This window comes from Eretmochelys imbricata, chromosome 23 (genome assembly GCF_965152235.1).
Source record: "Eretmochelys imbricata isolate rEreImb1 chromosome 23, rEreImb1.hap1, whole genome shotgun sequence".
NCBI classification, from domain to species: domain Eukaryota; kingdom Metazoa; phylum Chordata; order Testudines; family Cheloniidae; genus Eretmochelys; species Eretmochelys imbricata.
The window spans coordinates 1,992,164-2,060,140 of NC_135594.1; the positions used below are offsets into that span (position 1 = coordinate 1,992,164).

The following is a 67,977-nucleotide window of genomic DNA, read 5'->3' on the forward strand; positions in this document are numbered from 1 at the left end:
CAGCCCCCACCAGCCCAGCTCTGGGCCCCCCCCCCCCCCCAGCTCTGCCGGTGCCCCCCGCTCCCGACCCGCAGCCCCCGCCAGCCCAGCCCTGGCCCCCCCCCCGGCTCTGCCGATGCCCCCCGCTCCCGACCTGCAGCCCTGGGTTCCCTCCACACCCAGGTCCGCTGCACTCAGAAGACGGAATTGCACAGAGCGGGGCTGGGTCGGGGAAGCGCCACTCGACTCGCACCCATGCCGAGCCACGGTCCTGCCAGACACTGTTTAATGGCCCATCCGGGAACGACAGCCCGCTGCCCAGAGCAGTGCCCCCCGCCCCCAGGCGCGCCCAGGTCCATGGCCCAGCTCACAGCTGGGGGGCCAGTTAAAGGCAGCGGGAGGGGAATTTGCCGGTCTGGCGGCAGAGAGCCGGGACCCACGTTTCCGCTTGGCCCGTTCTCTTGTCCTGGCCCCCAGCACGGGCAGCCCCCCTCCAGCCCCGCCGGAGCCCCTGCCGCCCCAGGGCCCGCTCCGCCCGAGGCTGGGGCCCCTGCAGCCAGCGCTCAGCCCCCCATCAGCATTTGAGCTGGGGGTCGCGAAGCTGCAGCCACAGCTGCATGGTCTGCGGCGGGCTGCGCCGATGCACCAGGAGCAGCTGCCGGTGCGCGCAGGGGTCGGCCCGGTCTTTCTCGGCGATGTCGAAGGTCTGGAATTCGGGGTGGGCCTCGGCCCGCACCCCCAGCGCCTGGAAGCAGAGCCCGGTGTAGACGTCGTCGATGGGGTAGAAGGCCACGTGCTGAGCCAGCAGGAAGAGGGCCGGGGCCAGGCGGCCCGAGAAGATGTAGCCGCCCCCGCCGGCGTAGGCCGGGTACGGCCCCGCGTAGAAGGACTCGGGGATGTAGTACTTGCTGGAGGCCTGGCGGAAGGGGGAGGCGTTGGCCATGACCTGCCCGGTGTAGAGCGTCCGGGCCCGGCGGGTGTCCAGCGCCCCCAGGTAGGCCAGCACCCGCGGCGTGTTGATGAAAACGTCGTCGTCGCCCTTGAGCACGAAGCGGGCGTCGGGGCAGTGCGCCAACGCCCAGCCCAGGAAGAGGAAGTCCTTGAGGGTCAGGTTGAAGAACGTGTCCTCGAAGTCCCACACCAGGACGTCGCCGTAGGCCTGGCTCTCGGCGGCGATGAGGCGCCGCAGGTCGGGCTGGTGCGGGCCGTGGGCCGCGCCCATCAGGAAGATGGTGCGCACCGGCTGCCCCCCGTGCGCCCCCTCCCGGCCCCAGGTCTCCCGCACGGCCTGGCGGGCGGCGAAGTTGCCCGGCACCGACTTGATGGCCAGCAGCAGGAAGGTCCCGTTGCCGGCGCACTTGTGGGGCTGGTTCACCAGCAGCGGGAAGCTGCGGCACCCGGCATGCAGCACGAAGCGCCGGTGCTGGTCCGGGTACGAGGCGAAGTCCCTGATGGCGGCCGCCGCGGCCGGCCCGTCCCCGCAGCCCCACGTGCCGTTGGCCGGCCCCCCCCTCCAGCGCCCGGAAGAGCCCACGCAGCTGGCGGTTCCAGTAGGCGTCCGCCTCGGGGACGCTGCGGCGGAGCCGCTGGAGAGAGGCGTTGAGACGGAGCAGCAGCCCCGCCGGGTCGTCCCCCAGCGGCTGGGTGAGCGGGAGGGGGCTGGGGTGCCAGGCGGGCTCAGGGGCAGGCAGGTGCTCGGGCTGCTCCAAGCTCCAGTCCATATAGGCCTTCAGGGCCAGCAGCGTCAGCAGGGCCAAGGTCGCCGTCAGCAGCTTGGTCCCCTTCATGGTCCTCTGCCATCACGGAGCCTGCGACACAGAGGGGGGTGGTTAATGGATTGTTCTTTATAATAACGGACCATATTGTCAGACACAGAGGTGAACATAATTGGTTGAGGAAGAGTCAACATGGTTTTAGTAAAGGGAAATCATGCCTCACCCATCTACTAGAATTCTTTGGGGGATCAACAAGCATGTGGACCAAGGGGATCTAGTGGAGATAATGTACTTAGATTTCCAGAAAGCCTTTGACAAGGTCCCTCACCAAAGGCTCTTAGGCAAAGTGAGCTGCCATGGGATAAGAGGGAAGGTGCTCTCATGGATCGGTAACTGGTTAAAGAAAGAAAGGGTCAGTTTTCAGAACGGAGAGAGGTAAATAGCGGTGTCCCCCAGGGGTCCATACTGGGACCAGCCCTACGCAACTTATTTATAAACGAAAAAGGGGTAACAGTGAGGTGGCAAAATTTGCAGACGATACTAAATTACTTAAGCTAGTTAAGTCCCAGGCAGGCTGTGAAGAGCTACAAAAGGAGCTCTCAGAACTGGGGGACTGGGCAACAACATGGCAGATGAAATTCAGCGTTGATAAGTGCAAAGTAATGCACATTGGAAAGCATAATCCCAACTGTACATATACAATGATGGGGTCTGAATTAGCTGTTACCACTCCAGAGAGATCTTGGAGTCACTGCGGAGAGTTCTCTGAAAACATCCACTCCACGGGCAGCGGCAGCCAAAAAAGCCAACAGGATGCTGGGAATAGTCGAAGAAAGGGACAGATAATGGAACAGAAAATATCACGTTGCCTCTGTATCAATCCATGGGACACCCACAGCTTGAATCCTGCGTGTGGATGTGGTCGCCCCATCTCAAAAAAGATCAATTGGAATTGGAAAAGGTTCAGAAAAGGGCAACAAGAATGACTGGAGGTCTTTAACAGCTGCTGACTAAGGAGAAATTAAGAAGACGGGGACTTGTCAGCCTGGAAAAGAGACGACTCCGGGGGGGGGGATATGCTCAAGGTCTATAAAATCATGATGGGTGGGGAGAAAGTAGATAAGGATGTTTTGTTTACTCGTCCTCATAACACAAGAACTAGGGGACACTCAGTGAAATTAATAGGCAGCAGGTTTAAAACAAACCAAAGGAAGTATTTCTTCACACACTGCACAGTCAACCTGTGGAACTCCTTGCCAGAGGATGTTGTGAAGGCCAAGACTATGGGCAGGGATGGTGTCCGTAGCCTCTGTTTGCCAGAAGCTGGGAATGGACAACACGGGATGGATCACTGGATGATTCCCTGTTCTGTTCATTCCCTCTGGGGCACCTGGCACTGGCCACTGTCAGAGGACAGGACACTGGGCTAGACGGACCTTTGGTCTGATCCAGCAGGGCCAGTCTTATGTTCTTATGGTATATTAAGGGCCTCAGTTTTCCCATCTGTACAATGGGACCAATGCTGCTGAGCAGTGCTGGAGACGAGCCGGGATTGCTCACCCCGGCGAGAGCCCAGGGAAGGGTTCCAGGCTGGGCTGAGGGCAAGACTCCCACCCCACTAAGGTTCCTGAGGGGGGCTTTCACCGAGCGTCACCCCAGCTCACCTGCACGGCTGGTGGCGGAGAGGCCAAGCGCTCTTAGCCACAGAGCACCCGCAAGAATGACAAATACACCCAGGCCGAGAGCGAACTGACAAACCCGGGGCTGAGCCCATGCAAAGCTGCCGGGGAAGCGGGACCCCAGGAATAGCCGACGTGGGCACCACAGAGGAACAAGCCCCAGGCCCGAATGACACACGATCAGGGGCCTAAGAGTGTAACCGGCCCAGACCGCCGGGAAGGTCAGAGCAGCTGCAGGGTGGCCCAGCCCTGTGGGGACAGGCACCTGGTGGCACCCGGGGCTGAGCCGGGCCACTTGCCGCTGACTCGACCACGGTTTAGTGCCAGAGCATCACCGGGAACATTGTCACCCATTGACTTCAGATTAATTGGTTATCAGCAAACTAGTTACCAGTGATTAGTTAGCCACAGGTTGTTATTACCACAGACCTAATGTGCTGGCCCCATGGGCAGATGCTGCCACCTGGCCGTGCCCGGCGCACTCAGCAACCCACGGGCAGCGCCCACGGGCGGCTTCCAGCACCCTCCAGATCCTGCTTAGAGGACAGGAGCAAGTCCCCGGGCAGCAGTTCGAGTGAGTGGCCATCAGCCCCCCACCCTTCCCATGGAGCCGCGAGCTTCCCCGGCCGGAGCCCTGCTCCCCTTCTCCTCTCTGGGCTTTTCCTGCCTTCTCAGCGGGCCGGGCAGCCAGCCCCCAGCCTGCCTGGGAGCCGACAGCAGGGCTTCTCGGGGGGAGCGCGCGCAGGCCTGCGGGGGGGGTCTGTCTACACAACCGGTGCCACTGACTCCGGCTGGGGGGGGTCCCAGAGCCTGGACTCCAGCTGCACGGCCCTGGCGAGCCCCTGAGTCAGCAGCCCCGGCCGTGCCGTCCCTGTGTGACCAGAGCGCCGGCCGGCTGCCAGCCTGCAGGCCCCTGGCCCAGCACCTGCGTCTCCGCCGGGAGGGGAGGTTTGCGCCACATTGCCCACCCCTTTGCTTTCCCCACGGCGGGCACCTCGGGGCAATTAGCAGCTTCGTCAAGGCGGGCCCCGGCCCCTCTCCTCCTGCGCCCTCTACCCTGGCTCGTTTCCCCGGCTCTGGTGAGCGATTTGCCTCGTGCGAGCGTTTCTTCCGGCTACTCCTGGGACCGACAGAACCACCCCAGAGCTTCCTGGATGATGCGTAACCCCTGGAGGGCTGGCGCATTGCAATGCAGCGGTGGCTGGGCTAGGCTGAGATGGGGGGGGAGGGCAGAGGGATTCCTCCTGCTATCAGCCCTACGGACCCCCCCCGGAGCGACTGGCAGCTCTGATTCCCACTGGAGTCTCCAGGGACCGGGGGTGGGTGGGTGTGAACCAGGCTCTGGGCTTTGTTCTGATCCAGCAAACGACTGGACAGGGGGCAGGCCTTAGGAAGGACACTGACCAGAGCCTTGGTGGGGGCGGGGGCCGGGGGGTCTCTGTTTGGTTTTCTCTCTCGTGTTTTTACCTTACGGATAAAATACGCTTGCTTAGGAGGAACCGGGTGGTCACCAGTGCCTCTGGGGGAGCCGGGAATAATGGCACAGGAAGGGGCCGGGCAGCCCGGGACAGACAGAGACGGGTCTCCACCCCAGCCAGGACCGGCAGCCTGCGGGTGGGAGCCATCGCGGAGAGGAGATGCAGGTGCAATGGCCCTGAACCGGGACAATTCGTTGGCTCCACGGTACCTTGCATGACTCAACACAGGCTTTCCCCCACGCCTGGAGCAGCCATTCCCCTCGCTGGGCTAGCGACGGCCTGAGTCTGGTCTCTGCGAAGAGACGATCCGAGATCGGCAGCCGGCCGCAGCGGCCTGTCTGGGAGCTCCCGGTCAGCGTCACAGCCCCTGGGGGGCTGGGGGTCCCTTGGCCTCATCCCCAGCGAGCCAGGGCCACATCATCGCCCACGTCACAAATCCGGGTGGCTTTGGGATCAGCTTGTTCCCCGGTGGAGCACGGTCAAGCCAAGCTGGTGGGACCTGCCAGGGCAGAGAGAATCGGGTCGGGAGTGCAGGGGGCTACACGTTTTATAGGCATTGGCTCTGGGCTCTCTTTTCTGGCATGTGCTGACCGGTGCTGAGCACACAGATGGTGCCAGGGAATGAGAGCGGCCAGCCTGGGTCAGAGCAACAGTGCGTCCCGCCCAGCGTCCTGTCTGCTGACAGCGGGCAGGGCCAGGTGCCCCCGAGGGGACGAACAGGACAGGGAATCACCAAGTGACCCGTCCCCGCTCACCCACTCCCAGCGCCTGGCAGGCAGAGGACACAACACCACAGGGTCGTGGGCGCTGGGGAGGCAGGTTCTGGGCTTTGTCCCGGAGTTGGCCTGGTTACAGCTGACCCCTAAGAACCCATCAACCCCTTGGATGCTCAACACGCCACTTTCTCCCTCCTCCTTTGTCTCACACTCGGAGCAGAAAAGGATCAAACCAAACGGTTTTCCGGTAAAATCTGAATTTGTGCTAGCATCCCAGCCCGGGGCAGAACCTGCCACCCTGCGGGGGGGGTTAAGTGATCTCCTCTCGGCCGAGTCTCCCTAACCTCCGGGCTGCTTTTCAGGCTGTTGACCAACCCTCCTCCCCACGGGCCTGGGACCGTTCGCTGGAGGCTCAGAGAACTGGCCGCCCGGGCTTTGCCGCTCCCATCAGAGGCCTCTGGTTTTTGCAGCCTGCGGCAGAGCGCGCAGCTGGTCTGCTGGCCCAGAGGGAGCCGGGTTCTCCCCCCGCCCCGGCCTTCCCCTCTGACCTCCGGCCCGCCGACAGGGACAGAGGCTGCAAGGTTTGCAAGCGCCCAAAGATGAGCTGGCCGGCTCGCGGGGGTTACAAAGCAGCTAACCCGGGAGCTTTTGAAACTCTCACCTTAGAAAAATCTGACCTGTACTGTGTGCCCCAGTGCCCCACCTGTACCATGGGCCCGACAACCCGTCCGACCTCCCCGAGGGGCCGGGCGGGGAAACGGGTCAGACCTCGTGAGGAGCTCAGGCCACGTCAGGACCACAGGTAGGGTGGGAACCGCCCGACACCCGGCTCGCCCTGCCCTGGGGTTCGGCCCCTTCTTTTCACCGGCGCCCCCCAATCCCCCCTTTTCCAAACGTAACCTTGGCTCAGGGGACTTGGCTGGACTTCTTCTCTCCCGTCCACGACCCCCGCCGCCAGGGACTCCTGTTTTACAGGCTTCCAGAACCTGAATTTAGTCCCCAGCCTTCCTTCTCTCAATCCTCCTGGCTCCCTGCCCCGGGGCAGGCCTGGGACCAGGCCACACCCAGGGCAGGTGAGAGCTCTGTGGGGGGGGCTGGGGCTAGGACATGCAGCAGCTGAGCTGCTGTCTGAAACTGGGGGGAGGAACCCACCCGCCCCCCCAAATAGCACCCCTGGGCTGCCGGTCAGGAGTGAGGGGCACTGGGAGAGCAGCCCTGGGGGTGTCAGGGGTCCAGGTCTCAGCGCCCCCCGGGAGCAGGGCTAACCCAAGCCGGCCTGCTCAGCTCCAGGGTGGGGGGAATTCAAAGGAAAGCTTTGGGGTGCAGCCGGTGGGGGGGGGTAGCTCCTCCCCCTGTCTCTCAAAGCACAACCAGCCACCAGCCCACTCTCCCGAGCCCAGGACAGGACAGGACACATCCCCGGCACCATACCAGTGCCAGACCGGGGGGGGGAGGGGTTTATTTCTGCCCACCCCAAAGGCCGCCGGGAGCCCAGGGACAGGGGCCAAGGCCTGGCCTCAGTTTCCCTCTGGATTTATTGATGGCGTCTCTCTCCTTCCCAGCCAGGCAGCCCCGGCCCAGGATCCGGCCCGAAATATCCATCCTGGCTTCCCAGGAAGATGTGTCTGAACTCCCGGCCGGTCCGACCTCGTCCCACCCTGCAATCGCCCACCAGGGGCCGGGGGGCTCCGCCCCGAGGAGCTCCAAGCCAGCGTCCTGGGCCACCCCCCGCCCCTTGGCAGATTGCTTCAGCCCCCGCTCCCCACCCCGCTCTCACCTCCAGGCGATTCGGCTCCTCTTGCTGGTTCTGCACGACGCTCACCCGCCTCTGAGTCACGTCCTAAACCCGGAGCGTACAAACCACCCCCTGGCCCCCCTCCGCCGGTGGGAAGGAAAAGGCAAAGCAAAGCACCAGTCCTGAAATACCCGGGCGGCCCTGCCCACGCACAAGGCAGTGGGAAGGGTGGGGCCTTTCAGCCAAGCTCCTGGCACGATTTCATCTGCCATCAAATATTCATAAAGCTGAATCGGCTCCTGGCTCTGCAGGAAACGCCCCGTCCCCAGCCGGCTCCGCAGAGCGTCCGAAAACCCAGCCCAGGGGGGGCTGGGACTCTGGTGACCAGATGTCCCGATTTTATAGGGACAGGCCCGATATTTGGGGCTTTGTCTTATATAGACTCCTATTACCTTCCACCCCCATCCTGATTTTTCACACTTGCTGTCTGGTCACCCTAGCTGGGAGTACGGGGGGCTGACCCCCACCCCCGGCCTGGTTTTCATCACATCCAGGGTTTGCTGTTTGGTTCTACGGCTCTCAGCCCGCCCCGCCCGGGCAGGTCCGTGGCCATCACCTGCCACCCCTTTGTCTGGACATGTTTCCCCAGCGCCGGGCAGGGAGCGTTCGCACCGCGTGGGGGTGGGGAGAGATTCAGGTTTGGCCACCCAGGGAGCTGGGAGACTCTCCCCCGGGGCGGGGCAGCTCCCGGCTCCTTCCCCTGGCGCCTGCGGGTTCTTCCCCAGCCTCCATCCGCGTGGTGGCAGGGCCCTCCCGTGTCGAAGCAACGGCCAAGTTCCTGACGGTTTCCTGCCTCCAGCCCTGCTCCCTTCTCGGGGTCAAAACCCAGCCTGGGGCCCTGCCACCCGTCCTACCAAAGGGGAGCAGCAGGACAGAGCCGGCCCTGGCGTTTGGCCCAGCTGGGAGCTCGTAGCACAGGAGGATCATTGCCCTGTGGGGAAACTGAGGCAGGGAGCGAGGGGAGGACTTGCCCAGGACTCGAGCAGAGGATGACAGAGCCCGGGCACGACCTTGCTGGGATGAAAGGCGGGGGGGGGGGGGGGGCGCAGAATGGGGGAAACCAGCCCCCGGCCTGTGCACATCCGGGGCTCGGAGCAACAGTGGAGTTGATCCAATCGGATGCCGCTGAGCCCCCCATGTAGGGTGACCAGCTGCCCTGATTTTATAGGGACAGTTTTTGGGTCTTTTTCTTATATAGGCTCCTATTACCCCCCACCCCCGTCCTGATTTGTCACATTCGCTGTCTGGTCACCCTCGGCCCACGCTACAAAGCACCTCCTGCCCCCGCCAGCGCTGCCCAGCACCCCACGGCCACGTGCAATCGGCACCCCCAAGGCAGCCGGAGGGACCGACCCGCCCCCAAGGAGCAGGTCTGGGGGATCCTGGGAAGCCAGATCGTGGCGGAGGCCTGACGACAGCCGCACAACGACCTTTGTTTCTCACGGGGCGGCAGTGGAGGAAAAGAGGCAGACGCAGCGGCTGTGAGAAAGGGGAAGAGGGGGACGGTTACGTCACGTACAGGGACTTCTTGAGCCGGCCCAGCTGCCCACAGGGACCCCCCAGCCATCGGGGGGATCCAGGCGTTTACAACGCTCAAGACGGTTTCTGGCTTGCGCAGCTTGTGGTGCAAAAGCTGGTGTCTCAATCCCCCCCCGTGTCAGCCGGCGCGAGGTTCCCACCGCGGGGAGAATCAGGGGGACGGGCAAACAGCAGCCCAGCCGAGCCAGGCCCGTCGCTCGCACCCCGAGAGACCTTGTGCAGCCAGGCAGACGGCTTAACGCCAGGGCTGGGAGAGCCCGGCTCCTGCCGCAGCGAGCGGCTACATGGCAGCCGTGCCACCGAAGTGTGTTAAGTAGCCTTGAGGGGGGGTGGGGGAAAGGGCTGAGAAATCACAGAGGGCGCAGAGAAAGCGAGTAGGGACGTGTTACTTACCCCTTCGCCTAACACCCCCACCAGGGGTCACCCGGGGAAACGAACAGGTGGCAGGATGAAAGCAAACGGAAGGACTTCACCCGACGCACAGACAACCTGCGGAACTCCTTGCCAGGGGATGTTGTAAAGGAGAACTGGGTTCAAAACGGAATGAGTTCAGCCCCTGGAGGACAGGTCCATGAATGGCTATTAGCCAAGATGGTCAGGGACGCAACCCCATGCTCTGGGTGTCCCTAAACCTCTGACTGCCCCAAGCTGGGACTGGACGGCAGGGGATGGCTCACGCAATAATTGTCCTGTTCTGTTCATTCCCTCTGAAGCAGCCAGCGCCGGCCACGGTCAGAGACAGGACCCCGAGCCAGCAGGACCATGGGTCTGAGCCAGCCTTTCTCCATCCCTTGAGGGCTTCAAATCCAGAGCCTTGGGACCAACACGGCGGAGAAGAGAGACACGCCTCAGCCACACACACGTCCTGCTGGAGGGGCCCCTGGGGGAATGCAGCGACCCGCGTGACACAGCGGGTCCAACTGGTTCTACGGTCCGGGGGGGACAACCTGGCGGCCCATTTCCCCCCGTAGCGGCGAGGCGAGACCGGCTACCCCGGGGCCTCCCGGCCTGGTCACTGCAACACAGCCGACACCCCGCAGGAAAAACGCCCCTTCTTGCTAATGCAGAGAAGCCCAAGCTTCCCCGTCCTGCCCCCAGCAGCCAAACTGAGGCAGGATCAGTCCCAAAATCACCTGCCTCGCCCCGACCTCCTGCCAAGAAAACGAGAGCTCGCTGGCCGGGGGCAGCCTGGGCTTTCACCTCCCCCACCGACACCCGAAATGGAGCAACCAAAATCCCCCAATGCCCTGGGAATCGGGAGCCGGCAGGGAGCTATGAGGCCTCTGGCTGGGGCACCCGGGGGGCAGCGTTCGCTCCCGGCCTGGGTCACGGCCAGGCAGGCACGCAGAGCTGATAACGGGGTTTGAACCATGAACCTGCTGCTAAAAATAAACAGCCCATCAGCATTTCCACTCTGCCGGAGCCAGCGAGGTCCATTTCTGGCTTTGCTGGTTAGGGCAGGGGGGCTGGGGCAGCAGAACTCCTGGGTTCTATTCCTGGCTTGGGGGAGGGGGAAATGGGGTCTAGTGGTTAGAGCAGGGGGGAAGGGGTGAGGGGCCAGGACTCCTGGGTTCCATCCCCAGCTCTGGGAGGGGAGTGGGGTTAGTGGTTAGAGCTGGGGGGGGCTGGGAGCCAGGACTCCTGGGTTCTGAACTCTACTCTGAACAAATCACTCCTTGCTGGGCCCAGGGCTGCCCCTCGCCGGGCTCACGAGGGGGTTGTGGGTCAGTCGTAGTGGTGAGGCTCAGAAGCGCTGGTTTCGGGCGCCCCCAGGCACCACCACACAACGAGACGCACGCTCTCATGGCCTCACGCGAGGGGCAGGACGTGCCAGCCCCTTTCCCCCGGGGGCGAGCTGCTGGCCAGGCTCACCACTCAGACCCCAAACCACCAGATGCAAAAACGCCCCAGGGCTTTCAAAACACAAACCCAGCCTGCAACGGGCTCGGCTCCTGTGCCAGGCTCAGCCCGCGGACGCCAGGCCCCTGACATATCCCCACGCACAGCAGACTTCTCGGGCAGCGGCTCCGCTGGGCAGCTGACGCCGGAGACAAAGGCTAGCAGGGAAGGGAAGCTTCCCCGCGGCTAATGGCCTCCCTGAGAGGCAGAGTCACGTGGCCAGATCATTCGTCACCCGCTGCAGCGGGCACGCAGCCCGGCCACCTGGCAGGGGCAGGCGGGATGGCTTCTACCCAGGTGCCGTCCTGCCAGCGGCATGAAACGCCCGTGCGACGGGCACCGGGGATCTGAGCTGGAGGGACACGGAGGGGAGGGGAGATCCTGTGTTGGACATGCTTTGGAGCAAACACGGAGCTCTTCTTTGGGTCCCTTCCAGGGCGCCGGGAGGCTCCGAAGCGCGTCTCTCCCCCCGGCAGAAGTGGGTCCAATAAAAGCTCTGACTTGTCCCACATCCTGGGACCCCCCCGGCCACCGCAAGTCCCGCTGGCGGCAGAGCGGCTGGAGGAGGAACGGGAGGCAGGCCGGGAGGGAGCGCTGAGCCAGGCCTGTGGGTGGGAGAGGAGACGACGCGGGCATGACCGGCTCCGACTAGAAATACTGAGGGCACGTCCAGCTCTCCGCCCTCCCACCTCGCCCGCACGCCCGCAAACCGACCTGAAACGGGAGGGGGAAAGGGGGTTGTGGCGGCTGTCGCTTCTTCCCAGGATGAAGATGGCCTGAAAAGGGCGGGGTTGGGGACAGGGACCGTTTCTTTCCTGCCGTTTCCCGCCTAGTGCGGTGTTGGGAACATGCCGCACAGTTGTGCTCCGAGAACTTTCTCGGCCCAAAGCGAAAAAATCTTCCCTTCTCCCAGGTCCCTTTGAGCCGTTCCAGGCTCCCGGTTGGGCCCGGCACCACCCAAACCAAACCAGCCCGCTGCGCTGGAAAGGCCCCTTGCCTCCCGGCCGCTTGCATCTCCGTCTCTTGGGAATCCCCAAGTTCTCCCTTCGCTCGGGCCTCTCCTGCAAACAAGGATGCGAGAGTGGCACAGGGAGAGGCCTTTAATGCTCACAGCACGGTTCAGCCGGTTGCAAGCCCTGTCCTCCATGAGACCAAAGCTGGGGGGCACGGATAGCCCAGGATGGCCCAGGCACACCCGCAAAGGTACCGTGACGCTGGGGTCCTTCGCTGTCCGTGATCGGAGGGTGCTGAAGGGAGCGCGGCTTCCCACCCTCTTCCATCAGTGTCAGGAAAAGCTGGGGGCAGAGCAGCCAGGTGTCAGGCAGGGATTTCACCAGCTCTCCTGGCTCCGCTGGGGACGCCGGGCTCCTCCCTTCCGTCCCTGCTCGTCTGGGCGCCAGAATCCGGGGCAAGCCCCACCACCTCGCACTGCGGCAGCATCTCCTCCACCAAGATCTGGATCAGCCCCGGGGTCGGCACCGAGGGCAGGTGCGAGAGGTCGAGGCGTCGCAGGTGCCTGGGGAGGTGACGGGGAAAAGGGATAACGAAACACAGAGCAATTAGCTGCCTTGTGGCTAGGATAACGCTGCCACGGACCGACGGCCCCCGGACCACTGGAAAGTGACTCATATAGAAAGGTTCCCCCCCGGAGCTGGGACCAGAGGCAGATCCTTCCCCCACCCAGCCCCTGACACCCCCTATCCCTTCAGCAAGTCCCGCTGGCCCTCTTCCAACCGGCCCATAAACCCACAGCCTCCCCTCAAAGGACGCTCAGCACAATAGAAGAGAGAGAGTCCAGGGCTGGATTTTTAAAGTCTTTCGGCTCCTCGCTCCCACTGGAAATGCAACAGGAATCCCCTCCCCTGGGAGACAGGCACCAGCGCACCTTTAAAAGCTTGGCCCTGGTCCTTTGGCCGCAGGGAAAGGAGGTGGGTCTAGTGGTTAGAGCAGGGAGAAATGTGGCCCGGACACTTGGGTTCTACTCCCAGGTAGCACAGACTCAAGCAACTTGCTACCCCCTGCCCGTGCCTCAATTTCTCCGCTGTGGGGACGGGGAGACCGACGGGGGTTTGGAAAGTGCTTTGATCTCTTGGGGCGAAGGTCGGTGTCCACACAAGCACCGCTCCCAGCAGGAGAGGCACTGTGGAAGTGAACCCCGTGCACAGGGTGTCTTGGGTGGGCACCGGTACAATCCGCGGGGAGCCGGGGCACGCGGCGTTTTTACACCCATTGGTGAAGACCGAGCAGGTTTCCCCGAGCCCCATTAACGCGGCCTGGCCCTCGCTGGAACAGCACCTCGCGTTAGCGCCCACATGGGCAGAACACACCGTTCTCCCCAGCCAGGGGCACCCGGGGAGCGGGCACCCGGGGAGCAGCCACCCACCTTCGCAGCACCCGCCCGAGAGGAGGCCCCTGCCGCCCTGCCAAGGAGGAAGGAAAGGATCTGCCCGCACCATGCCCTGCGGTGACTCATCCGCCCCAGCGGAGGCCGCGTCTCTCCCGCATGGGCCTGCGTGGCAGCGTTCCTGGTGACGCTCGTGGCCGAGAGCCGCCGGGGGCTTTTCCGGGAGTGCGACTCAGGGCGGATCCCCTGGCTGGCGCAGCAGCGCTGCCTGAGGGGTGGAGCAGGATGAACCCTCACGCTCCTGGGCTCTTCCCGAGCACGCTCACCCGAGCGGCTCAAAGCCCTGTATGGCTGATTAGCCAGGCCGCACAGCTGCCCCCGGAGGCAGATGTTAACACGCCCTCACTCACAGAGGGAGAAACTGAGGCACAGAGAGATAGTGAAAGTGAGGGATAGCGCCCAGGAGTTCTGACTCTCCCCTGCTCTAACCATTAGACCTGGAGCCCAGAACAGAACCCAGGAGTCCTGGCTCCTCTAACCACTAGATCCTACTCCCTTCCTAGAGCTGAGGGAGACCGAGCCCCTCCCCCCCCGCTCTAACCAGTAGCCTCCACTCCCTTTCCAGAGTTGGGGAGAGAACCCAGGAGTCCTGACTCCCAGCCACCCTACCCTCCCTCCCCGCGCTTTAATCACTAGGCCCCACTTCCCTTCCAAAGCTGGGGAGAGAACCCAGGTGTCCTGAGTCTCAGCCTGCTGCACTAACCGCTAGACCCCACTCCCCTCCTAGAGGTCAGAAAATAATCTAACCACTAGGCATCACTCTCCTTCAGGAGACGGAAATAGACCCCACCCGATTCCTAATTCCCTCTGCTCTAAACCCTAAACCTCCACTCCGTCCTAAAGCCAGCTTCCGAACCCAGGTGTCCCGATTCCCCACCCCGCGCTCTGACCACTGCGCCGCGCTTCCCAGTGTTTCCACTCACTCGAGTTGGTGGAGGCAAGCCAGCCCCCGCTCCGTGACCTGGGGGCACCCAGCCAGCGAGAGCTCCTCCAGGCTGTCCTTGAAGACATGCAGCCGGCTTAGGGTCCAGTCATCAACATGGGGGCAGCGGCTCAGGTCCAGGGACCTCAGTGCTGTCAGCTTCACTGCAGGTGCGGAAAGGGAAAGGAGGGTGGAGCTGTGGGCCCCAAACCTGGTGGCAGCCAGCCAGCCCTCCCCGCTCCGTTGGCCCCAATCTCGTTACCTGCCCAGAGGGAGAGCTTCCGAGGTGACCCCCTGGAACTTGAATTTTGCCTCCTCCCATAGGAGGTGGCACTTACCAAGCTACCTCTTGCCCGGCACCCATCTTCAGGAGGGTGCCAGGCTGTTTCCACACCCACGACATCTCCGGCAACGGCAGGTGCTCAGCCCCTCTGGAAACCCGGCCCTTTTATCTGTCACCTGAACGTGTGCTCTGGTGCCTAGCTGCAAATATCTCCGTCGGCCAGAGACGGGGCACTAGACAGGGAGGGCTCTGAGCTACTACAGGGAATTCTTCCCCAGGTGTCTGGCTGGTGGGTCTCACCCACATGCTCCAGGTCTAACTGATCACCAGATTTGGGGTCAGGAAGGAATCACCACCACCACCAGGCTGGCTTCGCAGAGACCCTGGCAGGTTTCCCTTCCTCAGCCAGAGATTACAGGTCTGTTGCAGGAGTGGGTGAAGGTCTGTGGCCTGCAATGTGCAGAAGGTTGGACTGGATGCTCCCTTCTGGCCTTGGTATCTATGCGCCTACTACGCACCCAGGCGAAGAAACGCTGGCCAAGGGTGGCAGAGGAGGTGGGGAATCGTAACTTGACGTGACACACGCGAGCAACACAGGCTCAAAGATCCGTCTGCCTGCTACTGGCAACCTGAAAAATAACCTCTGCCAGCTACAACGCGGCCAGAGATTCAACATCCACGAGGAGAGCCCCGACTCGTTCTCTCTCCTCCCCCAGCTCCGGTCAGAGGCAGGGTCTCCTCACCTGGCGGATGAAATACAAGCTCCAGGGCAATAAATACCAAACCCTCGTTTTTAGGGGTGGCACAGAGAGGTGTGAGCCGGGGGACCGGGTTCTATCTAGTGTTGGAGGAAATCGGATTTGATTAGTACATGGCGGTGAATGCTGATTTCCAGCAATGGTGATCAACACGTAGAGCTAGACTAAGTACGAAAAATGCTGCTCGAGCGTTTGATTTAAGGCTAGTTACTTCGTCTGTTTTGACACGTGATGCTGCCAATTTGTGATTTCATGGTTATAAAGCTTTAACTTGAATCTCAGCATCTCCTGCCATTCAGTAACCATCGTCTGACCCCCCCAGAGTTTCCCACAACAGTGAATATTTACATCCATTTAAAAAAATTAAAAATGCTTAAAAATAACGATCAACCTTCTCCATCAAAATGACAAAATAAAACACAAGTTCCGCAGAGTCTAGTCACGTGAGACGCGTGGAAGCGCGCAGCAACGGTGATGCAAAGACTATGAGACGAGCCAACGGCTGCAAGGACTGGCCTATTCCTGCGCTCAGCTGAGGGACGCTCAGAGACGGTGCCAGTGATGTGCCTAGTTCCCCATCACCTGCCATCAGGACAAAGCGGGGTGAAACGCCGCCCCTCTGCGCCATTCTGCTGCGACTACACATGGTGCAGGGCGACTGGGAATCAGGCCGGGCGGCCGCGTGCGAGAATGAGAAGCGAGCCAAGGGGCGGAGAAAATCCAACCCCAGAAAAGACCCAAACCTCCCGCAACCAGAGACCACCCAAACCTGGCTCTGATAATCAAAGACTCGCAGCCAGGTCAGGAACCGACCCCCAGAAATTAGGGGCTGCGTCGGCCTAAGGAGAAGGGTCACTCTCCTCATCCTGCCTCCCCTTTGCCTAACGGTGGAGAAAACGAGGAAAATAACTGCAGACAAAGGGTCACACTGCTCCCCGGTTCAAGCCTTGGCAAGTCACCGCAGGGCTGACTTCGGCCCAGCATGCTGTGCTTTCCGTTACAAGGGGAACCAGCTCGTCTAACTCCAGACGGGGAAACAAAGAGCCACTGACCTTTACTCTACACGACAAACTGCTGGTTACCAGGCAGCTTAGCACCATTGCAACCAGGAGAGGCCCTAGTTATGGCCCGCAGCCATGCTGCCCTGCGTCCAGAACAGCCACTCGCCCTGCCTCTGGATGCTTTTAACACCAAGTAACCCCGGCCAATGCTGGCCAAAACCACATTGGGTTTTGTCCCAATACCGGGTGGGCAAGGGGGCAAACCTCTCAAAAAGAGGGCAGTCTGGCTTAATACCCGACATGTTGCCGGGAGCCCAGATCTACGGCATGTTTTCCAGGTTTGCTGTACTGTTTTTAGCCCCACAGCGAGAGCCCGAGTCAGTCGGCCCAGGCTCTGAGATTCAGCACCACGGGTTCTCCTTTGCAGTGTGGACATACCCTGAGGGGCTCATGTAATCACAGGACTCCAGGCGCTGGGGCTTTAAGGACAACACCAAATCTGGCCAGACTCGCACTAAAATCCTGAGCTGGCAATAATGAGTCCTCAACAAGATCAGACCCAAAGTGACAGCTAAACACTGGACAACAGATCTCTGTGTAACCCGAGATCTGGTCTCAACAGATGGCAGCTGTGGGTCTTTGGACACATCTGATTATTTCAGACTGAGGCAGACATATGGATTAGGTTCATCAAATCATTGCCTGAGATAGCAGCTGCTTCCGACGGCCAGGAAATGGACACGCCATCCCTCCAGCCGTGCATTAGAAGCAGCCAGGATGGCATTACGAAGGATCTCACAGCAAGGTACACAACCCTCCAGCAGAGCCACCGGGAACTGCCCGTGAGGCCAAAGCACCTGCAATCTATACTAAAGCTAGCCCAAGCATGGGGCAATGGGCCACCCAGCAGCTTGCCAAGGCTCCAGCCCTGCGTTTGGATCCACCAAGGCAGACGCCGGGACCAACGCGCACCCAGCCACGGGCTCAGGGCACCAGCAACTCACGGAAAAGACTGGTACGAGGCAAACACCAGGGGACCCAGATTATGAGACAAATAAGTCAGGACAGGGATTGCTGGCCCACAAAACGGGTCTTTGGGGAGCTATTACAATGAACAGCACACAAGCTGTAATATTGGATCATATTAAAGAAGTTCTGTATTAAAATCACAAATGAGTTTGATTCCCCATAGTTTAAAGTCCAGGGTATTACTAATTAAGAGGTCTCTTGGTTTTTGGTACTGTTTCTCTCCCTCTAGGTGTGAAACTTGCAAGCTGCTAATTGCGTTAGTACATTCTAAGACAGAGTCTGTTCTCAAAGCAATTCACAGAGAGAGAGACTCAAAGCAATACTCTGTAACAACAGAAACAGCACCCAGAAACTCCCCGCCCTTTTGTTGTATTCATTTTGTTGTATTAACAATTGTGATTAAAATAGAGATAGAGGATGTATGTGGATGGATGCTTAGTGTGGATAATAACTGAATGATCAGGGAGGTGCCAGCCTAAGAATCCAGTGTCCATCGGCTGAAGAAGGCGTCAAGTGGAAATAACCAGAGGACTCCCGGAGGGCAGACTGGAATCCACCCAACAGCCTCAAGAATGGGAGAACCAAAGAACAAGATAACATCTGGCAGCACGGAGCCGTCAGGAATGTGCTATCTGCTGATTGATTCAGCAACAGCATGATGAAGCAAAAAGAGTACTATGCATCCGATGAAGTGAGCTGTAGCTCACGAAAGCTTATGCTCAAATAAATTGGTTAATCTCTAAGGTGCCACAAGTACTCCTTTTCTTTTTGCGAATACAGACTAACACGGCTGTTACTCTGAAACCTGTCAGCATGATGAAGCAATTCCCATAGACTGACATAGGAAGAAATTCCTATAAAAATGGACTCTAGAAAGTGAGATCTTTGGGGTCTGATTCTGCAACCAACTTCCAGGAGCATCAGATGAGCATCTGACAAGGCCCTGCTCCCTCCTCATGTCCAGGCCACCTGACCAGTGGCTTGGCATGAGCAACTCTAAGGCTGGTAACTATGATAACAACCTTGCAGAACCTGTGTGTGTGTTTGTATGAATGAATGTGTGAATAAATATGAGATTGAATGGAATGTTATAGCTATAACTAACTGCTTACTAGGATTCTTTCTGTATTCACAATAAATGTGGTATTTTGCCTTTTCCTCTTTAATAAGATCCTGCTGGTTTTTATTTTATTGGTATAACATTTTGGTGGAGAATTGCGAAAGGGGGAATATTGGTAAAAAACCTCAGTTATTGTAAATATTGGTGTGCACACCGCCAGCTCTATTGAGCTAGGCATGTCTATTAAGTTAACCAGACCTGCTGGCCTCCGGGAAGGTAGCCGGGGACCTGCTGGCCTCCAGGAAGGTAGCCGGGGAAAAACGCATAGATTAAACTATGATTTCAGAATCTAGGCTGTGTCACTTGCTAAGTAATACCAGCAGTGACAAAGAGATTGAAATATCCATGTTAAGATGTTTAAAAGAAAACAGGGTAAGCCAGTACCAGAGGGAGGAATGGAGTCAGAAGGAACTCCAATCTTACCTTTTGTCAAAGAAATTACACCTTTTAAACAAATCCTTCAAAAATTTGGGCACAGTCCTTGGACTAAACAAGCCCTAGCTGATGTCTGCACTATTTCAGACCTAGAGGATAGATTGGCTCCGTGTATCCTCATATACAAACCTTCTCTTGCTGTCAACAGAGATGCAGCAGCAATTTGGCTGTTGTGGGAGGCCTGTAAGGATTCTTCCCTCCGCTTGTCCTCATGTAAAGAGGAAAAGGCACAAACGGAAAAGGGAGCAGACAATTGGAAGGTGCTGGCTACAAATACTCAAAGCCAGCAGAAAATAGTGAAAGAGGCACTCCAGGAATGCAAAAAAAGAGTGAAAAAGTTCACTCTGCAGAGGCTGGAGGGAATTAAGCAGCTAAACTTTGTGAAAATGTTAAAAAGGAAAAGTGTTAGAGAAAGAGCATTCTTGTTTTCTTTGCAGCCATTCTGAAGGGAAAATGGGCCCTTTTCCAAAGGAATGTATGTAAATTAGCCAGGCAAAAATAAACTATCTGATTAAAATCATTTCACTGGACAATTTAGTCAAATTTGCTAAAAGAACATAAGGGGGTTCTATTGGAACTTAACTGCCTCAAATGTATAAAGGGAATGTAAGATGTAAAAAAAAAAAAAAAAAAAAAAAGAGCAGTGTGGAAGGGATGTTAAGGAAAAGAAAATGTGTACATATCTATCTGTGTGTGTGTAAATATGTAAAGTTCTAAGGACCAATTGGTTTTGTTTTTGTTTTAAATAATGCCACTAAAAATTCATTTGACTCTTAAATTCAAAGTTGCAAAACTGACAGACCTTTTTGCTAGACACAGGTAATTAGTGTTGTTTGGCTTTGGGATTTGGCATTTAACCCTTAAAAGGTAACTCACTGCTTTACAAAATTTAAAATGTTATTAAGTTGTGGCTGCAGCAGGGCAGTCAAAATCAGAAAAAAAAAATTCTGTTTTCTTTTTGTTTGGTTGGTTGGTTGGTTTTCATTTGGTTTTGTACCAAAATAGCAGATGAGAGCTGTAGTAAATAAATAAATAATAAGAAATAAAAAAAAGACAGTGCCCCTCTGAAGCAACAGCAGGGGTAAGGTGCACAAAACAAAAAGAAGCAATGTTAGAAACACTGAGCCTTAAAATGGCTCTGAGTAATCAGACTGTCACTTTGATAAAGGTACATGAAAACTCTGTAAGCAAAAAAAAAGAAAAAGAAATAGTGACACCTTATGTAAAAATGGATCTGGATCATGTTCTAGAAGTTAAACTACAGAAGGAATGTGCATTTGCCCCAGAACATGCGCAGGGAATATTGTAGAAGGGGCAAAAGAAATGCAAACATACCACAGTACTTAATTAAAATGCTATTAGGGCTCCAAAGGGAGCCACCATAGGTTGGGATTTCTTTTTCAGATTGCTGTGTGTTTTGGAAGGAGAAGTTAAAAGGGATCAAAACTCTGGTGAAAGTTGATTGTGTCCCTTTTAAGATCCAGTCTCTGAGATCACTCTGAAATCTGGTCACTTTGGATGGGCTATTACCAGCAGGAGAGTGAGTTTGGGGGGGGGGGGGGGGCACGGAGGGTGAGAAAACCTGGATTTGTGCTGGAAATGGCCCAACTTGATGATCACTTTAGATAAGCTATTACCAGCAGGACAGTGGGGTGGGAGGGGGTATTGTTTCATGGTCTCTGTGTCTGTATATAATGTCTTCTGCAGTTTCCACGGTATGCATCTGATGAAGTGAGCTGTAGCTCACGAAAGCTCATGCTCAAATAAATTGGTTAGTCTCTAATGTGCCACAAGTTCTCCTTTTCTTTTTGCAAAGACAGACTAACACGGCTGTTACTCTGAAACCAGTCTCTGAGCTGCTGAGGGCTTTAAATCCAAAAGCAGGAAGCGGCTGTGAAAATGCAAATGACCTAAATGATAAAGGAAGGAAAGAAGGAGCAGCACAAAGGAGCTGCAGATAAAGGACCTGGTCAGCAAATTGTCTAAATAAAAAGAAAAGGAGGACTTGTGGCACCTTAGAGACTAACCAATTTATTTGAGCATGAGCTTTCGTGAGCTACAGCTCACTTCATCGGATGAACTCAAATTGCCTCACAGTACATTCTCTTGAATAGGCTACATAGAAAGTGACACTGACGATTATAAATCTTAGTGTCAAAAGGGGGATTACGTTGGATCATATTAAAGAAGTTCTGTATTAAAATCACAAATGAGTTTGATTCCCCATAGTTTAAAGTCCAGGGTATTACTAATTAAGAGGTCTCTTGGTTTTTGGTACTGTTTCTCTCCCTCTAGGTGTGAAACTTGCAAGCTGCTAATTGCGTTAGTACATTCTAAGACAGAGTCTGTTCTCAAAGCAATTCACAGAGAGAGAGACTCAAAGCAATACTCTGTAACAACAGAAACAGCACCCAGAGACTCCCTGCCCTTTTGTTGTATTCATTTTGTTGTATTAATAATTGTGATTAAAATAGAGATAGAGGATGTATATGGATGGATTCTTGGTGTGGATAATAACTGAATGATCAGCGAGGTGCCAGCCTAAGAATCCAGTGTCCATCGGCTGAAGAAGGCGTCAAGTGGAAATAACCAGAGGACCCCCGGACGGCAGACTGGAATCCACCCAACAGCCTCAAGAATGGAAGAACCAAAGAACAAGATAACATCTGGCAGCACGGAGCCGTCAGGAATGTGCCATCTGCTGATTGATTCAGCAACAGCATGATGAAGCAATTCCCACAGACTGGCATAGGAAGAAATTCCTATAAAAATGGACTCTAGAAAGTGAGAACTTTGGGGTCTGATTCTGCAAACCAACTTCCAGGAGCATCAGATGAGCATCTGACAAGGCCCTGCTCCCTCCTCATGTCCAGGCCACCTGGCCAACGGCTTGGCATGAACAACTCTAAGGCTGGTAAGTATGATAACAACCTTGCAGAACCTGTGTGTGTGTTTGTATGAATGAATGTGTGAATAAATATGAGATTGAATGGAATGTTATAGCTATAACTAACTGCTTACTAGGATTCTTTCTGTATTCACAATAAATGTGGTATTTTGCTTTTCCCTCTTTAATAAGATCCTGCTGGTTTTTATTTTATTGGTATAACAGTAAGAGCAGGAGATTTCCAAGCCAGACGCAGGAGTGGCCCCACAGAAATTAGAGACAAGAAAAGGGTTTTTCTCCCCATCTCCCCCATCTTTGCTCTCCAGGATTTTGGCCAGCGACTCCGGCTGGAAGGTCACAGCCACTTCCCGTGGGAAACGATTTCTCAGCCTAATAAACCCTCAGCAGGAGATTTTACCCAGATCCTCGGCCTCCACCTTCCTTGGCTTCATCTTGTTCATTAAGAACACGATCTCTCCATTGTGAGCCTGGAGAGGAGCCTGCTACATTACTGCCTCTGACTGGCTCCCAGCCAGGGCAGGATATCACATATTAAAAGGCACAGGAAGCAGGAAGGTAAAGGCCAAAGTGTATTTCAACAGCTCAAAAATTGCCGTGCTGAAATGGACGAATAGATTGTAGGAGAGCGTGTGATCAGCTGGTCTGACTGTCTGTGTGCCATAAGCCAGAGAATGGCAGAGCTGTTAGACAAACACACCCCCTTGATTTCACAATGACCAGGGCTACAGAATCCACCCCCCCCATTGGGAAACTGCTTTAGTAAATTACCCTCCCTGTGAAAAATCCATCCCTGGCCTCTTCGCTGACCCCTCTCCCATCGATCCACCTCCTTCCTGACTGGTGGGCACCAGAACTGGACGCCAGGTCCCAGCCGCGGTCGCACCAGGGCCAGACACAGAGGGGAAATACCCTCTCTGCTCCGACGGGAGATTCCCCAGTTTATGCAGCCCAGGATTGCGTTAGCCCTTGTGGCCTTGGCGTCACGCTGGGCATCACGTCAGTAGATAAGTAGATTGGTACATCCCCGAATCACCCAGCGTCAGCACAGCCCCCTGGGATTAGTTAGTATGAAACGGGCCTGTCTTGCTTTGTATTTGTACCATCGCTTCCCTGACACACGGCAGCCGTCTGAGCAGCGCTGGGTGCCCCTTACAGCACCAGCCATAAAGACAAGAAGGGACAATCTCTGCCTCCACCTATCAATTCACGTCTCCCGAAGCACTCTACAAATTAGACCGTATGCTCTATGGGGCAGAGACCATCTTTTTATTTGTACAGCGCCTAGCACCATGGGGCCCTGGGCCACGGCAGGGGTGCCCAGGCACTACTGTCAAATTAATAATGATAGCGCCCTGGGTTTCTCGTAGGAGAAAAGCATGGCCACTGCTGTTACAGTAAATGTCTTATCTTTTCTCAAATGTACTAATCTAGTTCTTCCAATGATATCCTGCAGCAGTGAGTTCCACAGGTTAAGCGTATGAGGCCTGAGAAGCGTTCACTCCTTGGAGGACTCCTGGGGATGTTCAAGAGCCCAGGGATGAGGGAAATCAGCAAAATTTATCACCCCTAGCTTCATCCTTCGATCTCAAAGCTCCTGACAGAGGAGGTTGGGATCACGATTCCCATTTTACAGGTGGGGAAATGGAGGCACAGAGGTGGGGCCTGCACAGCAGCAGAGCTGGGAACTCTCCTGAGTCCCAGTCTGGGGCTCTATCCACTAGGCTGCACTGCCTCCTCCATAAGAAAAGCCACTCGTGAGCCCAAGTGTTTCTGTGCTTCATAGTGCCCCCAGCTGCGCCAAAGATCCCGCAGACAAATGTCCTCCGCAGAAATCCATCCATTTCTCACCTAGGTTATCCAGCCCGTTGTAGTTCAACACGGAGCCAGAGAGGTCGATGGCCACCACAGGCACGTCTCGGAGCTGTAGGAAATCGGAGCTGTACTTCCCTCGCCAGTCCACACAGAACCAGGTCTCCTGGCCTTGAAACCTGGAAGGAGAAACGTTAGCGTTAGGAGAACTGAGCCAGGGGTGAGTCAGGGCGAGTCACCACGGAGACCCCACACGGGGAACTGGGACGTTGCCGAGGGGATTCCCCGGCCAGACCCACGTCCCCAGGGCTTGGCCAAGAGCGTCAATACCTCACTCTTCCCCTGTTGGACAGGACAAAGTAGGCTGCCGCGACATTGTCTCCGTAGATCTCCTTGGTGTAACCGCAGTACCTGGCAAAAGGAGGGGGGAGGGGGAGGATCATAACATTTTTCAACATGAAAACTGTGCATGTCAAGGACTATTAATTATTATTATTTAACCTCGGACCTGGAGCAGGCCCCTGGTGTGCTCGGAGCTGTACACACGCAGACCCTGCTCCAAAGAGGTTACGATCTACTAGAAATTTTGCCCGTAATATACACCCGGAGCATGTTTGTTTCCATCCGTGCGGGGCTAGAGCATGTAAATTGGATAAGAGGAGCATGGACACTTTTTTTGCTCTGTTTTTGTGCAGCGCCTGGCACAGTGGGGCCCTGATCCGCGACTGGGCTCCCAGTGTTACCGTAACAACAAACAATACAGTTTGGACTCAAATAACCATCCTGAAATTAAAAACCACTGGAGAACAAAGTCCCAACACCCAGGGCAGCTTCTCTCCCGCACGCTATGCCAGGACCAGAGCAACCTTGAGACTTAATGACTCTTGTGAGCTGCTAGGAACCGGATGGAGACCCAGAAAACCCACTGACCACGCCATCAGCTGGTAACAGCTTCTAGTCCTTGGGCGCAGGCGAAGCCAGATTTTAAAGGCTCTGCAGCTCCGATGCAAGTCCCCTGCGTCATGGGTCTTGAACCCGGGCCCACAAGGTTCACGGAAGCAGCCACACTCCAACCCTCCCCCTGCCTGGCGTCCCGACCCAGCTCAGCGCCTGGCTTGTAGTTCCCAACCTCCAGTTTGTCTCCTGCCTCTGACCCTGGTTCCTGACTCGTGACTGCAGATGCTGGCTCCGACTACTAGGTCTGACTGCCCACAACCCGGTCGTGACAGCTGCGCCTTGAGGTTGGAGCTCTCCTGAGGAGAAGTGCCACAGAAGGGCTAAGTGCTCTTCTTTACAGTAGAGCCAGGCAGGAACGGTTTTCAGGTCCGGTGAGAAGTTCAAGATCTGGAAAAATTTTCTCATACAGAATCGTGACAAAAGGGCAAAATCGTCTGTACTTCTGCGAGCAGGCAAACTGAACAGGAAAATGCACTTTGACTCGGTGGAAACGTTCTCTTATTTCAGAGACATTTGCTTCAATTTTGACCCTTTTAACTTTTCTTTTAGTAGCAATTAAATTACATTTCTAGACCAAAACGTTGCTTACAAAAGGAAAAAAAACGAAACTTGCCATTTCAAAGGGTTTTCCAGCATTTTTGTCCTGCTGGGAAATTCATCAAAACTGATCCTTTCCCATCCACAGCTTCGGTTTTGAAAAATCAGCATTTTTCACCCCCCAAAAAATTTAAAAATTCCCGCCTAGCTCCGCTTTAGATTTCCCACGAGCGGTTGGTTGTGCAGGTTTCCCTGCAGGTACCCGGCAGTTCCGTAACCGCCACATTTACAGTCATCAGCTGCTCAGAAGGGGAAGTCTCAGAGGTTTCTCTTTTCCAGGAAGTCAAGTTCCAGCCATCCCTCTCCAGCCCCCCCGCCCCCCCTTTCTCAGCTGGGGAACACCAGAGACGCGGGCTGTACGTACGCGTTCTTCCTCCGCAGGTTTCTGTAGCGAAGCTTCACGCTCCAGCTGACGAGGTATTCGATGTCATAGAACCGGTTACAGAGGTACTGAAGGATGCCACCCTTTAGAGGGTCTGGGCAGGTGACACTGCTGTACGGACGACGGGCGCCCAGAAGGCGGGGGAAAGCCCTGCATTCCTGGAGCTGCAAGACACAGGGTTAACCAGGTGAACTCCCAGAGAGTCCATCAGATTTCTAAGGCCAGGGGGTTGGGGGCTGTCAATGCAAACGCCGTAAGACAGAGAGAACCCTCTGCTAACGGAAGCAACCCAATTCCTCCCCAACCCCCGCCTCTGCTGGTTAGAGGTTAAACGTAGCCTCTCTGCTCCCAAGGGGTCAGAGCCTCACGCGCGCTGACAGGTGGAGGCCACACAGGAGCCTCTCCCCGGGTGATTTCGCTCTAGCCACACAAGAGACTCCGTCTGCTGGCTACATCCGGGATGATCACTGGCAGGACGCTGGATTTCACACCTCGGATTGCTGCTCACAGTATCACATCGGCAGAAACAGCTGGATTCCCCAGTCCAGGGGAGCCGCTTTATACCTGCTTCTCATTTACAATGCTTTTTACCTGGGGAGTGGGAGCCAGGACTCCTGGGTTCTAGCCCCTGCTCTGGGAGAGGAGTTTGTCTAGCGGTTAGAGCCAGGGGGGACTAGGATTGAGGACTCCTGGGTTGCTTTCCCAGTTCTCCCACTTTGCCCTCTCTGTGCCTCAGTTTTCCTTGTGTATAAAGAGGATAATCATGAGTCTGGGGGTCAAGAAAGCTCAGTCCTATCCCCAGGCGGATTGCCAACTGCTGCCAAATCTGGAGCAAATCCCTTCCCCAGGCTGTGTCTACAAGGAGACTTATCCACCTCAAAGCTTCACTCATTAGCTGCAGAACCAGAAGCTACATTTACAGGTTTTCTTAAGCTTGAAGCATCTGTCTACAGGAGAGAAGCAATTACAGCAGTGCTAGCTACAGCAAAAGCACCTTAAACTCTCCCGCTGGAGATGCTTCGGGCGGCCACAGATCTGAGCAGCTGGCCTGAGTTGAGGAAGCAAGTGACCACGAAGAGATCTTTGTTCCGGCCCTTGCCGAGAAACACCTAACCACACCCCAGCAGAGCGACTCTCCTGTGCTGGAACCACAAATGGAAGGTCTCATGGGGTTGGTTTTGCAATGTGATTAGCAAGAAGGGGAGGATGGGAAAAAAGGAAAGCCAAGAGCTTAAATACACCCAGGCAGCTGGGAAATTGGGTCTGACGGGCGGGGTGACCATATTTCCCTGTGCTGAACATGGGACACCTGGTAAAATCACTCGTATTCAAGCGAGGTCAGTGGCAACCAGAACTACGCAGGACAAACGTTCAAACTACCACCAAGTTGACTGAACCCCTGTTAAAAAGAAATACTGCGTAGCTGGAGTCTTCATTTACCTTAAGGCTTTAGGGTTCACATGGGGAGGGGTGTCACACACACATCACCTGGCCCCTGTCTTTGCAGAACCCATCTCTTCTCCCCCTCCCCCCACTGGAAGCAGCTTGTCCCTTCCTGCCCGCAGTGTCAGAAAGGCAGCTAACACCTCCAGACAACTGCTGGCCACTGACATAACCCAGCCACCTCCTGCCCCCTGGCGACAGCGTGGGCAGGAAGGGGTTAAGCCCTAAGGCTGCATTGTGCACCTGGGGCCAGGGAACCTGACTGCAGGGGGGCCAGAGAGGTGGCTCAGCAGGGGAGGGGGCCGAGGGAACACAGCAGCCCTGCGCTCCCTGGGACAGGGCCCACAGTGGGAGGAGGCGGGTGAAGAAGGGGCTAAGCCCCTGCCTTGGGAGAAGCTGTGGAGCCTGCATGGGGGGGCATGAACAGGCTGGAAATCGCTTCCCCCCTCCAACTCCAGAGCTCAGCTGAGGGGCAGGGAGGCTTCCCTGTGCCAGCACTGTGCAGGGCTCTGGCACATGCCGGGCTCGGCTCCTCCTGGCCAGCACCCCAGGCCGGAGGGTCTTGGCTTTCCCGGGGCACCGGCCCAGCCAGAGGCGTGGGGGAAGGAAGGAGCCTGACAGCCAGGCTGTTGGTGAGCTGAGCGCTCGGACCAGGGGCTGGTTCTCCCCACAGCGCTGGGTGAGGGAGATGGACGAGCAGCGGGGCTGGGGCGGGGGGCGAAGGAGGGAGAGGACAGCAAGAGGGGGAGGGTCGATGGGTGGGCAGCAGAGATGACACACCAGCCACTGCAGTTCATAGCGCGTAGCGTGCCGGCCGGAAACGGGCCGGGGGCCCTGCAGGCCAAGAGCCGGCACGCAGCGGGGGCTGCGGTGACAGACCAGCAGCGGGAGCGGCTGGCCCCACGCGCTCCATCTTTGCCCCGCCACCAGCCTTGCGCACCCACCCCCCCACCCACCAGCATGGCCAACTCTCATGGTTTTATGACGATTTGCGATATGTGCTGTTTGTCTTAATGTCCCAACTCCTAAAGTCAAGAAAATCTCGGCTTTCATTTTCAAAAGAAACCCCTCTGGCCTGAGCATACCCTAGAGACTCAAAAAAACCCAGCAGGCTAATCAGAGGAACTCCAAACTCATGATTTGAAATGCCATGTTTCTTAAGCCAATCTCCCAACCTTTGGGGGGCTTGCCTTGTGATTTTTTTTAAATGCTTGAGGTTAACACTGCTGAGAATGCCACGTGGTTCTCAAATACAGAACTCCTTTCCTTTATTCTTTGCCTTTTTCACCTGGCAGGTTAAGGTTTTATAAGTAACTGCAAAAATTAACCAGGCTGCAAAGACTTTGGCCAAGAATCCACTTCTTCACCTGAGGAAGTTAATGTCACAAGAACAGGGGCTTGGTCCTGAAGTCATGAGGAGGTTTGTCAAGGCTGACGCGTCCTTCACAGCACAATCAAGGCTTGTTTGCTACCATCAGTGCAAGGAGACACAGCTCACCCATGCATTAAGTCTTCACATACAACTAATTTAACACCGAGACCATCAAATCGGTGCTTTAGGTCACTACCGACCAGGGCTGAATTCAACTCTTTGACCCAGCGATGAAAAACACCAGGTCCCGATCCGGGACACTCCTGAGCTTGTCCCAAAGAGATCTAGTGACATCTACTGGCTGGCGCTCTCAGCTCCCTCTTCCCCCGGAGGGATTTCACATTTCAAATCCAATTCGTTAAAACCCTTCTCCCTGAGCCTACCCTTCCCAGCAAAGGACGCCAGAACGTTTCTCAGCCTCCATGGACACACGTCACTCACCAACAAAATGCAGCCCCCTCTGGACTGGAAAACAGCCGCTGTTTCAAAGGGAAACTGTCATGGTGATACTTGGCCCCAAAAATATTTGGGAGGGGGTGGGAAGAGCTCCTGAAAAGCCATTTTTATAAGTGATTCCAAAGGAGGCAATTTTAAACAAAGGTTGGGTTTGCCGGGGGCCCTCCAGGTACAGTCCACACAACAGGGCAACATGACCAGCCAACAACAATGGCTCTTGCAGGGACACGGACTAGAAACCGACATGACACTGATGCCAGGCGGGCGTGGAGAAGGTCGCTGGCTGCCAACGCTGGGATCTGCTTCCCGAGGCCCGGCTCTGACAGTGAGGCCTGTGGACCCGGAAGCTGCCACCTGGACATCGGGTCTGGTATTTGAGATCGCAGGGACCACGGGCCCGTCCCAGATCCAGCATCTGGGGCCTTCTCTACGCTATGCTACCATGGGTCCTTTTCACGACCTTGTGCTGCTCACCGGACCCCAACACTGGGGTCACCCTCTGGCTCTGGTTTTGAGCAGCCTCGCGCCCGAGCGGCCCCCTACCACAGCCAGTCGCCCACCGATGAGCGAGGCAGGGTTGGGCCCCCTGCAGCACGCGCCCCCGGGCAACGCGGAAACAGCCCCAGGACATTTCCAGGGCCCAGCAGAGCCAGAGGGTCCCGGACGACGAGCCGGCCTGGCTGGCACAGGGTTTGCGGCGCGCTCAGACCGGGGACTCGCTCAGACGGAGCGGTTCGCTCCGAGGAGCCGGCCCAAGGGCTGGGGATCCCGGGGGAGTCCACCATGGGGGGAGGCCGGGACCCGGGCGCTGGGGACCCCGGCGGGGGGGTTACGGGGGCGGGGGAGGCCGGGACCAGGGCGCTAGGGACCCCGGCGGCAGGGGGGTTATGGGGGCGGGAGGGGCCGAGACCAGGGCGCTGGGGACCTCGGCGGGGGGGTTATGGGGGCGGGGGGGTCCGGGACCAGGGCGCTGGGGGCCCCGGCGGGGGGGGGGGGTTACGGGGGCGGGGGAGGCCGGGACCAGGGCGCTAGGGACCCCGGCGGCGGGGAGGGGGGGGGTTATGGGGGCGGGAGGGGCCGAGACCAGGGCGCTGGGGACCTCGGCGGGGGGGTTATGGGGGCGGGGGGGGGCCGAGACCCGGGCGCTGGGGGCCCCGACGGTGGGGGGGGTTATGGGGGCGGGGGGGTCCGGGACCAGGGCGCTGGGGACCCCGGCGGGGGGGTTATGGGGGCGGGGGGGGCCAGGACCCGGGCGCTGGGGGCCCCGACTGTGGGGGGGGTTATGGGGGCGGGGGAGGCCGGGACTCGGGCGCTGGGGACCCCGGCGGCGGGGGGGGGTTATGGGGCGGGGGGGCCAGGACCCGGCCGCTGGGGACCCCGGCGGCGGGGGGGGGGTTATGGGGGCGGGGGGGGCGGGACCCGGGCGCTGGGGGGGGGCGTTACAGGGGCTCCAGGGGGGCAGAGGACGGGGGGGGGCGTTAGGGGAGCGGTCGGGAACCTGCCCCCCCCCGGGGACGCTCTGGCGCGGGCGGGGCCGGGGCGCGCGGACATGTACCCCCCCCGCCACCTACCGCCCTGGGCGCCGCCATCTTGGATCGGCCACGTGACTCCCGGCCCCGCCCGCGGAGCGCCCAGACCCGCCCCGCCCCGCCCCGCCGGAACAGCCCCGCCCTCCCGTTTAGCCCCGCCCCCTCAGTGACCTGGGGGTCCGGGGGCTGAGGGCCAGGACTCCTGGGTTCCAGCCCTGGCCGGGGGGAGGGGGGGATCCTGAGCGCTATTTGCAGCGCTTACTCCTTGTGCGCCCCTGAGCCCCTCGCTTCCCCACTCCGTGCCTCAGTTTCCCCCCACCCCTGCCTGGGGGACGCGCTCCGGGCTCTTGCCCCGCAGCCCAGCGGCACCCAGCCGAGTCACGGGCCGGCCGGTGGGGAACAGACCCGCTGCCCTGCTCTCAAACAGGGAGAGCCCCCCCGCACCGACCCGCAGCTGAGCCCTCCCCCTCACGGGGGGGGAGGGTGCGTAGGGGGCCGTGGGCGACACTCAGCACCGCACCGGGCAACCCTGCCTCTGTTTCCCCTCCGGGGCCCAGCATGGGCCCCCGCGGCCGGACTCCAGCTCCCCAGCCGGTGCCGTTCGCGGGCAGGGGCCTGTGTCGCACTCCTCTGAGCCGGGGGGGTGGCCCAGCCGTCCCCTGCCTGAACCCCAGCAAAGCCGGGCTCAGCAGCCCCCCCTGCGCTCTCTGAGACACGCACGGTGCAGGTTGAGTGCCCCCTTCGTACAGGTCGGGGGTCCCAGGAGCGGGCAATGGGGTTTCCTGCCCAGGGCGTGCGGCCTTTCCCCTGGGAATTTCCGCTCGGGTGATTGAGGGAGTCGCTGGAAGGGGCAAGCCGGGCGGCCGCGTGCCAAAGGGCGTGGGGACGGGCTGCTTCGGCTGCGAACTTTGAGCCCCCCATCTCCGCTGCCCGCTTGGGAGCCTGGCGCGTTTATGACCCGTTGCCAGTCAGCGCCCAGAGCCGCTCCCTGCCATGCAGGCCCCAGGCTGGGCTCAGCAGCTCCGTGGGACAGGAGGGGAACGGAATAGGCGCTTCAGCTTTCCGGCTGGCTTGGGGGAGCGGGAGGGCCCTCCCGCTCGCTCGGTAAGGGGGGTCCCTTCAACTGCCCCGTCGGTGCTGGGGAACGGTGCTCGATCGCCAGCTTGTCCTTCCGTCCCCTCCTCCCTCTCCCGGGGGGAGTTCTCCGGCCCTTCCCACCATCGGTGGCACAAGAGCCTTCTCCTTTGCAATCCCCTACCAAACGCAACAGACGCCTGGTTTCTCCCTCTCGCCCTGGCCACGCTCCCCCCATTCTCAGGATCTCCCTCCCTATCTTATCTCCTGCTCCCGGCAGCATCCCCAGGGCTCATGTGAGAGACGTGCTGCGAGGAAAGATGTGTGTCCACCAACCTCAATTCTCCTCGGCCAGAAGGAGGGGGTGGTCAGGCAGGATTAAAGGAGAAAAACTGGGGGGCGGGGGGGAACGTCTGGGAGGGGGGAGCAACCCTCTGCGCGAAAGGCCAGGGGTGCCAGCCATCGTCCACATCTGCGATAGGACCCTTTGGCGTATGACCCTGTTTCAGGGAGACACCACCAGAGGCTTCCCGGACACCCCAGGCCAGCCCCAGGCACCCCGATGGCCGAATGCCACTGGATGGAGGAAGAGGGGTCCCTTTTCAAGGGGCTGCCCCAGCTGCCCAAAGTGCTCCGCGCCCCCCCCACGCATGGCCCTCCGGCAGCAGGGGAGCACCAGGAGGCCCTAGGAGTGCGGGGGACAAGCAGCCAAAGGGACAGCGCTCCGGGCTCCAGCCTCCAGGCCAGGATCTCTTGGGTGCGGAAGGAACTGGTGAGTTCGGCCTGGTTTTTCAGAAGGGGTTCGGTGCTGGCGGGCGGGCCCTGGCGTCGGGGCTCCGCAGGGGTAACTGGCTGCAGTAGAAGGCCGTTATCTTCTCTGTGGGCCTGCCACGAGAGGGGGATGGAGACACCTGCTTTGCCGGCAGGTTTCACTGCTAGCGACTGGCTCGACAGGAGCAGCTGCGATTCCTGGTCGCGGAGGGGAGCAACCTCTCCTGATTACAGACCCTTCCTTTCCCTTCAACGCCAGCAGCCCGTTTAGGACAGGAAGTGACAGAGAGTCCCGTCGCCAACGGCTAAGGACGAGCAGTGGAGAGCAGTCAGTTCCAGGCTGGCCTGGGCCAGGGTTCATGGGTAACTCTCACCGCCCCTTGAAAGCCACCAGTCGTAACTCACTCCCTCTCCTCCCATCCCTGTCCCAGCTCAGCCTGCAGCTGACCGACCTGGCGCTTCTCCGGCAACTGGACCCCATCGCCCAGGAGATCCAGGACCTGCGGGAGCTGCAGCTGCAGCTGGAAGAGCTCTTTGCCGAAGGGGAGCTGCTGGGACCAGCCCCCTCCTCCCCCTGGCATCTCTGCCCCTTGACACTGAGCGGTGGGGGGGAGGGGAAGGCCTTATAAACCATGCAGGTGAAAGAGCTGATTGGCTAGATGAACCATCAATCGCCTAGACGCAGGGGAGGGACTTCCCTTCTCCGCAAAGGGTTCTGGGTAGGGAAGCCCTTTATATAATCCCGGGTGGGCCTGCCGAGGGAGTGGGTATTGCCGGGATGGAGAGGACCTGTAGGGTGGAAGATCCTGGGCCTGTTATGAGCTATCTGGGCCACTTTGGATGGGGAAATGGACGGCTGTGAGGAGACGGCAAAGGAGCCTGTCGTGTTCTCTGGCTGGGGGTTTTGTTCCCTCCCCGCCATGTTAAAATAAAAGGAGTTGGTCCTCTGCTTTTCTTCTTGCCCCAGCTTCTCTGAACTGGGCCCCGCCGATCCGTTCGGAGAGTTTGGCGCCCGCGTTCTGCCCCACGGCAACTGAGAGGACGAGAGAGAATCGCAGGGCGTTTCTGCCGTCGTCTTCCTCGCGAGCCAGGCGCAGCGAAGAGAAATCAGTGTGGGTCACGGGGCGTTGCCCTGCCGTGTAAAGGGGGCAGAGGAGAGAGAGATTTTTTTCTAGTGGGGAGGGGCATGCGCTCTCTCCCTATGTGGGAGGGCACAGCCCTTTCCTCCTGGGGGGAGACCTGATTCTGGAGTGAGCTCTGGCCACCTGTTTCAGAAGGAGAACCCCCGGCCCCCAGCTCCGCCGTTGCACCACAGAGAGGTAGGTGCAGAGAGGGGCGTTGGGGGGTGGCACTGGGAGAGGATGTCTCCAGGAGAAACTGGGTGTGGTTCTCGGTCACGCCTGGGCCCCTCTGCACCCCTCTTGCAGTGTAGTGGGGCAGAAACACCCCGAGAATCCCCACAGGCGTGGGGTTCCCCCAGCTGGGGTGGAGTTGGGGTGACGATCCTGAACCCACCCTGCTCCCAGACCTGGCAGAGAGGGTGGACCTGCGGTGTGGCCGGGGCACACTGCGCTGTAGCTCTTCTCTGGCCCACAGGGGGCGGAGTTCAAGTTAGAGCAGCCCCAAGGCTGCTGTAACTGACGCAGGGCCCAGAATATTGGGAGCACCTGCCCTGCGGGGTATCCCTAAGGGCTCTGCACAACCTGGTCCTGATCCTGGTGGTTGGAGCCTCGTCAGACAATACGATTTACACAATCAGACCCAGCAACAGGCTGATCCTGCTTCGTTCGCCTTGGTCTCTGGCGCAAAGGAGTCGACGGCTTCGCAGAAACATCTAAAAAACCCATCTTTCATTGGATAAAACAATTAAAGGATCCAAACCAACGCAGCAGGGGGACAAAGCTGTCCCCAGAAAATTCCCAGGGGTTTGGCTGGGCCAAGTGCAGCAGATTTCTCAGCACCCGCACTTCATCCCCCGGATCATGATTTGTTGTGTGTCATGGCAGCAGCTGGGAGCCCCCATCATGAAGCCGTTATGCTAGGAGCTGTACGAATGCCAAGCAGAAAGCTGGCCCCTGCCCCGACGAGCTGGCAATCAAAGTAAATCCCTCCCAGAAGGAAGATTTTGCCGCATCCCTCTGCAGGTGAAGTCCACGCAGCGTCGGAGGGCGAATGGCTTCAGGCCCGGAGACTCAGGGGGCCGAAGGCTCCTTCCTTGCTGATCTCAACCAGTCGCCAACCTGGTAGTCGATCCGCTGCGGAAGTGGGGAGGGGGACACAGGGAGAGAGCTGGAGGGACCCCGCCAGGATATGGAGCTCCCACCCCACTGGGCCCCCCATGCTGCCCAGGGGCTTCAGGTGACATTCAGCCCAAAGCCTGGCCAGCACGTAAGCCCTTGCCCTGCACATCGGGGGGCATTTCACCCAAAGGACCTGATCCTCAGTCGTGCTCAGGTGTGGGACCAGCCCCCTGAGAAACTCACTACCCCCAACGCAAGGACTGCCCCAGCTGGCATAACGGCCCTGTACCCACCCTGCTCCCAGCACCTGGCATAGGGGACAGATCGGGGGCATGGCCGGAGCACACTGGCTATGGCTGTTCCCTGCCTCCAGGGCCCATAGGAGGCAGATCGGGGGCATGGCCAGAGCCCACTGGCTATGGCTATTCCCTGCCCCCCGGGTCCTTCACAGGGTGGAGCGTGAGTTTGAGCAGCCCTGGGGCCGGGGTGGAGTCACTGGAACTTAACAAGAGGTTCCCGGGTTCGAGTCTGGGTCGGTTCTGATTCTGTTCCCACTGGGCCAGGCTTCCCACCGGGCTCTTACCTCACGGGCCAAGACGAGGGGCAGGGGGTCCGAGGGCTTGGAGGGGTTCATGTTGGCACAGTGGGAGGTCCCATTGATGAGGATGGCCAGCTCCGAGCGCGACTGGTTCTTCAGGACGCTCAGGGCATGCCAGGGGTCGATGTTGCCTGGGGACAGAGCGCTTAGCTCCGGCGTGGCACGGGGAGGCAATGCCAGGCCCAGCCCGCGGGTCCAATCTCACCAACCACCCCCTCCCCAGCTGCCTGCCCCCCATCCGTACCATTCACAAAGAGGATCCTGCTGGCCTTGGGGTGGTCGGCCCCGTAGTACTCGTTGGTGAAGGTCACTGCCTCCCCCACGCGCTCGGGCCCGATGCCGAACACCTGGGAGCAGAGGTCGAGCTGGGCCGACAGCGTCAGGAGACGGGAGAAGGGGCAGGTGGTGTCTTCGCAGGTCTGGTCTGGAGCAGGGCGGGACGGGGGGAGACGTCAGCACCGCGGTTCTTTGGGGTGCCCCCCCACCGAGACGGACGAAGAAATGGGGCGATCGGGGGGAGAGGGTGCCCCAGGGCTGGGGGGGGGGAGATGGGGCAAATGGGAAGGGGATTCTCTGCCAGACCTCTGTGTCTCGACCTCCACAGCATGACACCCCCATTTCCAGTCACCGCGTCTTGGGGCAGGGACTGAGGGGGGCTTTAAGCCCCATTTGTTCTCCCCATATTCTGCCCTGGTCCCCTGGGGTGAGGGTAGAGGACGCATGGACAGTGCAGGGGTCTGGAGGTGGGGGTTTGCATGGGGGGGCAGCGGCAGGGGCCGACCCCTCCCCCCCTCCCTCGCTCCCCCGCCACGCAGCCGGCTCACAGTATCCGAACTCGGTGCAGGTCTGGAAATACCACTGCCGTTCGCCCACGCCGCTGAGCGTCAGGTTGGCGCTGCGCAGCTCGGCCAGGGCGCGTTGGCGCGAGTTGTCCACGCAGGGCAGCGCCATGCGCTCCAGGAACCCCTGCCACGGGAGGAGACACACGGGAGGGTCAGCCAGGGCCACCCTCGGCCCCGGGAGGGGCCCGTCTGGCTCCGGCTCCAGCGGCTGGGGCACGTGGGACGGGGCCCCCCCTTTGTTGTTACAACAGATCGACAGAAGGGGCGCCCGCAGCACACTGGCAAGGGGGCAGGACCCCTCTGCTTGTAGCTGACAGGGGAGAAACTGAGCTGCCCCCTTCCTTTTAGCCCCTCGGCATGGCTGTCCCATTCCCCCCACCATGGTGCATCATGGGAGATGTAGTTCCAATCCTTCATTCCCTATGGGCGAGGCTTCCCAGCTGGACTTCATCACCCATGATGCACTGCAGCCGCCACCTGCCCACCCCTCCCCACAAGGCCGCAGTGCATCATGGGTGATGTCGTGCCTTGGGATTCTGGTGCCTTGTTCTCTATTGGCTGGACTTCGCAGCTGAACTTCATTTCCCATGATGCACAAAGGCCACTGCCATGAGGCACCACCTCTCCCAGATTGTGGTGCATCATGGGAAATGTCGTTCCAGTGCCTCATGCCCCCACGCTTCTCAATGGACCAGCCTTACCAGCCAGACTTCATCTCCCATGACGCACTGCAGCCACCACCTCTCCGCCCCAAGGCTGCAGTGCATCATGGGAGATGTAGTCCAAGCAGGAAGCCCAGCCCACAGAGGAGAACAGGAGCTGGAGGCCACCTGAACTACGGCCCGTTCCCTGGCTCCTGTGTGCAGCGAGCGCGCTGGGTCTCAGCTGGGCTGGAGCCAGACCCCGTTGCGACCTTACGTTATTGACAGCGATGAGTCTCTGGTAGGGGGACCCCAGGCCCATGGCGTTCATGATGCCGCAGAGCTTGGCCACGCTGCCACCCTGGAATCCCTCGTTGTTGTACTGCACGGCGCCCATGAAGATGTCAGCCAGGTTGCTGGCGAGCTCCCCGCAGTCGTCGGGCTCCGTCAGGGGCCCGCAGGAGTGGAAATCCTTCGCCAGCTCGGCCAGCCGCCCGGCCTGCAGCCTCTGGTCCACGGCAGAGAAGGCCTGGGCCACGGCCTCGCGACACTGCGGTGGGAAAGGAGAGGCACTCGCAGACCCAGGCGTTCTCGGCTGTGGGGATTTTGCCTGGTGGGTTAGGTGTGGGGGCTGGGAGCCAGGACGCCTGGGTTCTATCCCCAGGTCTGGGAGGGGAGTGGGGTCTAGTGGTTAAAGCCGGGGGGCTGGGAGCCCGGACTCCTGGGTTCTCTCCCTGGCTCTGGAAGGGGAGTGGGGGTTGGGAGTGGCGGGGAGGGGGCTGGGAGTCAGGACTCCTGGGTTCTCTCCCTGGCTGTGGGAGGGTACAGGGCCTAATTCTCCTCTCATTGACACTGGTGCCAGTCAGGAGCAGCTCCTCGCATGCCAACGGAAGGACACTGGTGTGAGCGGGCACAGAACGGGGCCAAGGGGAGCCAGCTGTCAGAGCTGCGGGGCGGAGAGCCCTAGAAGTCAGAGGTGGCCCCCGCATGCCCAGATCTCTCTGAAGCCCGGCTCGGAGCATCCCATGCAATGCCGTGGTGGGGAGGGGACGGGACACACAAATCTCTGGGATTTCCCCCCGCGGGACCCCGGAACCCGCCCCAAGCCATTCACCCACCTGAGCAGAGCCCCCCACCACCGGGTCCGACAGACTCGCCGCCACCACCTGGAGGAAAGACAGAAGCGCCGCGTAGGGTTAATGCAGCTGCCTGCTGCATGCTGGGAAGGCCCCGAAAGGGTTAACTAGGAGTTACTGGGTCCCTACCCTTGCCCCCCCGTGCCGGGGCCCTTCTGCGGCCCCCCAGCTCCCTCTGGAAGAGGCTTCCCTAGAGTGACGGGAGCCCGGGGGTGCCCCCTGCGGCCAGGGGCTAGTCCTGCAGCCCCCAGTCCCTTCCATGACGGCGCAGCTCAGGGCAGGATTCAGGGGGCAGCACAAGCTGGGGACCCCCAGAGACACCGCTCCCTGCTTCTGCTCCCCCATGCCCTTCCCTGCCCAGATCCAAAGTCGGGACCCCACAGCCGGGTACAGCTGTCTGGGGCGGGAGGGGCCAAAGGGAGAGCTGCTCCGAGGACATCCCCCTCCCCCAGGTGAAAAGGGGGGTCTGGGAGCCCCCCCCATGGGCGCAGCCTGCTCACCTGGTTGTAGCCGGTGAAGTCCAGCTGGGCCCGCACCGGGGCGGAGGACGCAACAGCGGCAAAGACCAGGTGGGGGAACTAGGGGAGGAGAGAGAGAGAAACCGGCCCCACCATCGCACTATCTGCCAGGCGGGAAATCCATCCCCGCCCCCTCCCACGACCCCACAGGAGCAGGGGGGCATGGGTGGGGGCTGGGCTCCCCGGGGTGAGGGGGTTCTGGGGTGGACCCCAGGACTGGCTCAGTCGCCCCCACTGAGTCCTCCCAGCTCAAACCAACTAGACCCCACATCCCTGCCACAGCTGGGAATAGAACCCAGGAGTCCGGATTCCCAGCCCCCACCTCTTTTCCTCCCCCCAGGTCTACCCCACTAGATCCCCTCCCGTCCCCTCCCCGAGCTGGGAATAGAACCCAGGAGTCCTGGCTCCCAGCCCCCTGCTCTGGCCGCTAGACCGCAGGCTAGCCCCGTCTGGCTCTGTGTCCCCCTTGAGTGGCTGGATCGTGTGTCGACTCTCGTCGGCCAGCCCCCAGCTATACGCCCGCGAAGTGGCACCGGTCAGATCGCGAGGTCATGGGTTCGATGCTGGTGAGGGTGGGGGGCTCCCAGCAGAGCCCCACACACCGACAGCCCCCCCGGTGTCCCCCAGGCCGGTACCTTGACCCTGAACCAGGCGGCGAGGTTGCCAGGGTAGGAGCCTCCGAAGCAGATCCAGGTGTTGTTCCGTGTCAGGTTATACTTCTGAGTGACGAAGAGGTGGAAGGCGGCCAGGTCAGCCAGGCTGCGACGGGACCGAGGGGGAGGTACCAAGAGAAAACCCACACTGGTGAGCTGAGCGCAGAGCTGGAACGCCGGGGTACCCCCACCCTGTGACTCGCTGTCAGACCCCAGGGAGGGAGTCAGTGTAATCATCCCCATTTCACAGAGGGGAAACTGAGGCACTGAGTGGGGACGTGACTTGCCTGAGGTCACAGAGCAAGCCACTGGCAGAGCCAGGATAGAACCCAGGCGTCCTGGCTCCCAGCCCCCGACCCCCTCACTCTAACCCACTAGGCCCCACTCCCCTCCCAGAGCTGGGGATAGAACCCAGGCATCCTGGCTTCCCCCCACCCCCCACGCTTGGGCACCCTCCGACACTGAGCGCAGCGTGTCCTGGCCCCGCCCCGCCCGGGGACTCACGCCTGCTGGCTGGACAGGAACCGGAGGCTGGCTTCCCACAGGCCGTCGGGGTTGATGCTGGCGCCGTAGAAGCGGTGCTCCAGGGCCACGGCCAGCGCCCCGTATTTCCGAGCCATCTCCATGTGGTGCCCTGGCCCCAACACCGGGGTTAGGGGTCGGGAGCCTGGCAGATGATGAGCCGCCCCCCCCCCCCCCCGGTCACCCCATTGTGGGCACCTCTCCTAGGTCGTTCCCCACCCTCCTGGGGCAGCCAGTCCCTGCCCTGGGGCCGGATGGGAGCCAGAGCCCCCTAGACGGGACAGGCCCCTGCCCCATTCCCTGCCCCCCTGAGCCAGCCAGTCCCTGCCCTGGGGCCAGATGGGAGCCAGAGCCCCCTAGACGGGACAGGCCCCTGCCCCATTCCCCGACCCCCTGAGCCAGCCAGTCCCCGCCCTGGGGCCGGATGGGAGCCAGAGCCCACTAGAGGGGACAGGCCCCTGCCCCATTCCCTGCCCCCCTGAGCCAGCCAGTCCCTGCCCTGGGGCCAGATGGGAGCCAGAGCCCCCTAGACGGGACAGGCCCCTGCCCCATTCCCCGACCCCCTGAACCAGCCAGTCCCTGCTCTGGGGCCGGATGGGAGCCAGAGCCCCCTAGACGGGACAGGCTCCTGCCCCATTCCCCGACCCCCTGAGCCAGCCAGTCCCCGCCCTGGCCCCGCTTACCCGACAGCACCGCGAACTGCGACAGGGAGCTCTCGCCCCCAATGTAGAGGAAGACGGGCCCGGCTGGGCGGTGCCAGAACTCCTCATTGATCCAGAACCTCTGTGGGGGGAGAAGAGGGGCCGGTGGGTGCGACGCGGCGGGGGCCCGGGGCAGCTCGGGGGCTCTGGGAGCCCCAGCGGGCAGGGGGCCCGGCAGCCGCCCAGGGCAGGTGCCTGGGTTTCACGTGGGCGTGCGTGCCCCTGTGCCCCTCCGGCCGGCGGCCCCGCCCCGGCAAGGCTGGGGGGATCCGTGCGGGTCACCGCGCCAGGCCGGTGACAGCGGCCGGCCTGTCTCACCTGGTTAAAGACCCGCCCCTCCTGCCGATCGAAGTGGTCGAGGGGCTGGCGCAGGGCGCCCTCGCTGGGGGCACGCCAGGGCGCCGGACGCAGCAGCCGCCTCCGGGAGAAGGTGTCCTGCATGGCCTGCACCTCACGCGCCCACAGCACCCGCTGCCTCAGCAGCCGGAAGTTGCGCCCTGGGGAGGCAAAGGGAGGCAGGGGTGGGGGGGCCAGTTCTGATCCGGCCCCCGCACCCCGAGTGGACCCAGCACCGCTCCCCGGCTGGCAGGGAGTCGGGGCGAGACGAGTTCGCTGGGCCTCAGGCCCCGGGGGTCAAAGGAGCAAACTCGACCAGCCCTGAATGGGTCCGGGGCACTGAGCTGCCCCCTAGAACGGGGTCCATGCAGGGCAGGGGGGAGGCGCACTGCAGGGGGGTCCAGATGTATGTTTTGGGGGAGGGGGGATCTTTGCCCAGCCCCTTTCCTTGGGCACAGGCGAAGGGATCTAGTCTCCAGGGGTCTCCGCCCGTCTGTCTGTCAGGCTAAAATTGCATTTGAAGAAGTAAAAAGAACAGGAGGACTTATGGCACCGTCGAGACTAACAAATGTATCTGAGCATAAGGTGCCACAAATCCTCCTGTTCTTTTTGCGAATACAGACGAACTCGGCTGCTCCTCTGAAACCTGTCATTTGAAGAAGTGAAACCATTTCGCTCAGCAGAAGTGGGGGAGGGCAGGTCACGCCCGGGGCTGCTTCCTGGGGGTCACATACAGCCCTGGCGAGAAGCCTGCCCCCACCGCTGCTTCCAAGAAGCCAGGCTCAGCAGAATGTGGGAGGCGAAAGCTGGCTACAGACCCCACTCTCCTTCAGAGCTGGAAACCGGACCCAGGAGTCCTGCCTCCCAGCCTCCCCTGGCTCTAAACACAAGGCCCCACACCCCTCCCAGAGCCGGGGATAGAACCCAGGAGTCCTGCCTCCCAGCCTCCCCCGGCTCTAAACACAAGGCCCCACGCCCCTCCCAGAGCCGGGGATAAAACCCAGGAGTCCTGCCTCCCAGCCTCCCCCGGCTCTAAACACAAGGCCCCACGCCCCTCCCAGAGCCAGGGATAGAACCCAGGAGTCCTGCCTCCCAGCCTCCCCCGGCTCTAAACACAAGGCCCCACGCCCCTCCCAGAGCCGGGGATAGAACCCAGGAGTCCTGGCTCCCAGCCTCTCCCGGCTCTAAACACAAGGCCCCCCACCCCGCTCCCTAGCAGGAACACGTGTGCAGGTTGTGATCCCAGCAGGGAGGGACAGGCCCAAACGGGAATCCAGGGTTTCCAAAATCTTGCCTCCAGGCTGCTAAACAATCAAGATCTGACCTGCCCCTCCCCGCACCACTTCACCTCAATTGGGTGTGAACGCCAGAGCCAAACTAATGGGGCCATTAAACAGCTGATCTCATCAGGGTCTGCTTGGCCTCATTGTGAGTCCCCCCAAACTGTGCCCCCCTCCCCCTTCGCAGAGACGCATTTCTCCCCGAAGGATCCCAAGGCACTTTACAGATCATGCATGCACTCACTTCACTTAGCTCAGCACCAAAATGCAGCCACCTCTGGGGTGAGGCCCAGCGGCTGTTAACATGGGGATCACGCTTGCTCAGCAGGGAGATCAGCCCCCTCAGAGATGGAACATGGCCCCCCGTTTAAACAGGGACCCCTCACTCGGCACAGACATGCAGCTGCTCCTGGGGGGCCGGGATGCAGCAGCTGCTTAGACAGGGATCCCCCAGCGCTGGGATGCAGCCACCTCTGGGGTGGGGCGAGGGGGTTGTTTATACAGGGACCCCTTGCCTGGTGCGGAGGTGCACCTCTGGGCTGGGGTACAGGGGGGCTGTTAAACAGGAACCCCACAGGATAAATTTAGGGAGGCAGAACATTACCCTAAGCAGGCCACTGAGGTGACATCCCCCCTGCGTGCCGGAGCAGCCCTGACCCGGCTTTCCCATCCCACCCGGCAGACCATAAACACTACCACTGGGGGCCGGGGCCAGCTCTCCTAGCAGTGTCTGTACAGCACCTAGCACCGTGGTGCCTGACAGCTCACAGGGGGCTACGTCCATCCAGATCATTAACCGCCTTACCTGCCTCGGCTTGGATCAGCAGCGATAGGAGCAAACCCAGGGCCCAGGGAACCGGCCGCCCCATCTTCGGCCCAGCTCTCAGACGGCTTCCTGGTTGCCTGAAAACTTCCTGCAGGAGGCCGGGGGCCCGCACACAGAGCTGCCCGAGAGACTGGCTTGCTAATTCCTTCCCCAACTAGCCCGACAGCATCTTAACTCCCTCCTTCCCCTGGCCCCTCACATGATCCACTGCCCTTGCCCCTGGCCTGGCCCTCTTTGGACCAATTGCAGCTGCAGCCATTCAGGGGGTGGGGCCGGGGAAGGGGGTGTGAACTTTCACTTTGCTGTCTGAGATGATCGAAAAGCAGCACCCGCCCCCCTCTGGTGTAAGGGCTGGCCCTTCTGTATCTGAGAGCCCCAAGATACCTGTCCAACCTCTGGGCAGGGGCTGCCCCAATCCAGCCCCCTGCCCGAGGCATGAGACCCCTCCCCTTCACGAAACAGGGCAGAGAACCCAGGAGTCCTGTCTCCCGTTCCCCCAGCCCCGATGTAACCACCAGACCCTACTCCCTGCCCTGAGCTGGGCATAAAAGCCAGGAGTTTCTTCAGATTTAGCCCAGGCCCAGGATTTCAATGGATTTTACTGACATGGGAAGTTTGTGGAATCTGCTTTTTCCCCGTCGTACAGGACATTCAGGACAAAGCACCCAGAGGCTAAATTGCGTCACGCACCCGCTTCTAACGGAGCTTGGCTCATACACTTAGTCGTGGGTTTGGTACGAATTCCCAGAAAGCGCACGCTCTTGGGGCCGACGGGCTGCGTTTCTCATCCAAAGAGGCTGAATGGAAGTTGTAACCTCCAGGCAGAAATCAACCCTTAGCCCCTGGAGCAGTGACTGGGGATTTCAGAGTAAGCCACACAATTAGATACATCATTAATCATCTTGAAATATTCACAGCACTCAGTCACTTGCTCTGAGTCATTAATAGCTCCCCTTCGTGACCAGCACACACAGCCTGTGCGTGAGATTTTAATGAGTTTTACCTACACAGGAAGCTCGAGCAACGCGTATTAGTCCGCCCCGTAGATCCTTCCGCCCAAGGCAAGACGGGCAGGGAGGCTACATTTTGTAAGGGGCCCCACTTCAAATGACTCTGTCGTAACCTGCAAACTGCTGACCCGATTTCTTTGTGAATTCTCCAGATAATCCAGCCGGCAGCCAAAGAGGAACTGCTGGATGCTCTGCCGGGGGTGGGTGGGTTCACTGAGCTTTCCACACACACCACAGAGGGCAAATCCCTCCTGGAAGTGCCAACGGCTGGAAATTAAAGCTGGACAATATTCCACTTAGGACCAAGGCCCAGGGTTTCACCGGGGCGGGGTGATTACCATCGGAACAATTTACCATGGCATTTTCCATCTGGCCATGTCTTCAGACGCTTTCGTCTGACCGACACAAGGTCTGGGACTCATCTCAGAGGTGATGGTGAAATTCTCTGGCCTGGATGGGAGGTCAAACAAGAGGATCTCAGGGACCCTTCTGCCCTTAAATATATTAAAATGCAAAAACCGAACTGGAGGCTGGCACCTCCTTGATATTTTCACTGGTCAGTCAACCCTAGCACCAAGTTTTACACAAACCCAGGGAGACCCGGAGCCGCTGGGACGGGCGCGGGGTCTCCGTAACCTCAAATACCTGCCTGAATGTCCAGAAATTCACAGGAGCGGTTCGGCAGCTTTCGGGTCCACAGGCCTCATTGACAGAGCCAGGCCTCGGGAAGCAGATCCCAGCAGGGGCAGCCAGCCCCGGAGACCTTCTCCACGCCTGCCCGGGGTGTCCCTGGTGCCAGGTTTATCCAGCTGTTTGCTGGGTTGCGTCAATTTCACGTCAGTTTCTAGTCAGTGTCAATGCAAGAGCCATTGTTATGGTGGGGACTGGACCAGGAGGGCCCCCTGCAAACCCAACCTTTGGTTAAAATTGCCTCCTTTGGAATCGCTTATAAGTGTGGCTTTTTAGGAACACCCCCTCCCCTGACGTTTTGGGGTCAAATGTCACCTTGACAGTTTCCCTTTGAAACAGCAGCTGTTTTCCAGCCCAGAGGGGGCTGCATTTCGTTGGTGGGTGACATGTGTCCATGGAGGCTGAGAAACTTTCCACTGAATGCATCCGATGCAGTGAGCTGTAGCTCACGAAAGCTCATGCTCAAATAAATTGGTTAGTCTCTAAGGTGCCACAAGTCCTCCTTTTCTTTTTGCAAAGACAGACTAACACGGCTGCTACTCCAAAACCTGAGAAACTTCCTGGCGTCCTTTAAACACGCGCTGGGTTTGATTTTAAAGGCACTCCAGGGGGAAGCGGAGCTGGGAGCGCCGGCCAGTAGATGTCACCAGATCTCTTCGGGACAGCCACCCAACTATGGGGCGAGAGGGAGTGAGTGTGTGTCCAGAACCGGACCTGGTGCTTTTCCTCGCTGGGTCAAAGGGCTGATCCCGCCCAGATCGGCAAAAAAAACCCAAAACCCAGCTCCGAGCCGACGGCCTCTCTGTGAAACGAGTTTCCTTGGCCTCAGGCCACGGCCAGGCAACAGTGGCAATTCTCCATCCATGCACTTAAGCTGTCTCTCTCAGAGCAGGGAGGAGGGAAGAATTCTTCTGTTGCCCTGGCCGTGTCCACACCAGGGATTAGGTCGATTTAATTTTTAAGTGTCTCCAAATTCCCTCCCCACCGGTACTCCTAGGAGACCCTACAATAACAAACCTGCATACAACCCTCTGCGCCGGCTTGGTCTAGCGGCTGGTCTCAGGCCTGCACTGGGTTATGGGGACTGGGACTGGAGCTCGGCCGGTCGGGATCCCTTTGCCGGGGGGCGGACACGGTGCATTTACACACTCGTTGCACACTTTTGGGCTTCGCTTTGCAGCAAAGCATTGTGGGTGACATACACCTTCGCCTCCGCTCAGCAAGGATCCGAGGGCTGCTCCTGCGCAAAGCATGCTGGGTAACAGGACTTTTTTTTTTCGGGATTTTTGCTTTACCGCCTTTACCGCCTCTTCGCTTCAGGCAGGCAGCTGGGCGGCTGCTCAGAAGCAGCTCAGCCTCAGATGGGCCAAGGGCCGCAAGGCGACGCTTCCGGAGGGAAAGCCCGGATTGTGCCTGTCTGTCCCTCCGTCTCTTCCGAAACAGAGCCGGGGCCGAACCGCACGCACACGGGCGGCCTGTCTCTTTAAGAGATTTAAAGGGGCAGCGCACAGACGACCCAGATGGATTCGCCAAATGCCCAGGGGCCCGTTCATCCAAACTCGGACGCCGGCCCCAGATCAGAGCTGCCCCAAGTGGGGCCAGCTCCAGGGGTCCCCAGCTCGGCCTCGAGGTCCCAGCTGAGAGTGACCCCCAGCCCCCTGCCAGACCAGCCCTGGTCCCCGCCCCCCCAGTTCTGCCAATGCCCCTCACTCCCGACCCGCAGCCCCCTGCTACCCCGCATAGCGCAGGCTCGGCAGGGGGGACCCCTTTGTTTCCAGGCCTGGCAACCCATGGCTCACTCACCCGCCTTATCCCCTTCATTAGAAATTTTAAACCAAGCTTAACCTTCTTTCCCTCATCCGCCCCCCCCCACCCATTAACCGAGCGCCGTTCCTTGGTTCACCTTTGCAAGGTCTCCAGCTCGGGTGTCGTCTCCTCCCATCTGTGCCCGGGGATCAGGGCAGATTAGAGTCCAATCTGTCTGTCTAGTTCACTGCTTTAAAACCTGCTGACAGGTTCAGAGATTAAATTTACCAAACTCCCCCCCTCACCCCCCTGTGTGCTCCTTCCCTCCCCACCCCCGGCCTCCGCCCGCCCGGGGTCGCGGGATGAACCTGCGTGGGACCTGGTGGGGGAGGGGACGTGACTTCTTTTGGGTCACCCTGGGGTCCCTGTTGCTTTAAGGAACCCATGCCACTGCAGGGAGTGCGGGGCCCTGGCAGGGAGGGGACCGGGGGGGGGGGGGCGCTGTGTATGTGTCTGTCTGTCCATCCCCGGGGGGTGCGTATGTATCCTCATTCCAAGGCAGCTCCAACACACATCACCGTTTGGCTGTGCCTCAGTTTCCCTTTCTTAGCACAGTTCAGGCTGTGCCTCGGTTTCCCTGCTCCCAGCAGAGTTCTGGCTCCCGGTGTCCCCTAGCTCCACCAGGCATCTCTGCTCCCAGCAGGATTTACTTTTTGGCTACAGACTCCCTCAGCACTGACTCAGTTTCCCCAGTCAGGGCAGACAGCGCGCTCGCCCCCTTGGCCACTGAGTTTGGCCTTAGTGGGTTTGCACGTGAGCCCTCTGGGTTCAACCCTGTGACATCAAGGGACGTAACTTCACACCCACACACACACACCCGCCCCTGGGTCCCTGACCCCCAGCAACCGCTCCCCCACTTCAACGCAGCTCAGCTTGTCCAGCCCCCAGCCTCGCTGAGGGGAGCTATTGGTGCCGACGGTGCTGGGCATTTCTGGGCCATGGAACTGGGCTGAGACCTGTCAAACTCGCTTCACGCAGGGGAACTGAAAGACGGGAGTTAATAGCAGTCACAGGGGGGTGCCCGCCTGACGTCTGCCAGGCCTGGCTGCGTGGGTCCCAGCCTGCCCCCGGAGTGTCCGTACGACCCAGGGGCAATTCACACAACTCACAATTCACGGATTCACGGACCAGCTACCCCAGCATAACCCAGCCCCATCCATGGGAACAGCTGCCAAGCGGGCTCCCACTCTGAGCTCTGGTGACGTGCGTTGGCTTGGCCCCCACGATCCCACCTAGACCCCAGAAATCCACCGGCTGTTATTCGCGGTCAGCAGGGGCGTATCCAGGGCCCCGACCCCGGATCAGGCCCAGCTTGTTCGAGGTGCTGTACGAATAACCCAAGCGCTGCCCCTGCTCCAAACCGCTGCCAGTCTAGAAACCCCCTGCCCGTCAGCCCCGATCTTGGCTGGGGTCTGGGCAGCGCCCGGTGCGACGGGGCCCCAATCTCAGCCGGGGTTTGGGCAGTGCCCGGCGCGATTGGGCCCCAATCTCGGCTGGGGTCTGGGCAGCCCCAGGCACAACGGGGTCCCAATCTGGGCTGGGGTCTGGCCAGCGCCCGGCACAATGGATCCGAATCTGCTTCCTGCTGGAGCCCATCATCCGTTAATTCCCTCCAAGCCCCGCTTGGGACTAGTGTGACATGCCCCGGATGCAGGTTTCCGAGGGATACCCCCCATGTGCAGGTCTCCTGGAGGTTGGGGGTGCAGCTGTCCCGGGGCTCACACCCCTCCGTGCAGCTCTTGGGGGTAGGGGGCTGAGCGGCTCCGGAGGAGGCAGGCCAGGGCAGCTGTGGTACGTCCGCGGGGGATTTGCCAGGTGTGACCCACATTGCCCCAGCACCCCCAGGCCTGGCGTGGGTCACGTGGGCGCTGGCATCACCGGCTTAGAGCCGAGTGGATTTGCGATGTCGGTTGAGGGCGGATTTAGGGGTTAAAGGGAAATGGATTTTTTCAAAACACAACATTCATTACAGGGGCTGAATTAAAGATGCTCTGGGAGTGGAGCAGGGAGCTCGGGATGGGGGGGAAGTGAGGGGGCGACGCCACCCACCCACTCGCCCGGCCCCCTTCACACCCAGACAACTGCAATGCAGGGCCCCGGGCTGGCAGCTACTGGGGCCGGGGCTCCTGGCTTGGGGGAGGCCGTGTGCAATTTCTGCTCCTGCTACACAAGCACAGAAGTGGGGCTGGGAGCCAGGACTCCTGGGTTCTCTCCGCAGCTCTGGGAGGGGAGTGAGGTCTAGTGGGTAGAGCAGGGGCTGGGGGTCCGGACTCCTGAATGCTGGGAATGGCCAACAGGGGATGGATCACTCGATAACTGCCCTGTTCTGTTCATTCCCTCTGGGGCACCTGGCCCTGGCCGCTGTGGGCAGACAGGACACTGGGCCGGACGGACCTTTGCTCTGACCCAGGCTGGCCGCTCTTCTGTTCTCCTGTTCTGGGTTAGAGCACAGGAGCCAGGGGCCCCTCGCCCAGCAATGAGACGCGGGCCCTCTGGGGTGCAGCGCGGGGGCTGTACATACAGGGACCCCTCGCCCAGCCCTGAGATGCAGCCATCTCTGGGGTGGGGCACCGCAGCTGATTAAGGTCCCACAGCATTTGTGAGAGGGAGAGTTGGTGTTTTGCCCCACTCCCGAGGGGATAATTCACATCAATGCAGACAGCTGGATTTGTAAGGTCTTGTCCGTGTTCACCCCCCAGAAGCCGAAGGACTGAATCCCTCCACCACCCCCCCGCCCTCAGTCAAGGAGCTCAGGCTCCTGTAACGTTAGCCGGCAATGCGCCTTTCACCGTTGGGACCTACAGAGCCGCTGCCAAACATGGAATAATTTTTTTGCCAGCAGAGCCTGGAGGCCCAGACTGAGATCAGGGCCCCGTCGCGCCGAGCGCTGCCCAGACCCCAACCGAGATCAGGGCCCACTTCTGCCAGGTGCTGCCCAGACCCCGACCGAGATCAGGGCTCCGTCCCGCTGGGCGCTGCCCAGACCCCAACCAAAGTCAGGGCCCCGTTGTGCCGGGCGCTGCCCAGACCCCGACCAAGGTCAGGGCCCCGTCGCGCTGGGCGCTGCCCAGACCCCAACCGAGATCAGGGCCCCGTCGCACCAGGCGCTGCCCAGACCCCAACTGAGATCAGGGCCCCGTCGCGCCGGGCGCTGCCCAGACCCCAACTGAGATCAGGGCCCCGTCGTGCTGGGCGCTGCCCAGACCCCAACCGAGATCAGGGCCCCGTCGCACCAGGCGCTGCCCAGACCCCAACTGAGATCAGGGCCCCGTCGCGCCGGGCGCTGCCCAGACCCCAACTGAGATCAGGGCTCCGTCCCGCCGGGCGCTGCCCAGACCCCAACCAAGGTCAGGGCCCCGTCTCGCTGGGCGCTGCCCAGACCCCAACCGAGATCAGGGCCCTGTCGCGCCGGGCACTGCTCAGACCCCAACTGAGATCAGGGCTCCGTCCCGCCGGGCGCTGCCCAGACCCCAACCAAGGTCAGGGCCCCGTCTCGCTGGGTGCTGCCCAGACCCCAACCGAGATCAGGGCCCCATCGCACCGGGCGCTGCCCAGACCCCAACCGAGATTAGGGCCCCGTCGCGCCGGGTGCTGCCCAGACCCCGACCAAGGTCAGGGCCCTCTTCTGCCAGGTGCTGCCCAGACCCCAACCGAGATCAGGGCCCCGTTGCGCCGGGTGCTGCATGGACACTGAAGAAGACTGACCCTGCTCCAAATAGCTCACAGTTCTAATAGATGAAGAGAGGATCATTTTCCCCATATTATGGATGAGGAAACTGAGGCCCAGAGCTGGGCAATGACTTGCCCAAGGAGCCTGTTACAGAGCTGGGTATTTAACCCAGATCTCCTGAGACCCAGGGCAGCCGTAACCACAATCCTCTGGGAGCAGGACTCCTGGGTTCTACCCAAGGGATGGGGGTCTGGTGGTTAGAGCTGGGGGGCTGGTAGCCCGGACTCCTGGGTTCTGTCCCTGGCCTGGGAGGGGAGTGGGGTCTGGTGCTTAGAGCAGGGGGGCTGGTAGCTCCCGGACTCCTGGGTTCTGTTCCTGGTTCCACTACTGACTCCCTGCAGACTCCAGTCGGGCTGGCCCAGCCGCTGCCTGCCGGGATCGTGTCACCTTTCCCGCCTTGGCCCCGTGGGCCGGTCTCTCTTTAATTAAATCCGGTTCCCCAGGGTGCCCTGCGCCCGGCCACCGGTGGCAGCTGTCAGCCAACATCGTGGAACCAATTTGTCATCTCTCCCGGGCTCCCTAATCCCCTCTAATTCAGTTACCCAGCCAGGGAGGGGGCAGCGGCCCTAAGCCGATTGGGACATTTGCTAAATGAGATCAGTAAAAATAACAAATTGTGTGTGTGTGCAGCAGGCGGGCGGGGCGCTCGGCCCGGCCCGTGGGGCGCAGGGCCCTGCAGTGGGGAGACGGAAGAGGGGGGCCGAGGCGGGAAAGGTGACGCGATCCCAGCAGGGAGCGGCTGGGCCAGCCCGACCGGAGTCTCCAGGAGCAAGTTAGGCCCCATCCTCAGTGGGTGTGAGATTGGGAGGCTCAGACAGCGCTGGGTGGAGCCCCCAAGTGTACAGTGTTAGACCGGGGGTCAGGACCCTGCTGTCCTCCCACAGCTGGGAGAGAACCCAGGAGTCCTGGCACCCAGCCCACCCTGCTCTAAGCACGAGAGCCCCAGCCCCTTCTCAGAGCCACGAATAGGACCGAGGTAGCCTGGCTCCCAGCCCCTCCCACCCAGAGCTGGGGGGACTTAGGCAAGTCACTTCCCCCTCTCTGTGCCTCAGTTTCTCCTCCTGCCCTCCCCACACTCAGGCCCCCCGCCATGGCAGGCGCAGCGGGGGAGACGCTCCCGGCCCTGCTGAGCTCCCAGATGGATGAAGGACAATTGGCCCTGTTTCACAGAGGCCTGGCGAGAAGGTGACTCCCGCCCGGAGCCTTAGCCGCTAGGCCACGCTGCCTGGCACGGCCCCTCCAGCCCTGCCTCACGCCCCGGCCCTGGAGAGCCGCTGCAGCCCCCCATCAGGCCAGCTAGCCCCTGCTCCCCCCACCCTGCCACCCTGCTGGGCCTGGCTTCTTCTGCCACCCCTGAGCCCGGGCAGTGAGCAGGAGGGACAGGATGGACCCTCAGCAACCCCCCCCGCCCCGACCCCAGTCAGCCCCGTTACAGGCCTGAACCCAGCCCGATGGCCTGGCCAGCCAGCTAGCGGGGAGTGGGGGCCGGGATTCTTGGGTTCTCTCCCCAGTTCTGGGAGGGGAGTGGGGTCTAGTGGTTACAGCGTGGGGGGGGGGAGGCGGGGCTGGGAGCCAGGACTCCTGGGTTCTCTCCCCAGCTCTGGGATGGGCATGGGGTCTAGTGGTTAGAGGCACGGGGAGGGGGGAGGGGAGGCTGGGAGCCAGGACTCCTGGGTTCTGTGGGAGGCCCTGGGCCGTCTGGGGTGGATGCAGCCTGGGCCCTGCCCTGCAATGGGGGAACCCCCCAACACAGAACCCCACTGGGGGGGGCGTCTGGGACACGGGGCTCAGAGTTATGGCCTGACAAGGGAGAGGCCGCGAGAGCAACGGGAAGGAGGGAAAAGCCCACAACAGAGGCCAGGGATTTTCTGAGGAACTTCAGCCCCCCAAATTCCAGTGGGTCCCCTGGAAACCCCAGCCTGAGCTCGGAGCTCGGCCCTGCTCTCATGAGAGTTTGGCCATTGGCTCAGAATCAGCTCCCATTTCCTCCTTCCACACGCCCACAGTCACTGGGCCTGCCTCAGTTTCCACAGTGCATTGAAGGCAATTGGGGAGGGGCAAGGGGGTCAAGCTCCTGGAGGGGCGATCGGGAGGGCGACACTGAGGGTGACGTTGTGGCCCCATTGAGATTGGGGGCAGGGCGCCCTGAGCAAAGGCCAGTGATTTCGTGACACGAGTGACTCCAGGTTCACTCACAGCTGGGCCCTGGGGGCCGGGCCAAGCGGTTCCTGTGGCTAAGGGCGGGATTACCTCATGAGCAGACGCGGCTGCCTGTTGCAGAGACCTCTGGTGCCTGCCCCCCAAATCAGCAGGAACGGGGGGCTCCAGGCAGAGCTGAGGAGATGGGCGTTGGTGCAGAGCGCTCACCAAGGGCAGGTACCCCCCGTCCCCGCCAGCCCCCCTCACCCCTCAGCGGGTTCACACCGTGGCCCATCTGCTCCCCTGCCTCAGGGCGTCCCCACGGGCCCCTGGAGCAACCAGGAGATGTTCCCCGAGCTAATTTGACCGAAGACCCTCAGCCCTGACCAGGAGCCACCACTGTCAGCCCAGCCCAGGCTCCCCACTTCCCAGCCCTGCCGGTGCCCCTCACACCCGACCCACAGCCCCCTGCCAGCCCAGCCCAGCCCTGGGGGCCCCCTCAGCTCTGCCGGTGCCCCTCACTCCCGACCCACAGCCCCCTGCCAGCCCAGCCCAGCCCTGGGGGCCCCCTCAGCTCTGCCGGTGCCCCCACTCCCGACCCACAACTCCCTGCCAGCCCAGCCCAGCCCAGCCCAGCCCTGGGGGCCCCCTCAGCTCTGCCGGTGCCCCTCACTCCCGACCCACAGCCCCCTGCCAGCCCAGCCCAGCCCAGCGGGCCCCCTCAGCTCTGCCGGTGCCCCTCACTCCCGACCCACAGCTCCCTGCCAGCCCAGCCCAGCCCAGCCCAGCCCAGCCCAGCCCTGGGGGCCCCCTCAGCTCTGCCGGTGCCCCTCACTCCCAACCCGCAGCCCCTGCTAGCCCAGCCCTTGGCCCCCCCAGCCCTGTCGGTGCCCCTCACTCCCAACCCACAGCCCCTGCTAGCCCAGCCCTGGGGGGCCCCCTCAGCTCTGCCGGTGCCCCTCACTCCCAACCCGCAGCCCCTGCTAGCCCAGCCCTGGGGGGCCCCCTCAGCTCTGCCGGTGCCCCTCACTCCCGACCCGCAGCCCCCTGCCAGCCCAGCCCTGGGCTCCCCCCTGCCCCCAGCTCTGTCGGTGCCCCTCACTCCCAACCCGCAGCCCCTGCTAGCCCAGCCCTGGGCCCCCCCAGCCCTGTCGGTGCCCCTCACTCCCAACCCGCAGCCCCCTGCCAGCCCAGCCCTGGGCTCCCTCCCGCTCCCAGCTCTGTCGGTGCCCCTCACTCCCAACCCGCAGCCCCCTGCCAGCCCAGCCCTGGGGGACCCCCCAGCCCTGCCAGTGCCCCTCACTCCCGACCCACAGCCCCCTGCCAGCCCAGCCCTGGGGCCCCTTCAGCTCTGCCGGTGCCCCTCACTCCCGACCCGCAGCCCCCTGCCAGCCCAGCCCTGGGCTCCCCCCCGCCCCCAGCTCTGTCGGTGCCCCTCGCTCCCGACCGCAGGCCCCTGCCAGCCCGGCCCTGGGCTCCCCAGCAGCTCTGCCGGTGCCTCTCAATCCTGCCCTACCCCCTTACCTCTATTAGAGCCCTCACCTGAGTGAAGTGACCCTGCTGCGTAACCATTTTGCAGGCTCGGGGCTAAAATTAGCAACGGCAAGAACCAAAAAAGCCAGCCCAGAACTCCGGGTTCTTTGCACTTTTTTTATTTTTTAAATCTTTAAACCACCAAAAACTGGGGGCTGGTACAGGAACCAGCCTCTCGCTAAATCAAGAATAAATATCAAGTCCTCAAAAATAGTTCGCATTGAAATTCTGTTTCTCCTACAGACACTGGAGTTTGACACCTAACAAAACTAGTCTAAAACCCCCCTCTACGTCAAGTTACAAAATAGCCTTTTTGTTTTTAAGCCAGTACTTTAGTGCACACAAAAAACAATCAAACTCTTTGCAGATATTTATTGTCTCGGCTTGCTTTGCTTTTCTTTTCTTTTTAATGTTTTTTGCCCCCGTTTCTTTAAAAACAAAACGACTGGAGCAAACCTATGGCTAGAAAAAAGCAAAAAATAAAACATTTCCACAGATAGAGGCGTGAAAATAAAACCAGCTAGTCGTAGGCGGTGGAGACGTGACCTCCTAATGCCGAGGGATGTGGCAACGTTAGCAGCTAGGCCGTTCGTTGCTCCTTTGCAAAGGGAAGAGCGGCAGAAATGAGGTATTCAGCCAAAAAATAAATTAAAACAGCCTTTGTCTGTGAAGGTGGCAACGGGGCTCGTCGTGGCGGCTTGCGGGAAAACAAAGAACTACAGAATTGCCCGAAACGAAACTCACAACCTGTCGGGGTTTATTTACATGCCAAAATTCTAAATGCGGCCGTGCAGTTCCACAGCGCCCCGGCTCTTGTCTACTCCGATTCCCCGCTGCAAAGTGCGACCAGAGCCGGAGCGTTTTGCATGGGTGAAAATGATTGCATGGAGACGTTCGGGCCCCACAGTGAGCTGTAAGGTGGCTGGTTTCAATGCAAACCCCTGGCAAGGAGAATCAATCTGGGGCAGCAGACGTGCAAGGCGAGGTGGCTTCTGATGTTGGAACCGTCCCCAGAGCAAACGGCCACTCCAGTTCAGATCTCTAGGAGCCGACACCAGCTGGATCTCAGTGGGGCTGCCTCAGACAGAGACGGAGCTGAACCCGAATCCGCTACATCTTTGGGGGAGTTTCTATGCAGCCAGCTTTGGAAAAGGGGAGCAGTCAAAGGGGTCTGGTTAGAAAAGAAAAAGCTGGGTTCTCCATAGTCTTGCACCCACTAGTGCGGAACAGGTGTGGACGAGAATCCTTCCGATCCGGTTTCATGCCTCTTCCACACTAGTGTAAATGCGTGTGCAAGGCAATGGGGAAACTGGGCCTCAAAGCATCACCAATTCTCCCTTCTCCCCCAACACACTTTTAAACACAGCCAAAGGTGGGGGGCAGGGGGAAGCTCCATGTGAATGCAACGGCGTCAGGACCTCAGGTGGTCCACCCTGCAATTCCATTCTGAGCTGCCGGGCTCTGACCCCTGCCCCACAACTGGGCTGGAAACCAGGATGATTCAGGGAAAGCGGCTGAACGTTCGACAGCTGGGATCCGTGCCGAGTTTCCCCACCTCCTGGCTAGTCACCATCTCAGCTCTCCTCCCTGCACAAGCCAGAGGACCCGATCCTGTCCCCATCCCGGGGAGTTTTGCCACCGGGGTCCGAGAGCAGCAGGAGCCGAACCCAGTTTGACTGCACCCCTTTCTGGCCCCAAGCCGACAAGCCCATGGGGCCTGTGCGAATGGCTTTCAGGATCGGGGCCCCCATTGGGTGGGAAGTTGTGCTTTGTGCCTGGATGTTGCCTCAGACCCCCCAAGGTATTTCAGCACCTAACTCCCATGGAAGAGCGATTTTTCCAGCCCTGCAAAGAGCCCAAAGGCCTGGTCGCTTGCGACGGGCGGAACCGAGGCCGCAGCATTCGAAATCAGCACGTTCTGGGGGATTCTGGGGGGTCGAACAGATGAACAATAAACAGAAAAAATGCCCCCCGGGTCGTAGCCCGGAACAGCCAGGGCAGTTTGCTGAGCATTTGGCCCAGGCCATACACCGGTCAGTCTCCTGGGAGAGCGCGAGGCAGGGGAGCCCTCAAAGCATAAGCATTTGTCGTCACTTTCAAGTTAACCCCCTCCCCAAATAATGGGTTTTGCACCCAAAATATCCAGGGGGGAGGGGAAATGGAGGTTAGAATAAAACACCACCCTGCAAACAGCCAGGCAGGCCTTGATCCTGGCTCGCGCTGCTGGCCTCTCAGCATAGATCTCTCCCCTCCAACTCGCTAAGTGCGACCGGGTCCCTTGCCCCGCTTCATGACCGGGTTGCTTGCTTGAGACAGGGGTGTGGCCTGGCCACGGACCCATTCCGGGGTGGATCAGCCCAGCAGCTCTGCGGCACGGGTTGGGGTGCTGGAGGGGGACCCCAGGGAGAGTTTGTGTCCAGACGCCTCTACCGAGAGCCCCCGGTACGGCCACGCCACTCCGATCCTGGCTCCACATAGCAGAGGGAGCCTGAAGACTCAGGATTTACATGGGGGGAGTGGGTCTAGACAAATGCTCTCTAAATGCTCAATTCCCACCCCCCCCAGCCAGGAGGCCTCATTCCCCGCCCCTCCCCCCCGCATATATTTTTACTGGTGCTCTGCATTGTTCCTTTGACCCAGCAACGTCTCAGCTTCCAGCATTAAAGGCTCCCATCCCGAACCCGCTGCTGAAACGCAGCCACCTCTGGGCCAGAGCTCAGCTGCGGGCGCCCCAGCTGGGCAGACCCTCTCTCTGGCAGGATGTGGCCGGCGAGGTCTCCACCCAGAGGAAACGGGACCTCAGTTCCGGATGACTGGACTGTGGGCAGCTGAACCTGGAGCCGGTTCAATCCCGACGCTCCCTAAGCCGTCCTCGCTGGGCTGTGACCTCGGCACACGCCCTTCGCCCTGGCCCTCAGCTTTGCCAAGCACAGAGCTGTCCATCCACAGATCCCATGGCCCCATGCAAATGGAGGGCACGACAGAAGGGGAAACCGAGGCACAGGGTGGCACATCTGACACCCAATCATTGGCTGAGCTGGAAATAAAGCTGAGGAGAACTGACTCCCGGTCCCCACTTCTCCAAACCTCGCTCCCCTCCCAACACTGGAAAAAGAACCCAGGAGTCCTGGCAGCACACGCCTGGACCTAACTCCTCCACCTCACACCCTATTTCTTTCCACCCTTCACTTCCTTTGCTCAGACCCCCCCACCCGCCCCCTTTGAAGGATCAGGCCAGGGCTAGGGAGAAACCTGCCAGGGGCGGTGGGCTACTTCCCACCCAGAACCAGCCGTGCCACTTCCCAGCTCCACCCCTACAGATCCGGGTGCCATGTGGTGGGGGTGGCACAGACTGTGGTGGCTGCCACGCCAGCCAGCCCCCGCCCCCAGGAAATCAGCAGGGCAGGATCCCGGCTGAGATTCCTCGACAGATTTCGTGTCCAGGGCTCAGGCGGAAAAAAAACCCGAGGCACCGCCCGGCGCGAGGGGCCCATGTGGCCATGCCGGGTGGGGTCCTCAGCCCCCGAACAACCAAGCAGGGCAAGTTTCCAAGGAAGGGCAACCCCCCCCGTGATGCCGGGCAAGGGGGAGTCCCCCCTCAGTCAGATCCCCGATGCTGGTTGCAATCTCAGTCTGGCGACGGACGTGGGTCGGAGGCCAGGCGGCTCGAGAAGGTGGCAGCGGGGAGGGGAGAGATGGGCCTTCGGGGTGGGGGGGGAAGCATGGACAGGGGGTGTCTCCCTGGCTGCCTCCTGCCACTTCACAAGACCTGGAACTTCCAGGAGCTCTGATCTTTGTAATCCAAGCAGTCCGCGGCGTTGAAATTGAGTTTCCAAGAGGCCGTCTGATCCTTGTAGTCTAAGCAATCCACCGAGCCAAAGCTGAGCCCGGCCGTGCCGTAGCCCTGGCTGGACAGGGAGGCCGGAGACTGGCTGAGGTGGCTGCCCATGGCCGGGGCGGCGATGGGGCTCAGGGCAGCGCCGGGGGCGGAGAGCTGCGGGTGCATGGGCGAGAGGTAGGAGCCGCAGTCCAGGCCGGGGAAGTAGGCGGAGGAGCCGGCGTAGCTCTGGGGGTAGCCGGTGGCCTGGGTGTAGGTCATGGGGTAGGCGGCGGAGCGCTGCATGCATGGGGTGGCCGAGGAGGCCAGGGGGTCGGGGATGGGGGAGATGGAGGCCGGGCTCCAGATGGAGACGGTGGCGCTGGCCGTGGAACTGGGGGTGCCCGAAGCGCCGGCGGGTGGGGGGCTGTACTGGCCGTTGGTGCTGGTTTCCGAGCTGGTCTCCCGGGCCGGCGAGCTCTTCTTCTTGGCTGGGCGCGCCTTGGCCTGGCCACTGCTCTGCTGCTGTTGCTGGCGGCATTTGGCCCGTCGGTTCTTGAACCAAACCTGCCGGGGGGGAGGGGGGGGTGAGCCACAGCGCCCAGGGGGGTCCGTTTCCCCTGGCCATGGCCCGGCTGCAACAGCCGCTGGCGTCCATCTCCGCCCCCTCCCGCTGGATCGGGGGGGGGTCGCAAAGCGCCCGTCTCGCCCTCCCCTCCTAGGGCTGGTCTCTAGCCATTGAGCCCCCCGGATGACTGTACTCGGGGGGGGGGGGGGGGATTATCCTGCCCCTTCTCTCGGAGGATCTCAAAGCATCAGAACTAGGGCAGAACAGAGCCAGCTGTTGTTAGTATTATCCCCAGAGCAGATAGGGAAACTGAGGCTGCAGGGGGAGCCTCTAGAATAATCCCATAATATCGGGACCTCTGAGAGTGTCGAGCACGGGGGATTTCCTGGCAGGAGCAGGGTAGAACTCAGCTGCTCCTCATCCAAAAGAGACACACACGTGCGTGCACAGCTCACTGCCTTACACCCAGCCTCGAATTTGTCCTCCCCCCGACCTGGTGATGTCTCTCTCCTGTTCTTAGCCCTTCGCCGTCATTTCGGGGGGTGAACTTGCCCCATGAACATCTCCCGAGAAACCCGGACCGTTTCCTGCAGGATGCAGACGGAGGGCGGCCAATTATCGGGAGATCTCGCGTGGCAAATTTAAAAAGAGTCCAAATTTTATTGATTTCTAACTTTTAAAAATGGCATGATTTCTAAGCCAACTCTCGGGATTTGTTAACACTCAGGGTTGGCGATGTGGTAGGGCGTGTTGGGCAGCTGTTGAGCCGGCTCTGAGCTCCGGGCAGCTAGGCTCTGTCTACATGGGAAAGCGAAACCGACTGAGCCTAAACCGGTTTATTTAACCCAACGCCAAAGGCAGGGCACACGCTCCAGTACAACCGAGTCTGCCGGGGGTGCTATTTGACCGATATAGTTGTACCAGTCCGACCCCTCGTGTGGAGGCAGTTTCACTGGGATGAAAGCGTCTTAAGCTGGGGGTCACCCACTTTGTAGCTTGTCAGCCAAGCGTATTGCACCCCACAGGGGCTGTTGGCAGGGAGTGGGCGGGGGGCACAACAGGGGGCGCTCTTCCAGGCAGTCAGTGCTGGCACCAATGCCCCAGCGCAGCACTAGGGGGCGCTGTGCTGCAGGGAGTGGGGCGCTCTCCCCTCCCAGGCTGGTCTGGCCCCAGTGCCATCTTCCAGCAGAGACAAACGCTGCAGCCCGGCCTCCCAAGGCCACGTTGCAAAGAGTCCAGGTGTTTACTCAGGCGCCCAGCTGGGATAACCACATTCATCCTCCCAAAGCCCCTGGCAGCTTCCCTGGACATTAGCTCCTACCCAGCCCTGCAAGGTTCACAGCACAGCCCCCTGGCTCCTCTCCAGAGGTGGCCGCCTTTCTGGGCTGGGCAAACACCCCCTCTTGATATCACATGCATTGGGTTACATTTGTGGGGTCCCACAGGGGATGTAAAATCCTGTTCCACCTCCATTGCAAGCTAGGATTTCCCCAGAGGCTGCTGGGAGCTGCACACAGAACTCAAACCTGCTCCCAAACCCCAGCATGCTGCTAAAGGAGAATCCCCATCGGCTGTCAGCAGTATAGGGCTTATGACACCAAGGTGAGCAGTTCCAATTCCACTCAGCAGAGGGCAGCGGCCAGCCATGTGTGCTCACACATACACACTTTCCAGCAGGAGGCAGCAGCACATACACACACGCACGCGTACACACACACAACCGTCTGGCCAGGGGTCAGTCCGTCTCCCATCCTCACCTGCACCCGGGACTCCGGCAGGTTGATCTTGAGCGCTACCTCCTCCCGCATGAAGATGTCGGGGTAGCGGGTCTTAGCGAAGAGCGCCTCCAGAATGTCCAGCTGGGCCCGCGTGAAGGTCGTCCGCTCGCGCCGCTGCTTCCGGGGGGTGGCTGTGGGGGGAGAGGAGATGGTTACGCCTGCTGCTCTCAGGGTGGGATGGACAAGCCGGGGGGGTTCTCCCCGGAGTGGGGAGCTGCGGGAGCAGCAATCAGGGCTGTCCCCCAGGCATCTGCTTCTCCCTGCCCTTCGGTGACCCCCCTCCAGGGCACGGTGGGGGGCAAGCGGCTTGTTCCACTGCATTACCGTAATACACCTAATAAATAACGTACAGCATCTAGCGCCAGGGGGCCTGGCCCACAACTGGGGCGCCAAGGCGCTACCGTAATACACCAGCCAAATAATCATAATCATTCAGCCCTGGGTGTCTGGGCCACTCCACAGCTCCGAGCAATTTGTTACCAGAGAAAGAGATCTTGGCTAAGGCAAAGGCATTTGTAGCTCAGAAGGCAGGAGAGTCTAGTGGTCAGACCACCAGGCTCAGGATCAGTGACCTTGGAGGAACTGGGCCATCATCGCTGTGTGCCTCGGTTTCCCACCCGCCCAGTGGAGAGGAGGGCTCCGCCCATAGCATGGCAGGAGGAGGGCGGGCTGTTATTTTGGTGCGTTTGTTTCAGCGTTATGTGGGGTGGGTGGGTCTTGAAAATCCCCCCCAGAAAACCCAGTGTGTGATTTACGGAACAGGCCCTCTAGGGCTTGGCCGGGTTGGATTACAGACTGCGAGGGGTTCGGATGCTCTGAGGGGGGTGAGAGGAGCCGGGCAGAGCTGCCCGTGTCTGTCAGTGTGAAGGCCCCAGCAGCCTTTCCCGCAGCTCTGGCCTGCAGGTCAGCCCTTTCCGGTGCAGTCGTTGGCCTGGCTGCATGGAGAGCGGGGCCAGAGGGTGCAAGCAGGGGGCTGTGGAGATGCCAGAGGGACCCTGGCAGCCGGGGAGGTGATTTAAATTGGCCATTCGGCTTTCGTTTGCACAAGTTGCCATGTGGCCGTTTGCACCACGGCAAAGTGAGGGCAAAATGCCACCACGACAGGGTCACCCTCATTGCACTGGGGCACGTGGGTGTGTAAGGGGCAATGCACAGGGGAATGAGACCCTTTAGTGCAGCTACACCTGATTCACACCCGTTGCAGTGGAGAGTCAGAGCCCGTGGAGAGTGAGAGCACGGGGTTTTAATGACTAGTGACTTTAGACCCCTCCTCATTTTGAGTCTCCACCTGCCCTTCGGGGCGGACGGGGGTGAGGGTGATTAGCACTGTGTGAAAATCAGATCTCTTTGAGGAGCCTCAGGTATGGGCCGTCCAATCCCAAGTCACTTTTGAAACTCATGACTGTGTGGCCACGCATCGCACGTGACGCACACCCAGACTGCTCGGGGTGCGTGTGCATTGGGGACGCGTGGTCGAGATTAGAGGAACCCTGCACTAGGTCACACGTTTGCTCAGCATTTCTCCTGCGTCTGTGCTTAGAGCTGGGGGATCCTACAGTGGGGTCCGGCTCAAAGCCAGGAACCCAGAAATCCCCTGCAATGTTGGGCTGAGCTTGGATCTCAACTTTCTCGTCAGCTCCATCTCTGAGAAACGCAGTCAGCTTCTCAGTTTGCGACTTGTGCCGTCCTCTGCACCTGGGCACCGCTGAGTGTAATGAGCTAGAATGAGAGCCGTTTGCACCCACATCACACGAGTGTAAAGGTCTGTGGACAAGGGGCCTGGGAATGGCGAAGCTGGCTTGTCTCTCGCCAGCGGTTTAGCCTCTAAGGGGTTCTCAGGCCAAATTATAATAGCGTTAGGGAAACCAAATAACTATGCACATAGACACGTCCAAATCATTACAATTTATTTATTGCTAGCTAGTGAGTCTGCTGTGACAAGTGATATTAACAAACATACAAGTATCTCTTGTCACAGCAGACTTACTCAGCCCTACCAGGCCTGGGGACAAAGTAAGCCCTGGGGGAGGGCCAGGGGAGATGGGGGTGCAGTGCAGGGGAGGAGGCAGCGAGGGCTGGAGCCTGAAGCCTGGGGCCAGAGCCCAAAGTCCCGTAGCTGGAGAATGGGGCCCGAGAATGGAGCCCGAAGCCATATGGCCGGACCTCGGGGCCTGCTGACAGCCAGCCAGTGCCGGAGCCCGAAGCCCCGCAGCCAGAGCCTGTCGCCTCCAAGCTGAGCCCCACTGCTCCTGGGAAGGTGGGGAACTCACTGGCTGCCTGATTTTCCAGCCTTGTGCCCCACGTGACTCCAGGGGGCCCCAGCGACCAACACCAAGGTGGTGCATCCAGGAGCAACAGAGAGGGGTGGGGGTGCTACTTTGCAGGCCAGCGTTCTGAGTTTCAATGGGGGGGACATGACTGCAGGGAGAGCAGAAACCCACTGATTGCAAATTCCCACAAGCAACCCTCGGCCTCTTAGGTGACCTCTGTCAAAGTATCTCTGAATGATATTCTATGACTCAAACCCCAGTCTCTTCTAGGTGACTATTTCACTCTGACAACTGGTTTATTCCGCTCCCTTTAATAGTCATAATGATAAGGTAAAATAAATGAATCACAGAGAGTGGGTGAAATAAGCCTAACTCATTTGCTTTGCTCACTCTATAATAATTGGTTTATTTCACTCACTCTCTAGAATAGAACAGGAGGACTTGTGGCACCTTAGAGACTAACCAATTTATTTGAGCATAAGCTTTCATGAGCTACAGCTCACTTCATCGGATGCATTCAGTGGAAAATACAGTGGGGAGATTTATATACACAGAGAACATGAAACAATGGGTGTTACCATACACACTGTAAGGAGAGTGATCACTTAAGGTGAGCTATTACCAGCAGGAGAGTGGCGGGGGGGGGGGGGGGGGGACCTTTTGTAGTGATAATCAAGCTTATGCTCAAATAAATTTGTTAGTCTCTAAGGTGCCACAAGTCCTCCTGTTCTTTTTGCGAATACAGACTAACCCGGCTGCCATTCTGAAACCTGTCTCTAGAATAGCTGGCTGATCTCAGTTGCTGTAGAATAACCGGGCTGGCTGACTCGTTCAGCGTCATGGTAACTGGTTTATTTAGCTGTATTTACAATAATAACCAGCTGATTTTGCTTTCTTCCTCTAGAATTATTACACCACCTGTTTGCTTTTTCCAGTGTCTAGAGAATAACTAGTCTACTTCACACGCTCAGGATAAAGCTCAGGACAATGCTAACATCTCACTGAGGATCATGGATTTCTTTGATGTGTGAAGTAATTGTAACTGGCGTATTTCACTCACTCAATTGAACAGAAACTGGTGTCTTCAGCTCTGTACGATAAGAACCAAGGTCACTTGCTGGCTATGTAATGGTAACTAACTTATTTCAGGTTTCAGAGTAACAGCCGTGTTAGTCTGTATTTGCAAAAAGAAAAGGAGGACTTGTGGGACCTTAGAGACTAACCAATGTATTTGAGCCTAAGCTTTCATGGGCTAAAACCCACTTCATCGGATGCATGGAGTGGAAAATACAGTAGGAAGATATAGATATCTATATACTGCATGCATGCAATGAAGTGGGTTTTGGCCCATGAAAGCTCATGATCAAATAAATTTGTTAGTCTCTAAGGTGCCACAAGTCCTCCTCGTTCTTTTAACTTATTTCACTCTCTCTACAATAATTAGTTTCTTTCCCCCAGCAACCACAACAGGGTGACCGGATGTCCCGATATTTGGGACTTTGTCTTGTATAGGATTCTATGACTCCCCACCGATTTTTCACACTGCTCTCTGCCCACCCTAACCCACAACCCACTCCACAGAAATTGACAGCTCTGAAATTGACGGTAGGTTCTTCTGTGGCCTCCATGATCCTAGTCTCCGAGCGCCCATGGAGGAATCGCGGAAAGGCACTTACTTGGGTATCCCACGGCGGAGTGGAGCAGGTCCATGCCCGGTCCCGCTAGGGTTAACCCATTGACTGCATAATGAGGCTGCTTCATATAGGACATCATGCTCAGGAACTGGCGATCCCGAAGGGGCTCCTTCTCGTCTCACCCACCCCGGAGGACTGGGACGCTAGGTTATTCCAATCCGCTCAGCTGCCCAGGCTCGCTGCAGAGTGGAGAGAGGAAAAGACACACCCAGAAATTGTGGGCACCCTCCTCTAAAAGTGGCCAGGGGGAGCTGAGGGAAGGGCTCCTCCAATGGTGAGAAGACAGCCCCGGGACTTCACACCTTCAGGGGACCAGGGTTGAAGGAGACTGGTTAACCCTTTAATCCACACTTCCCTTCCAATTAACTCAATCAAGCCCAGCAAACCTCCCTGCCCTCCCCCACCCTGTTGCGTTGTTCCTCTGCATGGATAGCAGACACACACCCAGCTCAGGGCATGGGGCAGGAGAAGGGGCTGGCTACAGGCTAGAACAGGGGTCGGCAACCTTTCAGAAGCGGTGGGCCAAGTCTTCATTTATTCACTCTAATTTAAGGTTTTGCGTGCCAGTCATACATTTTAACGTTTTTAGAAGGTCTCTTTCTATAAGTCTTTAATATAGATCTAAACTATTGTTGTATGTAAAGTAAATAAGGTTTTTAAAAATGTTTAAGAAGCTTCATTTAAAATTAAATTAAAATGCAGAGCCCCCCGGACTGGTGGCCAGGACCCGGGCAGTGTGAGTGACGCCTTTGGCACGCGTGCCATAGGTTGCCTACCCCGGGCTAGAGATACAAAGCAGCGTCCCCGGAAAGGCGCAGGAAGAGGCCTCCCTGCCCCACTGCAACATCAGTCCATACCGCACCAGTTAAGTCGACCCCTATAAGAAAGAAGCTCTCCGGTCAGTTTCCATTACAGTAGGGTGGGAACTTCTGTACAGTCCAGTTCCTGGGAGGTGTAAAGCACAGATCTGCTGACGAAGTGTGGGGGGAAGCATGGGGGCAGATTGGGGTTTTGGCTATTTGTACCAGGCCGGATCCTCAGCTGGTGTGAGATTCGCTCGTTAACACCAGCTGAGGGTCTAGAATGGGGATGCAGCTGTTCCGATTTATGCCAGCTGTGTGTCTGGGCCCAGGATCATCAGGGCCTCCAGGGCACAGGCTAGTGAAGAAATGTACAAAGTCAGAAGACCAGGGTTTTGCTAACGGAATAATTTAATGTGGTCAGCTGACCGGACCAAGACCCTGTGGGATGGGACCAGTTCTCTAGGGGACAGGGCCCTGGATGGAGATGCTGAAAACCTGGTTCTAGTCCCAGCTCTGCCAGTGAACTGATGTGTAAGTCACTGCCCCAGTTAGTGCCTCAGTTTCCCCTCCCACTCCTTGTCTATTGCGATTGTCAGCTTTTTGGGGCAGGGATTGTCTATCACTCTTTGTGCAGTAACTGGCATGATGGGGCGCTGATTTCGCTTGGGGTCTGGGCAGCGCCCGACACGACGGGGCCCTGATCTTGGTTGCGGTCTGGGCAGCGCCCGGCACGACGGGGCCCTGATCTTGGTCTGGGCCTTTTAGGGGCCAGCATAATACAAATAAATCAGTTCCATGCCAGAGAACCCTCGGGCAATCAATCTAAGAAGAGCTCTCCCTGAAAGACAGCTGTTGCCAGGCTATAGACAAGGCCCCACTATCGCTGGCCTTCCCTTAGAAAATATAGCCAATATATCCCATCCTGGCCCACCCCACGTTAATTTCCCCCCAAGAGGTAACAACTTTGGGAGACCTCGTGGGGCTGAGCATTTTAGAGTCATCTGCTCGGAGCAGATCTGATCACGGCAATGCTGTGTAGGCGGTTTTGGTCTAATTCCTTACCCATCACTGTCACGGACACAGCGTGAGGGTGCGAGCACTTAGTGCAAACAGCTCAAACGATTGTTTGAGCACTGACCAGCGGCTGAAAACGAGGAGGCTGTTTTGCTAGTGTAGACGAGAACTTGCTTTCTTGTTTCCTTTTACCTTAACTAGCTGCTGTCGTCTGAGCCATTCCATACCCAGACGGGTTCAGGAAAGGAGAGGAAAACCGTGCCACCCCTGCCACCTCCTGTGTCTGTGTCATTCCAACTCCCTCCAGGGGAACACGAGAATTCGTGCCAGGCCAAGCCACATTGTATTGCGCTCATTCCGGTTAATAACAGGGCTGGTGACAAGCACGGCCCAGAAAATGCTCATAAATCACGAACGAATTCAACACCTTTTCTTGGCCGGGTCTAGAACTAGAGCCCAGAGAAATGGGTTTCAACAGGCAAAACCAAATGAAATAAAACAAAATTAGCCCTGGCGAGGCTGCCTTCACCAGGCGGGGAGGTTCCCCTTGAGTTTGCCTGCTGGGAAGTTTCCATAGGAGGGGAGCCATTTAACAGGATCCACCCCCCTTCTCCTTCCAGCTTCCTACATTTTGTGGATTCGGCTCAATCAGGGTCCAGAGCTCAGCTGGACTTGAAATGTCAAAACACATCCCAGATTTTCCCTTCTTTCTGGTTTGGATCGGGGAGAGGGGGGGTATCTATAAAAGGCCCACAGGGGAAGATCTCTGAGAGCAGAGGACTCTTTCATCTAGCAGATAAAGAAAAAATGAAATCCCGGGCTTCATTCGTACAGAATCTGGCGCAATGGGGCCTGGGCCACGGTGCTACCATAATATACCTAAAGCAATAAAAACGTACAGTGCCCGGCACAATAGGGGCTTGGCCCATGCCTGGGGTGCCTATGTGTTACCATAATGCACCTCATAGAAACAAAAATGTACAGCGCCTGGCACAGCGGCGGTCTGGCCCATGCCTGGGGCCCCAAGGGCTATCACAATAAAGATACGATGGCTGAAAGTTGTCTAGAAACAAGGGACACTTTTTAACAGCAAGAGCAGTTAACCTACAATCGCCAAGCCCCAGCCTTCAAAATATCAGGCATCAGGCTCCAAAAAAACCGAAACAAGTTACAAGATTGGCTTAAGAAATCACGAAATCTTCAAAGCCCCACAGGATGTGGGGGCCTTTTTGTTTCATTTTCTGGGGTGGGAGCCTTTGCAGGTCATGTTTACAGGCTGTTCTCTGGAGCCCTGCGAGCTAGAAACAAAACCGGCAAGCCGAATTCCCATCATCACGGAAAAACCACCTCATTCCCGGGGTGGAGTTTTTAAGGGAAGCGCCTGCTACTGCAGATTGGCCACGCTGGGACACCCTCCCAAGCGACTGGGGGGATTTTCCTTAGAACCTTAGAATCGAGCTGGGGTGTCTTTCTAAAAGACGCCCACCAGTTGTGGAGTCTGGTGTGGGAATTGCTGCTTGAATTTCTCGGATCGGGGAAGCGTAGGTCACAAGATCTTAATGAAAAGGAGGACTTGTGGCACTCACTTCATCGGATGCTGTAGCTCACGAAAGCTCATGCTCAAATAAATTTGTTAGTCTCTAAGGTGCCACAAGTCCTCCTGTTCTTTTTGCGAATACAGACTAACCCGGCTGCTACTCTGAAAAAATATCTTAATAGTTCCTTCTGGCCTTAAAACCTATTCCTCAGAATAAATCCCGAAATGCCACCACGATGGAGCTTTATTCATCTGGGGGCTGCTATTTTTGCCTTGCGCCAGGATTTCTGGCCTGTGCTGATTTTGCATCTCTTAATGGAGCTGCTGGGTGGGGACAGCGGGATCCAGCTAATTCCTTATTCTCTCCATGAAAACAAACTGTGGGTAAAGTAACAAAATAATGAGGGTTGAACCAAACTTCCTCCTAAAACAGCCCCTTGATTGCAATTTGCCATCCTCAGTCATTAGCTGCCTTGCATGGTAAGTTTCTGAGGGCACTTGTAAACAAGTGGAGGATTGGGGAGAGGGGGGGATGAACTGATAGACTCACAGTTAGCAACTCATTTGCACCTTACTAAGCAGCCTTCGGCTTCTAATGCTGCATGTTGACTCTGGAGTGAAGTCTGTAAACAGGGCATTGATGAATTTTTGCACTTCCAGATTTGATCAGAGGAAAAACAAGTCTGAGCAAAAAACCAAAACCAAACAACTAAAACCAAACAAAAAAATCCCACCACAAATACATCAAAAATAGAGCCCATTAGAGGAGGGAAATCCAGAAAGAGCCTTTTAGAACAAATTGATGTATTAAGGGGAAAACTCTTTGGATCACTTGATATTTCCCTGTTCTATTCATTCCCTCTGGGGCACCTGGCATCAGACAGGACACTGGGCTAGATGGACCTTTGGTCTGACCCAGTGTGGCCGTTCTTATGTTCTTAAAATGCATTGGAATGTATTTTCAAGAACAAATTTTTTTTTCCTTTTGGCCGACAAACGTACGGTAAAATTTGTAAAACGTCTAAATGATAGAGGAATTTAAAGTACAATTTTTCAAAAGGGCCCCCAAAGTCAAAGTCATTTGGGTGCTATTGAAAATGTGATCCTGAGTTATGAATTATCATTATTACCTAGTTCTTATATAGCACTTTTCATCAGTAGCTCTCAAATCTGAAATGACAGCGAGCTAAGGTGATTCTGTTAATAAATTTTCCCCCAAACAGAACCAGTTTAAATGCCCATGTT

General features: G+C 58.9%; 4 protein-coding genes across 5 annotated transcripts; all 4 read right to left on the reverse strand.

Annotated features, from left to right (window-relative positions):
- Nucleotides 1–247: 247 nt before the first annotated feature.
- Nucleotides 248–4,998, reverse strand: B3GNT8 (UDP-GlcNAc:betaGal beta-1,3-N-acetylglucosaminyltransferase 8). Its single transcript, XM_077840746.1, has 3 exons — nt 4,841–4,998; nt 4,368–4,493; nt 248–1,706 (listed from the first exon to the last, which is right to left on the reverse strand). Exons 1-3 carry the CDS (start codon nt 4,996–4,998, stop codon nt 554–556), a joined length of 1,437 nt encoding a protein of 478 aa, XP_077696872.1. The 3' UTR covers nt 248–553.
- Nucleotides 4,999–11,882: 6,884 nt separating this feature from the next.
- On the reverse strand, nt 11,883–30,296 carry DMAC2 (distal membrane arm assembly component 2). The gene is made up of 6 exons (XM_077840403.1): nt 30,248–30,296; nt 25,388–25,569; nt 23,800–23,880; nt 23,509–23,648; nt 14,128–14,290; nt 11,883–12,316 (listed from the first exon to the last, which is right to left on the reverse strand). The coding sequence occupies exons 1-6, from the start codon at nt 30,263–30,265 to the stop codon at nt 12,118–12,120; spliced, it is 783 nt and encodes a 260-aa protein (XP_077696529.1). The 5' UTR covers nt 30,266–30,296; the 3' UTR covers nt 11,883–12,117.
- A 3,583-nt stretch (nt 30,297–33,879) lies between these two features.
- PRSS16 (serine protease 16) lies at nt 33,880–42,613 on the reverse strand. The gene is made up of 12 exons (XM_077840522.1): nt 42,323–42,613; nt 40,220–40,398; nt 39,884–39,983; nt 39,183–39,312; nt 38,661–38,784; nt 38,008–38,085; nt 37,490–37,537; nt 36,649–36,921; nt 35,713–35,854; nt 35,133–35,312; nt 34,874–35,019; nt 33,880–34,305 (listed from the first exon to the last, which is right to left on the reverse strand). The coding sequence occupies exons 1-12, from the start codon at nt 42,384–42,386 to the stop codon at nt 34,243–34,245; spliced, it is 1,527 nt and encodes a 508-aa protein (XP_077696648.1). The 5' UTR covers nt 42,387–42,613; the 3' UTR covers nt 33,880–34,242.
- Nucleotides 42,614–57,011: 14,398 nt separating this feature from the next.
- CRX (cone-rod homeobox) lies at nt 57,012–63,457 on the reverse strand. 2 transcript variants are annotated; one of them, XM_077840332.1, is made up of 3 exons: nt 63,361–63,457; nt 59,394–59,545; nt 57,012–57,635 (listed from the first exon to the last, which is right to left on the reverse strand). In XM_077840332.1, exons 1-3 carry the CDS (start codon nt 63,455–63,457, stop codon nt 57,012–57,014), a joined length of 873 nt encoding a protein of 290 aa, XP_077696458.1. The 2 variants fall into 2 exon arrangements, with proteins under 2 accessions (XP_077696458.1, XP_077696457.1); XM_077840331.1 differs by having other exon boundaries at nt 59,394–59,560; nt 63,331–63,457.
- Between the last annotated feature and the right edge of the window lie 4,520 nt (nt 63,458–67,977).

Coding starts and splice junctions, on each gene's coding strand:
- CRX (XM_077840331.1), bottom strand. CDS start 63,457: ATGATGTCCTATATGAAGCAGCCTCATTATGCAGTCAATGGGTTAACC. Junction 59,561..63,330: donor TTCCGCGATTCCTCCATGGG/CGCTCGGAGACT, acceptor GCGTAACCATCT/CCTCTCCCCCCACAGCCACC. Junction 57,636..59,393: donor TGCCGGAGTCCCGGGTGCAG/GTGAGGATGGGA, acceptor CCCCCCCGGCAG/GTTTGGTTCAAGAACCGACG.
- DMAC2 (XM_077840403.1), bottom strand. Junction 23,649..23,799: donor TCCAACAGGGGAAGAGTGAG/GTATTGACGCTC, acceptor TTCTCCTTCCAG/GTTTCAAGGCCAGGAGACCT. Junction 14,291..23,508: donor CAACGGGCTGGATAACCTAG/GTGAGAAATGGA, acceptor CCGCACCTGCAG/TGAAGCTGACAGCACTGAGG.
- PRSS16 (XM_077840522.1), bottom strand. CDS start 42,386: ATGGGGCGGCCGGTTCCCTGGGCCCTGGGTTTGCTCCTATCGCTGCTG. Junction 35,313..35,712: donor CTGCACCGAGTTCGGATACT/GTGAGCCGGCTG, acceptor GCCCTGCTCCAG/ACCAGACCTGCGAAGACACC. Junction 35,020..35,132: donor CAGGATCCTCTTTGTGAATG/GTACGGATGGGG, acceptor CTCTGTCCCCAG/GCAACATCGACCCCTGGCAT.
- B3GNT8 (XM_077840746.1), bottom strand. CDS start 4,998: ATGGCTCCCACCCGCAGGCTGCCGGTCCTGGCTGGGGTGGAGACCCGT. Junction 4,494..4,840: donor AAGCGTATTTTATCCGTAAG/GTAAAAACACGA, acceptor TGTCGGTCCCAG/GAGTAGCCGGAAGAAACGCT. Junction 1,707..4,367: donor AAGCTGCTAATTGCCCCGAG/GTGCCCGCCGTG, acceptor CTGGCCCTGAAG/GCCTATATGGACTGGAGCTT.